Raw genomic sequence first — 72,089 nt, 5'->3', positions numbered from 1 at the left:
CAAAGCCTCATGGTGCCAGAGAGAAGCCTTCTCCCAGCGAGTGAATATAGCTCAGCTGAGCTCCAACTGGGGTTTTAATTAGCGAGTATGAACTGCTCACTATGAGGTGCGAATCCCCAACAAGTAGACAGAGGCTTTGGGTGACGACTAACCTAGGAGAGCCAGAGGGTCTCCTCGGACTAGCTCTGTCCCTTTTTCAACTCAGTGGAGAAAGCCTCGGCCATTTTGAGTTCCCAGTTCTATGACCCAGACAAGGGTGTGGCACAGGCAGAGAGAGACCATTGAAATGCTAATGACCTCCCCCTAAGGCATCCATCTTCTCTAAAGAGGAAAGGGGTGGGGCTCAGCTTTACTGCCTACCTTTCATTCAGAACTTACACCAGTCAAGAATTATAGGCTAGAAGGCGGCATAGAGAGGAGTGGAAGCTAAGTAGTCCCCCTGGAACAACTACAAAAAACCAGAAACAACTAGTAAATAATCCAGAATAACTGCGGGGGGACAAATGAGACCATCCACTCATCATACACCAACCTGAATTGGGAGGAATGCCCAAGAACACAGCGTAAAATCTGTAAGTAAAACCTACAGATCCAAGTCGTGAGACCCACTCCCCCATAGCCCGAGCTGCAAAGCCTTGTGGTGCCAGAGAGAAGCTCTCTCCCAGCAAGCGAATACAGCTCAGCTGAGCTCCAACTGGGGTTTTAAGTAGTGAGTGTGAACTGCTCACTAGAGGTACGCAGCCCCAAAAAACAGACAGAGGCTTTGGGTGACGACTGACCTGGGAGAGCCGGAGAGTCGCCTTGGACTCGTCTGAAGGGGACTATATGTTTCTTTTTTGGCTCAGTGGAGAAAGCCCCAGTCATTTTCAGTTTCCAGGGCTGTGACTCGGGGAAGGGTGGAGACAGCACAAGCAGAGAGAGAGACCACTGAAATGCTAATGACCTCCAACTGGGGGGGGGGGGTCTGTCTTCTCTAGGAGGAAAGGGGTGGGGCCCTTTCCATTCAGAACCAGACCCCAGAGCCTGGGGGAACACGGCCATACCGCCTCACCTGCTGGGCAGAAAAGCACAGTGACCTGAGGGATCACAGGGTGGAGCAATTTTCTAAGACACACCCACAAGGGAACCAGATACTGAATATTTCTTCCCTCTGGGACCTGAACCTGTTCTGGTCTGGGAAAACCTGATTTGGATAACCAAGGAAACCATGCCTAGACAACAGAAAATTACAACCTACACTAAGAAAAACAAAGATATGGCCCAGTCAAAGGAACAAATGTACACTTCAGCTGAGATACAGGAATTTAAACAACTAATGCTAAATCAATTCAAAAAGTTTAGAGAAGATATTGCAAAAGAGATAGAGGCTGTAAAGGAAACACTGGGCATATATAAGGCAGAAATCAAAAGTTCAAAACAACAACTTGTAGAATCTATGGAAATGAAGGGCACAACACAGGAGATGAAAGACACAATAGAAACATACAACAGCAGATCTCAAGAGGCAGCAGGAAACACTCAGGAACTGGAGAACAAAACACCTGAAAGCCTACACGCAAAGAAGCAGATGGAGAAAAGAATGAAAAAATATGAGCAATGTCTCCGGGAACTCAAGGATGAAACAAAGTACAATAATGTACGTATCATTGGTGTCCCAGAAGGAGAACAGAAGGGAAAGGGGGCAGAAGCAATAATAGAGGAAATAATTAATGAAAATTTCCCATCTCTTATGAAAGACATAAAAGTACAGATCCAAGAAGCGCAGCATACTCCAAACAGAAGAGATATGAATAGGCCTACGCCAAGACACTTAATAATCAGATTATCAAATGTCAAAGACAAAGAGAGAATCCTGAAAGCAGCAAGAGAAAAGCGATCCATCACATACAAAGGAAGCTTAATAAGACTATGTGCGGATCTCTCAGCAGAAACCATGGAGGCAAGAAGGAAGTGGGGTGATATATTTAAGATACTGAAAGAGAAAAACCGCCAACCAAGAATCCTATATCCAGCAAAGCTGTCCTTCAAATATGAGGGAGAGCTCAAAATATTTTCTGACAAACAGACAATGAGAGACTTTGTGAACAAGACACCTGCCCTACAGGAAATACTAAAGAGAGCACTACAGGGTGATAGAAGACAGGAGTGCGTGGTTTGGAACACAATTTTGGGAGATGGTAGCACAACAATGTAAGTACACTGAACAAAGGTAAATATGAATACGGTTGATAGAGGAAGGTGGGGAGCATGTGAGACACCACAAGAAAGGAGGAAAGATAAAGACTGGGACTGTGTAACTTGGTGAAATCTAGAGTATTCAACAATTGTGATAAAATGTACAAATATGTTCTTTTATGAGGGAGAACAAGCAAATGTCAACCTTGCAAGGTGTTAAAAATGGGGAGGCATTGGGGGAGGGATGCAATCAGCATAAACTAGAGACTGTAACTAATAGAATCATTGTATTATGCTTCCTTTAATGTAACAAAGGTGATATACCAAGGTAAATGCAGATAAGAGGGGGGGATAGGGGAGTCATGTTAGACACTTGACATTGGTGGTATTGTCTGATTCTTTATTCTACTTTGATTTAAGGTTATTTTTCCTTTTGCTGCTTCCTAGCTGTCATTTTTTTTTTCCTCTTTCTTTTTGCCTCTCTACCTTCTTTGACTCTCCCTACTGCCTTGTGGAAGAAATGTAGATGCCCTTATATAGATAGTGGTGAAGGTGGTGAACACATAAATGTATGACCATGCAGAGAACCATCGATTATTTACTTGGGATGGAATGTATGGTGAGTGAACAAAACCATATTAAAAAAAAAAAAATGGGTTGATGACAAAACCTCGAGGGCAATATACTGAGTGAAATAAGCCAGACACTTCAGGACAATTATTGCAGGGTCTCACTGATAGGAATTAATTATAATATGTAAACTCATAGACATGAAATTATAAGGTACCAAGATATAGGATGTGGCTTAAGAATTGGGAGTGGTTGCTTAGTATGAGCAGAATGTTCAATTAGGATGAACTTAAATGTTTGGAAATGAACAGGGGTGTTGTTGGTAACAAGATGTGAGAATAACTAACAGCGCCAAATGGTGTGTGAATGAGGTAGAAAGGGGAAGGTCAGAGTCATATATGTCACCAGAAGGAAAGTTGGAGGTCAAAAGATGGGAATGTGTAAAACTGAATCCTATGGTGGGCAATGTCCATGATGAACTGTACAAATACTAGAAATCGCTTCCATGAACCAGAACAAATGTATGACAATACAATTAGAAGTTAATAATAGAGGGGCATATAGGGAAGAACTATATACCTATTACAAACTATATACTACAGTTAGTAGTATTTCAACATTTTTTCATAAACAGTAACAAATGTACTATATCAATACTACAAGTCAACAATTGAGGGGGGTTGGTTAGGGATAGGGGAGGATTAGTGTTTCCTTTTCTTTTTTTCTTTTTTCATCTTTCACTTTATTTCTTGTCTGGAGTAATGAAAAGTTTATAAATATTGAAGAAAAATTAAGTGTGATGGATGCACAGCTGTATGAGGGTACCCAGGGGCAAGTGATTGTACACTTTGGATCTTTGGATAATTGTATGTTATCTGAACAATCTCAATAAAAATGAAAAAAAAAAAAAGAATTATAGGCTAATTTTGCATCAGGCAGACAGCCTCCCTGCATGGCCTGGCAACCCAGGGCTTAGCTTGAGGGACGATGTGCACTTGTGATGTAGCACAGCCTTCTCTCAGCAGAGGTCCTGGAAGATCACAGCTGAGAAGGGGAGCCCACTTGGAAAACCTAGGGACGCTATGTCAATGCCAGTGGTATGTGGGTCAGTGACAGAAAATCTGGGGCAAAACTGAAATGAAGGCTTAGACTCTTGCGGTGGCCTTGAATCTCCAGGAACCTGGGAGATTTGAATATTGAAGCTGCCCTTCCTCTCTGGCCACCCGTACACACGCCCCACATTCAGGGCGGACGGCTCCAGCAACACACCCAAACTGAGTTCTCCAACTAAACCCCACAAGAATCATTTCCCCACACATCACAGAGACAGAGTTGGGGAGAACTGACTGGAGGTGTATAGGTGACTTGCAGATGGCATCTGCTTGTAAGAGAAAGTGTACGCCAAGAAACTGTGTTTCTGATAAATTAGATTGGTATCTTTTTTTTTTACAACTTGAAAGAACCCTATCAAGCAAAACAAATGCCAAGAGGCCAAAAACAACAGAAAATCTTAATGCACATGATAAAACCAGATGATATGGAGAATCCAACTCCAAACTCCCAAATCAAAATATTGGAAGAAGCACAGTACTTAGTAAAATTAATCAAAGAACTACAATCGAGGAACGAAAACATGGCAAAGGATTTAAAGGACATCAAGAAGACCATGGCCCAGGATATAAGTGACATACAGAAGATCCTAGAAGAGCATAAAGAAGACATTGCAAGAGTAAATTAAAAAAAATAGAAGATCTCATGGAAATAAAAGAAACTGTTGGCCAATTTAAAAAGACTCTGGATATTCACCATACAAGATTAGAGGAAGTTGAACAACATCTCAGTGTCCTAGAAGTCCACAGAACAGAAAATGAAAGAACAAAAGAAAGAATGGAGAAAAAAATTGAAAAAATCGAAAAGGATCTCAGGGATACGACAGATACAATAAAACATCCAAACTTAAGACTCATTGGTGTCCCAGAAGGGGAAGAGAAGGGTAAAGGTCTAGAAAGAGTATTCAAAGAAATTGTTGGGGAAAACTTCCCCAACCTTCTACACAATATAAACACACAAAGCATAAATGCCCAGCAAACTCCAAATAGAATAAATCCAAATAAACCCACTCCGAGACATATTCTGATCAGACTCTCAAGTACTGAAGAGAAGGAGCAAGTTCTGAAAGCAGCAAGAGAAAAGCAATTCACCACATACAAAGGAAACAACATAAGACTAAGTTGTGACTACTCAGCAGCCACCATGGAGGCAAGAAAGCAGTGGCATGACATATTTAAAATTCTGAGAGAGAAAAACTTCCAACCAAGAATACTTTATTCAGCAAAACTCTCCTTCAAATTTGAGGGAGAGCTTAAATTTTTCACAAACAAACAAATGCTGAGAGACTTTGCCAATAAAAGACCTGCCCTACTTCAGATTCTAAAGGGAGCCCTACCAACAGAGAAACAAAGAAAGGAGAAAGAGATATAGAGAATTTTAACAGACATATACAGTAACTTACATCCCAAAGCACCAGGACACTCATTTTTCTCTAGTGATCACGAATCTTTCTCCAGAAGGGACCATAAGCTGGGACATAAAACAAGCCTCAAGAAATTAAAAAAAAAAAACTGAATATACTCAAAGCACATTCTCCAACCACAGTGGAATACAAATAGAAGTCAATAATTTTTGAACTGTAACTCCACTATTTACTTCCTACATGATATAAATTACACTAACTCTAATGACAAATCAGTGGTTTTGAACTCAGTGTAAAATATGTAATTTTAGACAACTATATAAAGGTGGGGGAATGGAGGAATATAGGAACATAGTTTATGTGTCCTATTGAAGTGAATGTGGTATCAAAAAAAAAAAACAAACAAGATTGATATGGATTTAAGAGGTTAATTTTAACCCCACAGCAAACACAAAGAAATTATCAGAGAATATAACCATAGAGATGAAATGTAGAGTTTGGGTTAAGAGAAATGGGGAAAGGGGCAATGGGGAGTTAAAAAATGAGGGTGGAGTTGCTGTTGGAGGTGAAGGGAAATTTCTAGTAATGGATGGTGGGAAAGAGCATTACAACATTCTAAATGTGATTAATCCCACTAATGGAAGGCTAGGGAGGGGGTGGAATGGGAAGATTTAGGCGGTATATATTTTTCCACAACTGAAAAAAAAAAAAAAAAGTCTAAATAGATGACAATTGAATGCCAAGGATGAACTTGGATGGGATTGGAGGATAGAGGACAGGTAGCTCAAAGGAACACAGCTGAGACATAAGGGAAAGGAAATACAGAATGTAAGCTTTGTATCATTGTTGAATCTCTTGTACTTCTTAGCGGCGCTTAATGGGATTTCATAAAAGAATGTTCTTGTTCATGGGAAGTGTATACGTGGATTATACTGTATGTTCAAGGATGTATGCAGCTAGCTCTCATATGTTCAGAAGACAGAGCAATAAATGATGGATGATAGATAGGGAGGGAGGGAAGGAAAGAAATAGTGATGTGACAGTGTGTTAAAGTTGGTGGATTGAGCTATCGGGGGAGGGGGGTCAGGGTATGATAGAATTCTTTGTATGGGGTTAGTATTGTTTTTGCAACTGTTCCTAGAACTTTGAATTTATTTCAAAATACAAAAAGAAAAAAGAAAAAATATATAGGGTGGAGTTATCTTCTGGGTGTTCTTTACTTTTATTTTTTATTCTTATTTTCACTTTTTCTGGTACAAGGAAAATGTTCAAAAAATAGATTTGGGTGATGAATGCACAATTGTTTGATGGTACTGTGAACAACTGATTGTACACTTTGGATGACTGTATGGTATGTGAATATATCTCAATAAAATTGAATTAAAAAAATTGAGTTCTGGTTTTGGATGGAAGGTAGAATTTGAAAGTGAAAAGCTGGGATACTTAGCTAAAGAGATCTCCAAACTAAGTATGGAAAATGCAGCCTGGCTTCTCCTTGCAGCTTACAGTAAAATGTAAGAGGAAAGAGATAAGCTGAGAAATAAACTCTTGGGTTCAAAGAAACCAGAAACTGATGGTCTAGAAAATTCTGGGCTTCCAGAAAGTGAAACCACAGAGGCTACAGCCCCATGTGAGTATTTAATGAAACTTGGAACCAGCCAGCCATTTCAGTACAAGCCAAGATTGGAGATGGAATTATCCATAAAGGATTTGTGGAAAGTTCCATTGTCTGACAGTTTTGACCCCTGTAAGCTGCATGCCAAGCAACAAAGTTTTTGCATGATCTGTACAAATGGAACCAGTGCCAGTCTGGACTAACAGGGACAGAAAAGAGACAGATTGAAGGAAAAATTTCTTCAAAGGCAGAACCATGGAAGCCAAGGTCTGAAGCCAAGAAATCTCAGGTCAGGAGAGCAGACCTATACATGTATGTGAAGAGGGTGAGGTTGCCCTGGAGGCAGAGGGCTGGCCTTCTGCCTTGATATCAGGAAAAGCACGCCACCCCAAGTCTCAGAGAGGGTGGGGCATATTCCCCCAAAATTGGGGAAAGCCTGGCCAGCATCCAGAAAAGTGAGAGCCTTTGCCCTGGAGATGCAGAGTCTGGGAGGTGCCCCAATGCTTGAAGAGCGTGGGGCCAAGAAGAAGGTGGTCTCCCCATTGCATGGATATGTTGGAGCATTCACCACAGCATCTGGAGAGAAAAGGGCTACTGTGAAGGCCCTTGGGAAAGGTTGGACTCCTGCTGTCTCAAGCACCAAAGATAAAACATCATTCTCATAGCTAAAACATAATGCTCAGACTTTGAAATCTAATGATGTTTGCTCTGCAGATTTTTGGAATTGTTTAGGTTCCATGAACCCTGTTTTCCTTTCAATTTCTCCCTATGGCAATGGGAACATTTATCCTATGACCGCTCCTCCTTTGTATATTGACAGCAGATAACTTGTTCTGAGTTTCACAGGTCCACAGTCAGAGAAGAATGTTAAGACTTTGTACTTAACTATATTGTGATGGAATGTATTTTTACATTTGGAAAGAGCATGTCCTTATGGCATCTAGGAGGTGGAAAGTGCTGGTTTGAAATTGTTATGGACCCCAGAGGAACTATGATCTTTTAATCCAATCTTTTTGGATGGAAACTTTTGATTGAGTGTTTCCATGGACATATGACCCACCGAACTGTGGGTGAGACCTTTGATTAGGTTGTTTCAATGGAGATGTGGACCCCACCCATTCAGGGATGGTTTTAATTAGATCACTGGAGTCTTTTAAGAGAGCTCACGGACAGACGGAGCTAAAAGAGATGCTTAGGGATGCCTGGAGATGCTGACAGAAAGATATCTAGAGATGCTAAGCTAAGAGATGAAGCCCAGACTTTGCCCTGGAAAAGCTAAGGGAGGACTATCAGATGCTTAGAGAGAAATGCCTGGGAGAAAGAAGCAAAGATGCACAAGAGCAGAGAGAGAGGAGCTGAAATACAACCCAGGACCAGCAGACACCATCCGCACGACTTCCTAGCTGACAGAGGTGTTCTGAATGCCATCGGCCTTTCCTCTTGTTAATGCCTTAGTTTGGACACTTTTATGGCCTTAGAACTGTAAATTTGTAACCTAATAATCCCCTTTATAAAAGCCAATCCATTCTTGGCATTTTGCATAACAGCAGCATTAGCTAACCGGAACACCTACCCTAATTTGAAAATATTTTGTTTGACAATAGAAAAGAAAGCTGTATTGCAGACATATGGAATGGATGGTGATGAATTTAACATCTGTGGAATCATATTGATGCTATTATATTCTGAATATAATTGTGCTTTGCATTTGTCAGAAGAAAAATGATGCAAGTATTTTGTAAACTCTGTGATTTATAGTGTCCATGGAAAAATAGAAAGGAAAAGGCAATTATCTTAAAAATACAAATCAGAGATTTGTATTTGAATCACTCAGAAAGAATTACGACTGTTTCTCTGTCTTCGCAAACAAATTTTAAGAACTACAATAGTCATTCAAATAGAGCTCAATCAATACCATAATCAGAGTCAAACTTAAGATCATGAGTCAATCAAAAGCAATTATAGACCACAGATAATATGGATTACAGATAAATACTCTATACTTCAGTTTTATTTTTCTTATTTGTATCCAAACATAAAATTTGATTCTGGGTGAAGGAACAGACAAATAACGAAGGCCAAAATTTTAAGAGTGTCTGTACATTTAAACAATTTAACTAATTTGTAATTGAAAAAATAATTAACACAGTTGTTGGGAATTATGTAATCAAAGATTAAGCTGGTTCACTAGGCAGGTGGCCATCAAAGGAACAGAACAAATTAGAGTGTAATTTTAGTTTAAATTACAGAAGATTGGAATTGTGTGATTTTTTCCAAATTTTTTATTAGATAAGTTATATATTTACAGAAAAATCCCACCTAACATTCAGAGTTCTCAAATACCACTCTATGACTACTACCATGCATTAGTGTACTACATTTGTACCAATTCATGAAAGACCACTTTAATAATTGTGCTATTAACTATAGTCCATCATTTACAAAAGGGCTTTCTGCTTGCTTTGTGCAGCCCTCTATTTTTCTTTTTGTTTTTGTTTAAATTTGTATTTTAGTAACACATACACAATCTAAAATTTCCCATTTTAAACACATTAAAATATATAGTTCAATGCTTTAATTACAGTATTGTGCTATCATCACCACCATCCATTACCAAAACTTTCCATCAACCCAAACAGCAATTCTGTGTAATTTAAGCATTCTCTCTCCATTCCCTACTCCATCCGGTCCTTTGAGAACCACTATTCTAGTTTCTTACTCTCTGAGTTTCCTTACTATAATGTGTTTGTATCAGTGAGATCATGTAATATTTGTCCTTTTGTCTTGCTTATTTCATTCAACACGATGTCTTCAGTGTTCATCCATGTTGTCATGTGCATCACAACTTCATTCCTTTTTACTGCTGAATAATATTCCATTATATGTATATACCACATTTTAGTTATCCATTCACCAGATGATGGATATTTGGGTTGCTTCCATCTTTCAGCAACTATGAATAATGCCATATGAACATCACTGTGCAAATATCTGAGTCCCTGCTTTCAATTCTTTTGAGCATATACCTAGAAATGGGATTTCCAGGTCATAATGTAATCCTATACTTTTTCTATAAAAAGGTATGCACAGGAGAAAAAAACAACAATAGCCTACTACTGTCTACAAAAACCCTCTAGTTCTTAAATGCTAGAATACTATCTTTTTTTTTTAAATATTTGATGCCCCTGCCAACCTCCCCAGCAGTTGAGGAATAGGGAAAACAAAGGGTAAGGCATGATAATATTAGAACCTCTTCTATGGCACACTGGCCTTCACTGAATCACCTCAAACATGTGGGCATCACTCATATTTTGTAGATCCTATTTTCTGCCAAAGTGTAAGCCATGCAGCCTTGTACAGACTACTTACATCTTTTTATAAGCACTAAATCCCTCCTTTAAGTGAAGTAACAACAATTTCATTAACTCCACACACTTTATAACACAAGTTTAGAAATCATATTTCTTCTATGTATGCTAAACAACCCATAATATATCTGAAAGGTAGGAAAGTGTCTAGAAAAGTAGGACTATGGAAAAATATTTTAGATTTAAATCTATTAAACTTTCTCCAAAATAGATGTTCTACTCCCATAATTTGAGGACTGGTGTTCTTTATGGGCAATTTTTAATAATCCTGTTAGTTGTCACTTTACCTCAGTGATTCTCAACAGAGGCATGAGGGGAATTTTATCCCTCCAGAGGACATTTGGTAATATCTGGAGACATTTCTGGTTGTGACAAATGGGGGCAGATACTACTGATATCTAGGGGGCTTTATGCTACAGTGCACACCCACAATGACAAACAATTATCCAGCCCAAAAGGATGTTGATAGTGCCAAGGATGAGAAACCCCACTGTTGTAGTTTCCTAGGCTGCTGAATTAAGCAAATACCATGACATGGGTCGGGTTAAACAGTGGGAATTTATGCACTCACAGTTTCAAGGCTGGGAAAATATCCAAATCAAGGGATCATCAAGGCAACGCTTTCTCCCCAAAGACTGGCATTCTTGGCCAGTGATCCTTGCTTCTTCTGTCCCACAGCAAAGCACACGGCTACATCATTGATCCATTCCTTCCCTTCCGGGCTCCATTTCAGCTTCTTGCTTCCTGTGGCTTTCCCTCTCACATGTCAGAATTCATTCCATTCATAAAGGACTCCAGTAACAGGATTAAGACCCATTCTAATTAAGGTGGACCACACACATTTTAACTGAAGTATCCGCATCAAAAAGTCCTACTTACAATGGGTTCACATCCACAGGAATGGATTAGATTTAAGAATATCTTTTTCTGGGGTATATACAGCTTCAAACCAACACACCTGCTTACCTGTTTTATAATCTTTCTTTCCTTTTGAGATACTTGTCTTATCATTCCAATCCATTTTTTTTTTTAACCCAGCATTAGTTATTAATCACATCAATAGAGGATACCCCATGGCACCGTTCACTGACTCAGAAGAGGATGTGGGTTCCTTTAACAAAAGAATCAAAGTGCTTTTGAGTTTCAAGAGCAAGAAATATTCTGGGTTGCTGGATTACAAAGAATTTTGGTGCTCATGTGTGAACATGAAATTAAAGCAATTCAATTTTAATAGGAAAACTCTGTCTGCTCATGATGACCTATAATGGATCCTTCACTCTCTCTACAGGAGATGAGAGTGGTTCAGGGGGCAGATGTTTATGCAGAGGACTAGGATGGGGCAATCAAACACCTTCTATTTTAAATTCGTATAATTCCTGAACTCACACTATTTCACACAGATCACAGTCATGATTTACAAATTATTACTCACAGAGTAAATTGAAGATATTCAAAATCTGCTATTTGGAATCAACTCTACCATTGACATTTCCCTTTTGAAGAAAGGTTAAAAAAAAAGTTACTCGTTATTAAGAAAACAATGCTTCACAACATACCTTTAAATACTATGGGTGAAAAGAGTTAATCCCAAGGAAATTTCAACTACTCCTTAGGTCTCTTAGTTAGTTTCCACAGAACTCACACACAGACTCCGTGGGATTCCCCACATCTCTCCATCAGCATCATCTCAACACAGCCCCCAAACAAAACCCTTCTGTTAACCAAGAACCTTTCTTTAAGAAGTAAGATTGCACTAGGAAACATAACTTATAGTTACATGCCCATTTTCTTAAGTAATGGGAACAGTGCTGTTCCGGTTTGCTAATGCTGCAAAATACATTTACCAGTATTGACAGGTGTGAAGAACTGAGTGGGCTCCTAATGGGTGAAGGACTGAATGAACCCAAATTATTACCATGAATCTACCCAGGCTTGATGTGTTGACTTTTTTTTTTATATGTCTCTTTAAGACTTTTTCTTTTCTCTCAAGCTTCCTAAATGCATTGGCTTTCCTAGGTATTTTATTGGTACTTAATATTTACTCTTAATATAAGTAGAATAACCCAAGAGTAGAGAAAGAGTATAAAACAGAAAAAAAGTCATATCAACCCTTTGAAGTTTTATGAAGACCAAAAAATCAAACCAAACCAAACATACAAAAACTTTAAATGAATAAAAAAAATCACAATCAATTTGATTGCTTTTTTGCATATTGTTATAGCCCTGGAGGCTAGGTCTCTCAGTACAGACGCTAAAATCTGATAACCTCAAAACCCAGTGCATAGTAAAATAATCACCACATCTAGATTCAAGTTAAACAGTTTGGCCAAATCATATGGCACCAGGATTACAAGGAACTTTCTCAACCCTCTGCTAAGTTGATATATCAAATACAACCCATGGTAAAGGAAAACTGACTATATTACAGTTACATTGCCAAGAATCTTAACGTGTTTGCCTTTAGAGTATTATCCAATAGGTTGAATATTAAAAATAATAATGCAAGCTCTAGAAATGTGACCAAGCTGGGCTGGGTAAGCTCTGGCTTTTGCCCATTTATTGGCAGTTTGGTTAGAGGGTGGACCATTTCTTTACAGTAACTCTCCAAAACGGATGGTTCTTTCTGTAGATAGCCTGCAACTATTTAAAGTGCTAAATTTAGAAAAGTTGTTTACATTTACAATCCCAGACCCTCCATGGTTCTTTCAATCTAAATTTGATTCCTCATTTTTGAGAATCGAAGTGCAGTGAGTACCCAACTCACTATACTTTTTGAAAACTTAAGAGACACCAGAATATAAAGATTTAGCTCTGATAAGATCATACTTGCTCATGAACAAGAATTAAAGCAAAACTTGAAAAAATTAAAAGCTTCTTGGGGTAATTGAATTGTTGGAACCTAATTTCTTCTGTGTCCCTGTTTTCCATCAATGTTGCTTATTTCAGGACATTTCCTAATTGATATGTTTCTTTTCCTATGCTATTTTTTGAAACTTAATTGAAAGAACTTGGAATAAGGAGTGTCAAAATATAAAATGCACTATTATTATTTATCAAATACTGGAGGACCAGTCAGAGGACCAGTTGAAAATAACTAAATTGCTGTGCACTGATAGAATGTGGTGAATTTGAAGGGAGTTGAAACAAGAATTAGTTGCATTTCACTTTGAGAGGTTTCGATAAAATGTATTTATTGTAGGTAGCACCAATTTTTTAAAAATGGCAATTATACAGGCACATTGGACTCGTATCCGGCCATATGAAAGAAGGAAGTTCTCACACACGTGGCACCATGGAAGAACCTTGAAAGTATTAAGCTCAGCGAAATAAGCAAGACACAAAGGACAGATATAGTTTGATGTCACAAGAGATTTCTAGAAATAGCAAATCCACAGAATCAGATATTAGATTAGACGTTACCAGGGGATTAAGGAAGAGGGGGAACAGAGAGTAGATATTTGGTGGATATGGAGTATGAAAATAAAGTTAATAAAAAATGTTTTTAAAATATCACTAATGGCAGAAAGAGTAGGCTTTGTCACCCAAGATTTTAACTTCCTTTCTGTAGTGAGGAGTTGCCCCTGCCCAGCCAGTGAGTACAATTCCCATCCACCTTCCTCTTGTTGTGCCCATGTTACTAATTCTTGCCAACATGAGGTAAGTGATATGTTTCTTCTGAATCAATGTGGTTAAAAACCATGTACCACCTTCACTCCACTCATCCCCTCCCCTTTGCCTCCTGTTTGGGTGTTTCCATTCATGGTGACCTCAAAGCAACATATTAAAGATGACAGAGCCTCTTTCTACTGAGTGATAAATGTACTGTGAGGTACAGATCCCCCTTGCCTTCTGACCATGTTAATTAGACTTTACATGCCTAAGAAATAAATCTCAAAGGTTTTAATCCATTGACTTTTTTTTTCTCTCTTACAGCTCCTAGTGTAACCTCAGATGACACTATTCTATATTACTGTCTAATTCTGTTCAACTTCTCCACCTGCTTTTTTGATCCCTAATCCATGTTGGTTATGTTCTAGCAAACTTCCAATGCCAGCATGAAACAGAGGTAGACTCTATGCAAATATCATGACTGACTGACACCATCCTTATAACAAAGAAATAATATTTTTTCATTCAAACCTTCCCTGGGGTAAAAGGTTTAGATATTTGGATAATTCTTCCAGATCACATAGGTAGAAACTTAGGCAAGTTCTAAAAAGAGCTAGCTTGGGTAGGGATCAGATGGGGAAGTGGGTCCTACATCATTGGCTGGAGAACAAGTGAGCAAAAAAAAAAAAAAAAGTTACTATCTTAGTTTGCCAGAAGTACTATAACAAAACACCACACATTACTTGGCTTAAGTAGGAAGAATTTATTGGCTCATGGTTTAGAAGTCAAAAATCAAAGTATCAGCAGGCCATGCATCCTCCAAAGTCTGTAGCAAACCAAAATTCAATCCCTGCGTCCATTACATGGACTGAAAGACAACAATGAGAATATATTTCATGAACTAGCATGAAAACACAATTATGTAAAACATAAAACAGACACATCACAGTATCTCTGAAAGACTGAATTATGTCCCCCACTAAGACATGATCAAGTTCTAACCCCTGGTTGTGTGTGTGAACTAATTTTTAAGTAGGATCTTGGAAGATCGTGTTAAAATGGGGCCAGATTGAAGTCCTCATAAGCAGAGAAAATTCAGAGATATTCAGTCATTACATGTCTTTCAGTCCATATTATCAGCATATTACTGTTAAAAATTATTTCAAAAAAGTCCATATTTGAGAATGGGCTCAAAGACAGAAACTGCTCTCACTGCATCCTACTCCTCCTGGACCCTCCAAATTTGTTTTTGCAGACAAAAGAAAAAAAATATGATTTTGTTTATTCAATCTGCTTTATTGTTGCAAAAAAAAAATCTCATATGAGATCATCTATTCATAAATTAAGGGGGGGCAATAAGAGGTATTCTGTACAAAATTCCTACTCCTAAATGACATGTACAGCTGAGATGTTACCACATTTTATGGGCTGTTACAGTTTCACACAATAAATATAAGAGAAATTTCCTTGGAGTGTTTTTGATAATCCAATAAAAGGAAAAAGAACAAGAGAAATAAAATAAAAGTTAAGAAAATGTCACAGTTAAGAAGCCCTTAAGTGCCTTACACTGATTAAAAATAAGTAAATAGAAAAAAAGTCGTGCTCTGTGCCCATTCCCTAGAGAGTACAATTACAGCTGGATTAATTGTTTCAAAGGAAAATATACAATCCACACTCCAGTTGCATTTATTTGATTTTAGGGAAAGAAAAATAACTATCCTATTAAAGAAATGATAAAACTGTTCCACTGGCCAAGAAGGAGCCACTTGGCATTATTGATTTGCCACTGCATCCCTCATCTTTCTACTGCATTCAATTGACCTGGTATAATCACACAGCAGAGAGTACTGTGATATCTGAAACGGAGGTCTTGGCAGGGATAGCCTTGTCTTTTCCTACTCTGAAAAACCTAGTAACTGTGGAAGAGGATAAAAAATCAAGCTGACAGTACCAGGCAGCCACCATTCTGCATGTTCAAGTTCAGTATCACATGATCGTGATTAGTATTGGAGGTCACTCAACTTTTTTATTTTTATTTTTTTTACATTCAGAGATTCTGTGTTTTATTATTGGTATAAAAGGTGAGAAACAAAATATAAAATGGTAACTGAGTTTTCACAGTAGTATCATAAGGACATGACCTAAACATAGTTATGTTGCCCACATAAGAAGCATCTTAATAAAAAATCAAAACCTGCAATTCAAGTATTTACTCCATAATTTTTTATTATTTGAGGCTCAGATTTCTAATCCCTGATTGTTTTATTCTGCCTTTAACCTGTTAATATCATACTATTATCCTTTTTAACAGTCACATGGACCTTTCCTTGGAAGGGAGCTTCTGTTTCCACAAAGTTGACTATGCATCTATTTCAATATTCATCTCCCTACGAATCCACAAAGTGAATGTTATAAGTTACATCAAAGCTTCTCAAACCGAATGTGGTCAAGGATCAGATTTCTAATTTCTAGTCCATCACAGCCCAATATTTGGTCTTCAGCATTTGACTATTACCCCAAGATCGTGCCACGTATGACTCATCATGTGAACTGGTCTGTATATTCTGTTCCATGAGTTGAATAAACTAAACATGTTCTTGAAAATTGTAGCAATGCCACATTGCTATAAAAGTTTCTCTAATTACCTCATTATGGACCAGTAACAAAGTTTCAAATTTTGATGATGTCTCATTTATCTATTTTTTTTCTTTTGTACCTTGTGCTTTCAGTGTCAAGTCTAAGATTCCATTGCCTAACACAATATCCTGAAAATGCTACGCCACATTTTCTTTTAGTAGTTTTATAGGCCTGATTCTTATATTTAGGTCTTTGATCCATGATGAGTTAATTTTTGTATACAGTGTAAGATAGGGGTCCTCTTTCATTCTGTTGGATATGGATATCCAGTTCTCCTAGCAACATTTGTTGAAAAGATTATTCTTTCTCAGTTGAGTGGACTTGGCAACTTTGACAAAAATCAATTGCCATGGAAGTGAATGAGTCTGTTCCTGAACTCTCACTTTGATTCCATTGGTCAATATGTCTATCTTTATGTCACTACCATACTTTTTTGACCACTGTAGCTTTTTAATAAGTTTTAAAGTCAGGATGTGTGAGTCCTCCAACTTTGTTCTTTTTCAAGATGTTTCTGGCTAGTTGGAGTCACTTATACTTCCAAATAAATACAGTAATTGTCTATTCCACTTCTGAAAAATAAGTTGCTGGAATTTTGTGTTGACTCTGTAAATCATTTTGGGTAAAGTTGACATCTTCATGATATTTAGCCCTCCAATCCATGAACACAGAATTTCCTTTCATTTATTTAGGTCTTCTTTGATTTCATTTAGCAATATTTTGTAGTTGTCTGTGTAGAGGTCTTTTACATCCTTGGTTAAATTTATTCCTAGATATTTGATTCTTATAGTTGCTGTTTTAAATGGAATTTGTTTCTTGATTTCCTCCTCAGATTGCTCATTACTAGTGTATAGAAACATTGCAGATTTTTGCATGATCTTGCACCACTATCACAAATTTTTCCATCAGACCTAGTTGCTTTCCTGTAGAATATTCAGGACTTTCTATATACAGGATCATGTCATCTGCAATAGGGAAAGTTTTACTTTTCCTTTCCAATTTAGACACCTTTTATTTCTTTTTCTTGCCTAATTTATCCAGCTAGAACTTCCAGCACAATGTTGCATATCAGTGGTCAGTGGGAATCCTTGTCTTGTTCCCAATCTCAGGGAGGAAATTTTCCACTGAGTATGACATTTGCTGTGAGTTTTTCATATATGCCCTTTATCATGTTGAAGTTTCCTTTTATTCTTATCTTTTGAAGTGTTTTTATCAAGAAAGGATGCTGGATTTGTCAAATGCCTTTTCTAGGTCAATTGAGATGTTCATGTCTTTTTTCCCTTTTGATTTGTTAATATGTTGTTTAACATTAATTGACTTTCTTTTACTGAACCATCCTTGTATATCTGGCATAGAACCCACTTGATCATGGTGTATAATTCTTATAATGTGCTGTTGAGTCAATTTGCAAGTATTTTGTTGAGGATTTTTGCATCTATATTCATTAGAGAAACTGATCCGTAATTTTCTTCTCTTGCACTATCTTTATCTGGCTTAGGTATCAGGGTGACATTGGCTTCCTAGAATGAGTTAGACAGTGCTTCTCCTTTTCAATTTTTGGAAGGGTTTGGAATGACTGGTATTAATTCTTCTTGGAATGATTGGTAAAATTCAGCTGTGGAGCCATTTGCTCCTGGACTTTTCTTTGTTGGGAAGTTTTTGACGAATGACTCAATCTCTTTAATTGTATTTGGTCTATTGAGGTCTTCTATTTCTTCTAGAGTCAGTGTAGGTTGTTCATGTTTTTCTAGCAATTTGCCCATTTCATCTATATTGTCTAATTCGTTGGCATACAGTTGTTCATATTATCTTCTTATGATACTTCTTGATTTCTGTTGGGCCAGTAGTAATATCCCCCCTCCCACAACAGATTTTATTTCTGTGCATCTTCTTTTTCTCTTTGTTAGTGTAGCTAAGGGTTTGTCAATTTTACTGATACTCTCAAAGAACCAACTTTTGAATATGTTGATTCTCATCTTTTTTTAATTCTCACTTTCATTTATTTATTTTCTAATCTTTATTATTTCTTTCCTTCTGCTTGCTTTGGGTTTCATTTACGTGCTTTTTATTTTCTAGTTCCTCCAGGTGTGCAGTTAGGTCTTTGATTTTAGCCCTTTCTTCCTTTTTTAATGTAGGCATTTAGGACTACGATTTTCCCTCTTGGCATTGCCTTCATCTGTATCCATAAATTTTGATATATCGTTTTCCTGTTTTCATTTGTCTTGAGATATTTACTGGTTTCTCTTGTAATTTCTTCCTTGACCAACTCGTTGTTTAAGAGTGTGTTGTTTAGCCTCCATATATTTGTGAATTTTCCAGCCTTCCACCTGTTATTTATTTCCACCTTCATTCCATTATGATGTGAGAAAATGTTTTGTATAATTTCTATCTTTTTAAATTTACTGAGAGCTGCTTTGTGACCCAATATGTTGTCTATCTTTGAGAATGATCCATGAACACTTGAGAAAAATGTATATCCTGCTGTTGTGAGGTGAAAAATGTTCTGTAAATATCTGTTAAGACTAGCTCATTTATCATATTATTCAAAATCTCTGTTTCCTTATTGGTCCTCTGTCTAGATGATCTATCTATTGATGAGAGTGGTGTATTGAAGCCTCCAACTATTATTCTGGAGACATATATTTCTCCTTTCAGTATTGCTAGTATTGACCTCATATATTTTCGGGCACCTTATTTGGTGCATAAATATTTGTGATTGTTATTTCTTCTTAGTTGAATTGCCCCTTTTATTAACATGTTGTATCTTTTAACAGCTCTTTCTGGGCTCCTATTTGCATGGAATATCTTTTCCCAACCTTTCACTTTCAACCTGTTGTGTTCTTGGCTTTAAATTGAGTCTCCTGAAGACAGCATATAGATGGATCATACTTTTTATCCATTCTGCCAATCTGTCTCTTGATTGGCGAATTTAATACATAAATATTAGGTTATATTACTTTGAAGGCATTACTTACTTTATTCATTTTATCTTTTGGTTTTCATATGTCGTATCTTATTTTTGTCTTTCTTTTTACCCTTTTAGTTACCCTTACAAATACTGATCATATCTATATTCTCCTTCACACCTCCCCCAGCTGTCTTTTCCTTTAGACCTGCAGAACTCCCATTAGTATTTCTTATAGGACAGGTCTCTTGTTGATGAACTCTCTCATTTTCTGTTTATCTGGGGATATTTTAGACTTTTCCTCATTTTTGAAGGACAGTTTTGCTAGATAAACAATTCTAGGCTGGCAGTTTTTCTCTTTCAGTATCTTAAATATATCATGCCACTACCTTTTCGTCTCTATGGTTTCATACAAGGAATTGGAACGTAGTCTTATTGTGGTTCCCTTGTATGTGAAGAATCAATTTTGTGTTGCTACTTTCAGGTTTCTCTCTTTATCTTTGGCATTGGCATTTGATTAGTATGTGTCTTGGAGTAGGTCTATTGGGATTGATTCTGTTCAGAATACAGTTTGCTTCCAGGACATATACATTTATGCCCTTCACAAGAGTTGGTAACTTTTCAGCCATTATTTCCTCAAACATTCTTTCTACCCCATTTCCCTTCTCTTCTCCCCCTGAGACATCCATGATGTGTATGTTTGTGCATTTCATGCTGTAATTCAAATCCCTGATGCCCTGCTCATTTATTCCCATTCTTTTCTCTATCAGTTGTAAGGATTTCAACTGTCTTGTTTTCAAGCTCACTGATTCTTTTGATACTTTCAAATTCTTCTTTGTGCTTAAACAGTGTCTTTTTAATATTCTTTATCTCTTTAGTCACATTTTCCTTCGTCTCCTTGAATTTATTTAGAAAACTTGCTTGAACATCTTTGGTTAGCTGTTCCAAATTCTCTGTCTGTTTTTAAATTTTAATTTGTTCCTTTGTTTGGGCAATATATTCTTGTTTCTTAATATGGCTTGCAATTTTCTGGGGGGTCTAGGCATCTGATTATCTTTATGAGTTTAATGGAGGTCAGTTTCTCTCTCCCCACTAAGGTTTTCTTGCTGATTTACTTTGTGCTAAGGTATTTCTTTGACACTTGGTTCAACTTATTCTAGACCTTCAGAATAGCTCATGTTTAACTGATCAGCTTTTTTTGAGCTCTTCTTCATCTAGTTCTTGCCCAGGGTTTATGGTACAGCTTTTGAGACTGCACTATTTCTGCAAAGGACAAAGCTTCCTTTCCCTTCTTCTCTGGTAATGTTGATCTGTTCTGTTTGGTTTTCAATTTGCCTCTACAGCTTCTTAACACTCCTTTCATGGTCTCTAGCTGCTTTTGCCTGGAGGGCACATTCTGGGAGGAGAGTCACAGTGGATACAACTTTCCCAAGTCTATATTTCCCAGCCAAAAGAGGGACAGGGACCCACAAAAGGGGCATGGATCAGATCCAATGTGTTCTGTAGTAGGGACCTGGAAGAATGCCAAATTTCTCTTTGACAGCTCCCAAAATCTGTGCTTTCCTGGCCTTCCCAAAAGATGGCACTCTTCAGCAAACTCTTCACTGCAGTCCTAAGTGGTAATCTCCCTTTAAGTCTCATCAGAATCTGCCTTTGTTGGGGGCATGGTTGAAACAGAGGCTGCCAGCTGCTTTTGTCCAGGGTAGGGTGAAACCCTATCACAAAGCCAGGACACAGATATATGAATTCACTAATCAGAAGCCCCAGATGATGCTGGGCCATGCCCCGCCCTCTTTTGGGAGGGAAGAGCCAACTACAGCAAACTGTTCTCCACAACCCTAAGAAGGCACTGTGACTTTAAATCACCTCTGCTCCGACCCTGTAGAGGTCAGGGTTGAAACAGAGGCTGCTAGCTGATTTTTGTCCGGTGCTTGTTGAAACTTTAGCTGCCCTCAGAGCCAGGACACAGCATTCCAAATTCTCAAATCAAAAGTCATGATCAGTGTTTGGCCATGCCCCTCCCCACATTCTTGGGGAAGAGATGCCCTTCAACAAACTGTTCCCTGCAGCCCCAAGAAGGCACTGTGTCTGTAAATCACCCCCACTGTGTTGGGGGCAGGGTTGAAACAGAGGCTGCTGGCTGCTTTTTGTGCTGGGCTGGTTGAAAGTTTAGATAACCTCAGAGCTGGGAACCAGCGTTCCAAATTTACTATTAAAAAGAAATGATTGGTACTTGACTGTGCTCCCCTCTTGCCTGTTCTTGGGGAAGAGGACTTTTATTTCTAGTCAGGGAGTGGATCCCAGGGTGGCCTGCCATGAAAGTGGGGGTAGAGCATCAGCCTCTGCAGCATGGACAGATTATTCCAGGATCTTCACTGCAGGTTATCAGTCTCTTCCTTCTGCTCTTCCCTGGATGGTGAACAGTGTTGTTCTGGTTTCCAGAGCCCCTGAATAGTTGTTTCAGCCAGTTTCTGGCTGTTTACTAACTGCCCTGAAAAACAAACTGAAACTTGAAGCTCTCTACTCCACCGTCTTACCCAGAAGCTCAAGTAAAAATTTCTTAGAATTTACAACCAAGAAATGAAAGTTAAAAATAGATAAATGGGATGTCCTCAAAATTAAAAATTTTTGGACATCGAAGTACTTTGTCATGAAAGTAAAAAGACAATATAATCAATGGGAGAAAATATTTGGAAACCACATATCCAATAAGGGTTTAATATCCAGAATATATAAAGAAATCCTACAACTCAACAATAAAAAGAAAAACAATCCAATTTAAAAATAGGCAAAAGACTTAAATAGACATTTCTCCAAAGAAGATATACAATGGGTAACAAGCACATGAAAAGATGGCCAACATCAATAGCTATTAGGAAAATGTAAATCAAAACTTCAATGAGATATCATTAAATAGAATGGCTACTATTTAAACAAACAAACAAACAAAAAACCCCAGAAAATTACAAGTGTTGGAGAGGATGTGGAAAAATAGGAATACTCATTCATTGTTAGTGGGAATATTAAATGGTACAGCTGCTGTAGAAGATGGGTTGGCAGTTCCTCAGGAAGCTAAGTATCAAATTACCATATGACTAGGCAATCCTACTACTAGAAATATACCCCAAAGAATTGAAAGCAGGGACTCAAACTGATTTTTACATACCGAAATCCATAGTGGCATTATTCACAATCGACAAAAGTTGGAAGAAACTAAGTATCTGTCAATTGAGGAGTGGATAAACAAAATGTGACATATATACATAAATGGAATATTATTCAGCTATAAAAGGGAATGAAGTCCTGATGGATGTGGCAACACGGATGAACTTTGTGGAAATAACGCTAAGTGAAATAAACTCAGACACAAAAGGATAAATATTGTACGATCTCACTGATATGAACTAATTATAATAAGCAAACTCATAGAGTTAGAATCTAGAATACACTTTACCAGGGATAGGATAGGGGTAGAGAAAGGGGAGCTGATGCCTAATTTGTACAGAATTTCTGTTTAGGTTGATGGTAAATGTTTGGGAATGGATAGTGGTAATGACAGTACATTTTTGTGAGTGTAATTAACAACACTAAATAATGCATGTGAATGTGGTTGAAGGGGGAAGTTTGGGGTTGTGTATGTAACTACAGTGAAAGTTAGAAAACATGAGATTTCATGGTTGTGGACGACAGACTGAGGTATCCTTGCCACACTGATTGAGAGCTTGGACAGGACACTTGCTTTGGCCAATGGTAAAGAAGCAAACTTGATGCAAGCAGGGGCTTGAAAAATAGTACTTCTACTTTTCTGCTTACTTCTTTCCAAACCCTGCCATCACCATGAGAAAATGCTTTGGCTAACCAGTTTGAGGAACATTAGAGACTCAAGAAGAAGAATGAGTCATCCCAGGCAAGCAATTCCAAAGTCGTCAGCCCAGCCAGTCCACCAAAGGACCACAGATATGCTACCTAACCCAGCTGAGATCAGCCAAGCTTTGCCCAATTCAGTAGAATTATACAGCTAACCCACAGAATTATAAAAAAAACAGTAAGTGGCTATTGTTTTAAGGTGCTGTAAGTTCTAGGAATGTGTTAAGTGGCAATACTTAACTGATATGCTGCATTTTCCCTCTGAATTAAGTTTACCCTTGAATCATGGTCAGAGAAACTAGAAAACTCCATAGTGGAGTTCCACGTCCCCTATCTCCTCGTAAACATGCAGGGAGTATCCAGTGAAACTTATCACATAGAAGAAAGAAAGTAGAACTCTTATAGCAAATAGGTAGGCACAGCTAAAGAGCTTGCCATTGGTAAATTCAGCGCATATGTAGGCATTAGCCATTTTTGTGCTAACCTCACCCAACAGAGAAGTGCAGCCTAGTGGATGTCAGACTCTTACCAAATCCCTAATCAGAAAACTCATCTTACATTGGGAGATGTCAAAGAGAGATGGAGAGAAAGTTATGGCTTCTTGGCTAGGATTGTTTTTCATAAGACGATCAAGATGGAAGAAGAAGTGAAATTTCTACTTCATGAACCAGCATAATAATGGAAGGAGAGAATATGCCATCTCTCCAACATCAACAACAACATCTATTGAGCACTTTTTGTGTATAAAGCACTATGTTAGGAATAAAGCACATAATCTGACTATTGACTATCCTTTCTTATACAAATTAAGCCTTACAATGACATGAAGCAAGAATTATAGTCCCTGTTTAACCATAAGGGAAAAAAAAACCCTAAGTCTCAGAAGGTTTTTTAATAACCGATCCATGGCCAGTAAAGGAGTAAATACAAGAGAAAAGATATGAATCATGTGCCACCTGATGACAACCTCCAAACTGCTGCCTTATACTGTACACGGTAAATACAATTCAAGGGTCCTTGTACTCAAGGACCTTATAATATTGTGTGTGTGTGTGTGTGTGTGTGTGTGTGTGTGTATTTTCAAATTAGATACTATAGGAGAACAGCTACTTTTGGTTTGGCAGAAAGTTTTTTGGAGAACGTATAATATGGGCTGAAATCTATATGATAGGACTAGAGACTACATAACTATATTTCCACATTCTCTATCTCAAGGCCTCTTTGAAGATCACAAAGTTTTCAGATACTCATTGCCCTTTCATTCCATAGTTTTTGATGTGTAACTTACTACCCATGAGTTTCACCCTTAGGTGACTCCCTTTATCTTCAAGCTTTTCATCCTTTATTAAAACTTCACTGCATCCTTTTCTCACAATTGCTAAATAAATAAGCCACCAATTTATAAACCAAACTTACACATCTTATCTTGTCTTTCTTTTTTGTCCGAAAGGGAGCATTCAGACTGCTGATGAACAGATTTGCTGCAAGGCCAGTGACCTGCATTTCTTGAACAGAACAGCAATGGCAAATTGCCAAAGGTACAAAATAGTGATTTTTGCTGTATATTATGATAGAGGTGCTGCTTCTTATGCCTTATTTTCAAGTTGTTCTTTCTAAAGTTGGACACGTTAACAGTCAATGAAGCAATGAAAATAAAGCTAAAGAAACGAGCAATTTCCTTTGATAGATGGATACAACACAGGGGCAAACTGAATTATTCAGAGTGGTAATGTGACCTAGACAGGTAGATTGGTCAAAATCCAATCACTATTATTCTTAGATTAACATCCTTCAGAGGTCTAAAAGGCTCACACTCTTAACACTGAATCACTGGTGTTTCCTGCAACATTATCAGCGGGCAATGAAAGAAAGAATTAGAAGAAAAATATGAAGCCTAAAGCTCTTATCTGACATCTTTATATAGTAAGAGTTAAAAGTATTTTAATATTTCTCAATATCATATATTTATATTTACATTTAACAGTCTAACCAAAGTATACGATTTCCTATAATTCCTTTAATTTGAATCTTATTTTTGAAACATAAAAAGTTAGAATCCATAAAATTAGGAGTATCTACTCAAATCACTTATTCAGGATTAGTCAAAGATTCTGCTCTTGGCCCAATTCTTGTTTTAGAATCAAAAGAAATATTAAGAGCATATTTGTGACAAAATGCGGTAGCTTTTGAAAACATAGTGTATAATAGTCCTTCATTTATAAGTTTATGTAAATATTTAAATTAACTTAAAGTAATCCTTTGTATACTAGAACTGGGTTGGCATAAACTTCAGAGAGTAATCCAGCACTTTCTCCAAGCCAGACACTACTGAGACAATCTGTTTTACTTTATTATATAAGAGAAATAAATGTTACCATGATATATACAGTAGGCATATTCATTAATTCATTGATTGTTAGGCCTGTTGCCTGTCAGAAAGAGGCATAAATCTGTGCTTAGCCTGTTGGACACTGTAAAAATGTCAGTACTGATGATCTACTTATCCAGACTAAAGCCAAGTCATTTGAAAAACAATTTGTTAAGGGACATTAAGCCAATTATTGATTATCCAAGATGATGTGGAATAGGGAGAATATGAATTGTCAGACTAAGCCACTACTTGAGGGATTTGGTGAAAGTTTTCTCTTTCAAGCAGATATTTGACATGGCCTTTTTTTAACACAACCATTTTACAAGGCCTAAAATATTTTTTATTATAAACTAATTCTATTTCCCTAAAAAAAGACCTGGAAACACATTCTTATATTGCCACATTTAGTTAAGAAAATGTAGTTAAGGAAAACACATTCAATTTTCTTTGTGGTAGTTACAAAATGTTTGGAAAAAAAATTGAAAGCTATTTATTCTATGTCAGATGAATAACATGGCAAACCTTGCTTTAAAATAGTCTGAGTTTTACATGATACAAGTTTTATATAATACAATATATGTCTGTCTTTAATAAATGCTGTCTTCTCTAGTTTGAATCTCTGTGTTACAATTTGCAAATCCATATATTTACAATATTATATGACTTCGGTTTTTGTGCCAGTTTGAATGCATTATGTCCCCCCAAACGCCATTATCTTTGATGTAATCTTGTGTGGGCAGACCCATCAGTGTTAATTAGATTATAATTCTTTGAGTGTTTCCATGGAGATGCGCCCCACCCAACTGCGGGTGGTGACTCTGACTGGATAATTTCCATGGAGGTGATGGTCTGAATTTAATTACTGGTGCACTATATAAGATCAGACACAAGGAGCAAGCTTGCTACAGCCAAGAGGGACACTTTGAAGAAAGCACAGGAGCTGCAGATGAGAGAGTTTGAAGACGGCCATCGAAAGCAGACTCTTGCTCCGGAGAAGCTAAGAGAGAACAAATACCCAAAGTGCAACTAAGAGTGACGTTTTTGAGGAACTGCAGCCTAGAGAGGAACGTCCTGGGAGAAAGCCATTTTGAAACCAGAACTTTGGAGCAGACGTCAGCCACGTGCCTTCCCAGCTGACAGAGGTTTTCCAGACACCATTGGCCATCCTCCAGTGAAGTTACCTGATTGCTGATGTGTTACCTCGGACACTTTATGGCCTTAAGACTGTAACTGTGTAACCAAATAAACCCCCTTTTATAAAAGCCAATCCATCTCTGGTGTTTTGCATTCCGGCAGCATTAGCAAACTAGAACAGTTTTGCATTTGTACCCTCAAAAGTATTTAAATCATACTGTGTTTATAAAAATAAATTAAGGAGCATAATTAACCAGACCATTCTCATGTCAGGGAAGTTTTGTTTTTTTGTTTGTTGTTTTTTTTTTCCTTAATGAAGCAATAAAAGATTGGGGTGGGGGAGGGTCTTCATATTGACTAATTTGATGTGCTAACTTTTGTTCAGCTTCCATTTCTCTTTAACACTGCTGAATCCTGTTCATAGAAATCTGTAAAATGTCTAGGGATATAAAATGAGATTTTTTTGTGCGATGTGTATATACATGTTTCCTTAATGTGTGTTTGTATGTTAACATACAATACAACTCAATATATGCAGTATGTGCAAAATTACACAAAGATGTTTTTTAATGAAAAAGTAACCTGGATCAAATTTTTACCACATTGTGCATTTTCCATGAACTTCATTAATTTGCCTTTTTGCTAACGGAAATTACAGCTGTTTCCAAGGAAAGCTCATTTGTGGCCAATAGTAATCAAACTTTTCTTTGTTATTTCCAACAGATTGATGAGTGCTTTATTGAACAATGCTCAAAGAATTCTATCTGCAAAAGTGACTAAGTGCTTAGCAGTTCTATAATAGCAAAGGAAAGGTTTTAGGATACATGAAAATTCTGATATATAATTAGCTTATATTTCTTAAAGAGCCACTTTAAAGGAGTATTGGCAGGAACTCTACAGAGAATATTTAACAAATATAAAAAACAATCAAAGCATTCAAAGCCATTCTTTACTCAAAAATCAGAAAGGATAATGTCCATCTAAGATAACAAGAGCTACTTCAACTGCATCCTTATTAAACTGAGAGTGCAGGACAATGTTGTTGCTTTTTCCATTGGTCATAATCCAATAAGCAGATGGTTGAAATTTGTTTTACATTCTACTTATAAGGAACATGTCAATAGCCCTTATATAGAAGGCAAATAAACCTTGAGCCTGGATCTTACATACTAAAAAGGGGAGGAGCCTTACTTACAAAGAGAAGGTCATCCATTTATTCATTCATCTACCCATCAATCCCTCTTCCACAACCCGGTGTTGAATTCCAATCATCTGCCAAGTAATGTGCAGGTAATGAGTATACAATGGTTAATAAAAAAGTCTCGGCCTCTGGTCTCAGCTTAGAGTCTTGTGAAGGTGACAGACGTTAAACAAATGGCAACAAATCCATAACCATAAAAAAATTAGGAACTCAATCCATCTCAGGATGACACTGCAGCAATTCTAACCTTTCTCTTTAACATGACCATTTTTTTTCCCTTAGAAGAGCATTCCCATCACTACACAACTCTCCATTCCTTCACCATCTTTTTTTTTTTTTTTTATCTTTCAATCCTACTTTCCCATTGGCTACTGTTCCATTTCTCTGCTACCTTGCACAGAAGTCCTGAAAGAGTTTTATTAATCAACTGTTTCTAATTCCTCTCCTCTCATCAGGCTTTCATCTCACCAAAACTTCTCTCAGCCATGATAATAATGACCTCCATGATGTAAAACCACTATTCAATTCTCAGTCTTCCTGTCATTGGACCTACCAACAGCATTTGATATAGTTTATCTATTCCTTCTCCTCAAATTTTGTTCACTTGCCTTGAGGACATCCAAGTTATACCGTCCCATTATTTTACTGGTCACTTATGCTCAGTCTAATTTGGCACGCCCCCTTATCTTCCACACACCTTAATATTGAAGGGCCTTGTTATTATTCTTTGAATATCTTTTCTTTTCTCTCTAAACTTACTCTTTTAGGTATCTCAAGACTTGCAATATCTTCTGAATGTCAATAACTCTCAAATTTATATATTTAGCCCTCACCTCATCTTTGTCCAACTCCAGATTAGTAAATTCATCTCCCTCCTTGAATTTCTATTTGTAATGTAAAATAAACATTTTATAGTCAACATATCCAAAATTGAACTTCTAATACCCCCCTCAAAATCTGCTCTACCTGTAGTCTTTCCTATCAAAGTTAAAGGTAACCCCATTCTACCAATTACACAGGCTGAAAACTTTACAGTCTTCTCAACTCCTCTCCTTTTCCCTCATTCAATTGATCTGGAAATCATGTAGGTGATCCTTTAAAATATATTCAAAATCCAACCACCTCTTACAACTTCCTCTGCCAAACCCCTGGTCCGAGTCATCATCATCTCTTGTCTGGATTCTTAGAATAGCCTCTCGACTTGTCTCCCTGCTTCTTCTCTGGGCCCCCTACAGTGTATACCCATCCAGTGAGTGACCTTACTAATTCATCATAAAATAAATACAAAGCTCTTACAATGACCTATGAGGTCTTATGTGAACTAACTATATCTTACCTTCAGACCTCATCTCCTACTGTCCTCCCTCTTGTTCACTCTTTCTAGCCACACTAACCTACTTAATGTCCCTGGAAAATATCAAATGCACTCCTGTCTTATGGCCTTTGTGTGGGATGCCCCTCATGGCTGGCTAACTCCCTTATTTCCTTCAGTGTCATTTTCTCTACATGCCCTAAAATGAGCCCCTTTCTAAAAATTATAACAGAGCATCTGATTAGCCTTACCCTGATCTACTTTTTTTTCTCCAAAAACATAAATCCCTTTCTGGAACACAATATTTGCTATTTGGATTACTGTCCTTCTCTGCCTACTAAAGTGTAAGTTACATCATGTCATCAGATTTGCATTTTAAAACTATTCCTTTGGCTGCTGTTCATGGTCTGTGTTCTTTAGTCAGAGTTAGGAGATGTTAGAAAAACAAAATGCTGAGTCTGGAAATAGACAGCTCAATTGTCCCGAATTTATTTTTTTATTCATGCAGTCCTTGCTTTTGTTTTCAATTACCTTACACACAAATCTAATCCAATAAAGCAGAGTGATTTACTGAAATTTTTATGTGACAGAATAATGTGTTAAGATAATAACTTTGTCTTTTTGTTTGTTTTGCTTTGTTTTGCCTATAAGAAATCCATAAATAAATGAAGGTATTTTCTCACCCCATCTATCCCTACTTCTTCCTCCCCACAGAAATTAGAAGACATGGAAAGTGACTTAAATTTTGGGCCCTTAAAATCCAAGGTTAAACAGTGTGCCAGTTTGAATGTATTGTGTCCCCCAAAAAGCCATTATCTTTGATGTAATCTTGTGTGGGCAGATGTATCAGTGTTGATTAGATTGTAATTCTCTGAGTGTTTCCATGGAGATGTGACCCACCCAACTGTGGGTGATGACTCTAATTGGATAATTTCCATGGAGGTGTGGCCCTGCCCATTCAGCATGGGCCTTAATTAGTTTACTAGAGCACTATATAAGCTCAAACAGAAGGAGGGAGCTTGCTACAGCCAAGAGGGACACTTTGAAGAATGCACAAGAGCTAAGAGAGGAGCTGAAGCTTACAGAGACATTTTGGAAATGGCCTTTGAAAGCAGACTTTTGCTCTGGAGAAGCTAGGAAAGGACAAACACCCCAAGAGCAACTGAGAGTGACATTCTGGAGAGACACTGAAGCCTAGAGAGGAAAGTCCTGGGAGGAAGCCATTTTGAAATCAGAACTTGGAGCAGACACCAGCCCCGTGCCTTCCCAGCTAACAGAGGTTTTCCAGACGCCACTGGCCATCCTCCAGTGAAGGCACTTGATTGTTGATGTGTTACTTTGGAGACTTTATGGCCTTAAGACTGTAACTGTGTAACCAAATAAACCCCCCTTCTATAAGAGCTAATCTGTTTCTGGTGTTTTGCATTCTGGCAGCATTAGCAAACTAGAACTTACAGCATGAAGATACTGAACACAATAGGAAATGTAAGGGATGAGGAATGGAAGACAGGAGTGGAAAGGGGAGAAGGAATAACAAAAGGGGAGGTTAAGAATACTTAAGGCAAATTTTGCCAATTTGATACCAAGTAAAAGTCAGGAATTTTGTTGTCCAAAGCTATTCCTCTGGCAAATTACAGACTGATTCTGAATCCCAATTTCCTGGGAATAACAAAGAAATAATATTACCCACTTCTCAGAGTTGCCATGAGGATGAAATACGATTACAATGTGCAAATCATCTACTTATTGCTGACATTTGATACACACTAATAAATGTTAAGGCTTATTATTATTATCTTTATTGCCAATTTCCTCAGGAGTGACCCAAGTCAATGTTTTGATTCAGTACCCTTCAATCATTTCTCAATTAGTCACTGTTGTTGTAACAAGGGACCACAGAATCTCCTTCTCTTACAACTATATGCAGTTACTTTTGGTTCACAAGATTGCATGGTGGATGGGGCATTTCTGCTGCAGGTCACAGTGGCTGGGATGGTTGGGAATACACACAGGACCCAACTCCAGAGTTTTCTCATCCTCCCTCCAGGCCAGTGGGCCAGCTGGGCATGCTCTTCTCATGAAAATAGTGGAAGAAGAGGAGAGAGCTTGCCCAACTATGCAAACATATTTCAAATATCTGCTTGCAGCATGACTCCTAATATCCCACTGGCCAGGAAGCCATATAGCCAAGCGAAAGACATGGGGCAGGGAAGTGCAGTATACTGTGCCTTCTGTGAGAAGGAAGAAAGATTGAGAAATTATACAGCAAAGCACATCAATACAGGGGTAAGAATTGGGGCCAGTAATTCAACCTTCAACGATATTCTAGATTCAACAGAAGACAGATACAAATGAAAGATCAACCCCTAATCTCTTAGGCCTGCACTTGAAAATCAAAATGGAGCCCAATATTTAGCTAAAATCAAACGAGCAATAAACATTAATGTTCTTAAATAGGGTTACTAAAACAATTTACTGTGTAAAACCAAGATTTAAGGCAATAAGAAAAACCAATGGGAACACTTCTATTGCTAGAATTATTTCCATAGGATACAAAAGAAATCATAAAATAGTGGGTTATTTTATTATTGAATTATTCACCCAATAAATATTTATTTAACACCTACTGTGTGCCAGGCTGCAGGCTGTATTAGCAGCTAAATATATGTTAGGAGAAGGTTGCAAAGATAAATGACACACAGATCCTGTTTTATGGAGATTTCAGTAAAGAAAGGGAATTGAGATAGAGAGAAAAATCATACAAAGTGGAAACCGAAAAACGATATAAGACAGGAAAGTAGGGAGGGAGTGTCTACTTCCAGCTGAGATGATGCATACATACATATTAGAGAAGAAAGTTTTAAAAATCCATGAATGTTGATAGAAATTCAACAAAACATGAAGACTCCAACTGAAATTTAGTAGATTTTGTGTCGAAATCTGATGTTGAGACATAATTTTCTGATATATGTTTCTATATAATCCAAGATTAGGATTTCAGTCTTTGTAAATAAAAACAGAATACTGCCTAAGGAAATGAGCTCCTTTTAACTCAATTTTAGAAAGACAAAAAGAATCAGAACAGTACACAAATGGTTGCTAATGATAAGACTTCGCATAAGTCATCTGATTCAGTACAGCTATTATCTCTAAGTCATTATTTCCCGCCTGCCAGTAATAATTTTATTTGGTTGGATAATCACATACAAGCCCATGTTTTAGATGAATATTTTTCATTTTGCCTAATGAGGAACTGGAGAAAAAATTCATTTTTGTCCAACGAAAAGTGCTTAGAAAAACATAACTTTGTCTTCATAAGGTTAATCTTAGTAAAATAACAGAAAATTGGGTAGTTGATTTTGTGTTATTTTGCCATTAGAAATTAACCAAACCATGACAGATTAGGCTCCATGTCAAGAAATATTTGTCATTTTCTACAAAGTTGTTAAAGTTTTGTTATTCTGACATAGATTCATGCATGGTGAATTTTTAGCTAAGAGGTAAAAAATCAAAGTAGTGAGCACACATTTTTCTTTTAAAAAATTTACTCCCCAAATTCTCAGTTGTAAAAAGAATGAATAAATGTTCCTGAGTTTAATTTTAGCCAAGTGTGATGGTAGCTAAAGATCTTTCTATAAAGGAAGGAACGATTCTTATACTTTCCAAACACAATAACACAGTTAAATTATATGAACATCTTGAAAAAAAAGTCTGAAAACAATTGCATTGTGGAATGAAATAAAATTCTGATACTTCTGCATATGTTTCTCTAATTTAACATTTCATTCTCCTTGATTTTTAAAAAAATATACATTCCTAATGAGATTTGTGTAAGTCAAAACTTATTTTCCCAGTGACCTATATAATCATTTTAGAGTTATTTTAGCTTCATTTGAAATTACCTGTCATCAAAAACAGCTCTCAACATTTGCTTGAAAATATCTCTCTCCTGTCATTCTACTAGTCATTTACAACACTTGGTTGTTAAGCTGATTTATGCAAAATTGCAAACTGACTAGATATCATGAATTCCTTTGGAGCATAGATTTTCACACACAGGAGTATTCTCTTTGCAATTCAGAACTAATCTGTGAATTGTTATTCCAATTCATTGGAATAAATCATTACCTTCTGTGGCTACTAATCCCCATTTGGCAACATTTATTAAATACTTTAATTTTTATTCAAAATTTTATTTTTGCTTATTATTGGCCATATTTTCTTGTATATGTATATATCCTGGTTCTCAGTTGGAATCAATAAAAGCTGGCTCTGCCTGAAATATGCAGAACGGCTACTTATTGAAAAGACATTTGGTAGCTCACAGAAATATTAGGAGTCCTAGGGAAACAGGTTTAAGGTTAAGTGGCCAGACAAACCAAACCAGATTACACTTCAGATCATACCTGGTGAGAAAAGTATTGTTACTACCACTTTAGAAACAGAGTGAGAGGAGAGAGATATTATCATTGCTTTGTTCTCAGGTTACCACCTCCCAAAGCTAGGTCTGTGACCTCCTCGCAAAGGCCGGGGAAGAAGGTATCCAGAATTCTGAACTCTTATTGTCCTAACTGATCTTTTATCCTCACCAAGCCTCATAAGGTAGAGAATTCCTTATATGTAGAAAAGGTTTCAAATGCTGGAATGCCAAAATGCATACCATATGTACCCTACAGCTCTATGATATTATTTCTTAAGTTGTGGAATGCTAATATTACAGGAGTTTATAACAGAAACATAATAAATTTACAAATGAGGCTATAACATGATAACAAGAAAACAAGGAGAAACAAAATAAGTAAAACAGGATGGGAAAGCCTGCACATTATATCCCATCTCAAAAATTCATAATTCACTTGGGCATGAAAAGTACCACAAAATACCCAAAGTGATGAAAATTTGAAATAAAATGAAACCCAGAATTTTCTAAACTTACTTGACTTTGGAATCCTTTTTTTTGAGTGTGTGTACGCTTTGTGGGATTTTTTTTGGAAGGATTGTTCTTGACTACACACTGTTAGGTTTACAGCCAACATCTATTTCTATCCCCACCATCCTTCTTCCTAATCTTAATTTTATCCATGCATATGCCATATTTCACATGCCCATGTTTTTCAGACAAGGCAGACCTCATGCCCAGTCCTAGGCACAGCTCTACTTGGCTATGATAATCATGGTGGTACCTTTGCCAGTGATTGCTTTAGACATGGGCATGTAATACTTTGCCAGCCAATGAAATGTGAATGGAAATTGGCTGGTGGCTTCTGGGAAATTTTCTTCCATCTTTCAAATAATTACAAATAAGAATTGGACTCTGTATTCCTATGAGCCATATCATGTATGCATGCAGTGTCTTTAATTGGTGTAGCCATCTCACAACCACAAAGGGGTCCAACCTGTGGACAAAACCTACACAAAAAGGAAGGCAGACCCAAGAACAGCAAAGAAATAGATCCTACCTTTCATCATACCACCACAAGACTTACTTCCCATTATATGAAAGCATACAGCTTTTTTCCCTTAATCTTGCTAAAAGCATCCTAACTAAAATATATTTAACATCTGTGAGAACACATCCCACAGGCTTTGCTTCTGAAACTATGTATAGTTCATTGAGGTTGTAAGCCTTGTTTTAAACACTACCTTCCCAGTAATTTTTTTCTGTGTATTATCAAAAAAAATTCCACTCCCTGCATCATGCTTGATAGCCTCAATTTTATTTGAGCATATAGTTATAACTGATGAATCAGGTAAATAAAATATTTTTGAAATATACCATGTGTAAGTTTCCCTTCTAGGCACAAATGTAGATAAAACATCAAATATGACACTATCCCTACACCCAGTAAACACAATCTAATATTGAATTCACCATAGGAGAGAAAATATTGTTTACATATTAAATCAATGTTTGATTATGTTATTTGAGAGGTAAGACTGAAGCTACAAATCCATGCATGGAGGCAAATAGTTCACACACATATTCTAGCATATTTCTTGCACACTTTAAATGCTACCCCAGAATGTGTTACTTTACCTAGTTATACAGGCAGCAGGGACCTCACCTCTGTCTTTTGACCATCTATTTTTTTGCACTCAAATTTTCCTCTAACATTGAAAACAGAGATGGTACATAGACAGACTGATAGCCAGATGCTAGACAGACAGACAGATGGTGGGGAGTGCTCAATCATGAAAATCAAATATTACAACAAAATATTTTATCAGACTGGCCAGTCTCTACTTATAGGCTTCTGTGAAGTTGAGTGTTCCTAAAATTATGGGTATCTTTTTTTTTAAGAATTTCTAAATTTGGGGTGCAAATAAGTTAATCTGAAATCCATTCATTTACATTTTTTTCTTACAGTTTACGAAAAGTAGTTTGTCTACACATCTTCACTCATCCTTACCCCACTTGAGAATCCACCATCCTCAGGATGGAACTTGTACTAGTTCTTATTCCCTAATTGTATCCTGTAAACTTTGCCGAAATTAATCTGAGTTCAGTAGTCATTGTAGACAAATATGATGTTACATGGGCTTATATATGTATATATATTACTTTTATTTTTGATTTAATTATCATTCCATCTATTTATACTGTAGTAAATCTACAAAGTATTGAAAATTGAGTGACATTTTGTGGATTTGCAATTTTTGTTCTTTTTTTCCTCCTTTCACTCTTTCATTCCTTTATCCATTTCCTATTCATTCCACAAATATTTAGTTAAAAAAAATAATTCTCACTTCTTTTTCAATTTTGGAAGTGTCTATGAAAAATTAGAGTGAGTATACTTAACAATAAAGTATGGATCCCCATATACTAAGTGATGCTCAGAACCCTTGTCACATTCCCCAGAATTCCAGATACTACCAACTGGGTCTTTTGAGAACATAATGGGCTGAATGGTGCTAATTTCAGCAGGCACTTATGATTTAGTTTATTTGGGAGATACTATATTGAACACTTACTAGAAGCACCAGGCTGAGGGTTGTGTTAGCAAGGGTCAACAGTCACCTCCAGCTGAAACCCTATCCTGCCTCTCTCACACCAACTGTGACAACAATTAGCATTACTGTTTGTGGCTGGTTGCTTTCTAATATAATCCCTACTGACCCCCTATTCCTTCTATTCACACCCTGTATAATCCTTTCTGCCTGAGTTTGGACTGGACCCAGTGATACATTTCTAATGAATACAACACAGTACAAGTGACGGGATATCATTTGTGAGATTAGGTTACAAATGACTTGAGACTTCTGACTTGTTTACCTCCTCTTGCTCTCTGACTTGCTCACTTTTATGGAGCCCACTTGGCAAGGAAGTGAAGACTAACTGCCTGGGAGGTTCTGAACACTTTTTTTAAGTGCTAAGGTTTTAAGATGCTAAGTTTGGGGACAATTTGCTATGTAGAAATATATAACTAATATATTCTTCTTCTGTGTTCTCAAAACAATATATATACATACATATCATTATATATAAAATATCTGTGTGCATATATACATATATGAATATTTAAGTGCTTAGCTGACTGCATTATTTTATTCGTTTACAGGTATGTCTTTCCTATTTAGACTGAGGTGGTGTTCAACTATCTTCAGAGTCATAAGAAAGAGTGCCTAGTATAGTAGACACAATTTATAAGGAGATAATTTTTTTTTCTCCCAAAGCTTAGAATATCATTAAATATATAAAATATATTTTCAAAAAAAACTGGAGGGTATATACACAAATAACTTTTATAGAGTGTCATTAGCATTAAGAGATAGTAAAGAGTAGTGGTTAAGAATTTGGGTTTAAGTCAGCTGATTCTGGGTCTCAGTGCTTGCTCTACTATCATTCTACCCTACAGATATGGGCAAGTAACTTCCTCTTCCTTTGAATCTGCTTCCTCATCTGCCTGGAAGTAATATAATAATAACCTCTCTGGGTTTGGGAAGGATTAAATGAAATTAAGTGGAAGCAACTGTGTGTCTGGAACAAACAGAAGTATTTAATAAGTGTTAACAATTATTACTGTAGCTTTTTAAGCTATTTAATGTATATTATCATTTTTAATCATTCAAATAACCTTTTTTTGTTTAATTTTTTATTGGAGAATTAGAGGTTTACAAAACTCATGCATAAAATAAAGAGTTCCCATATAATCCCCCCCATACATACAATATTCCCTATTATTAACATTTTGCATTAGTGTGGTACTTTTGTTACTATTGATGAAACAATATTGTCATGATTATACTATTAACTATAGTCCATAGCTTACATTAGGGTCCATAAGGTTGCAGAGCGCTATTTTTTTTTTTTTTTAATTTGTGTTCTAGTAACATATATACAACCTAAAACTTCCTCTTTTAGCCACATGCAAATATATAATTCAGTGGTGTTAACTACATTCACAACATTGTACTACCATCAACACCATCCATTCCAAATCTTTTCCATTATACCAAACAGAAATTCTGTTCCAATTAATCATTAACTCCCTATTCCCTACCCCACCCAGTTTCCTGGAAATCTATATTCTGGTTTCTGACTATTAATTTACCTATTCTAATTATTTCATATCATTGTGATCCTAGAATATTTGTCCTTTCATGTATGGCTTATTTCAGTCAACATGATTTCTTCATAGCTCATCCACATTGTCACATATATCAGAACTTCATTCCTTTTTACAGCTGACTGATGATAGTCCATTTTATGTATATATAACATTTTTTTTTTCTCTGTTGATCTGCCGCTGGACACTTGGGTTGCATTCATCTTTAGGCAATTGTGACTAATGCGGCTATGAACATCATTGTGCAAGTATCTGTTCAAGTCCCTGCTTTAGATTTTATAAGGTATATACATAGAACAGGGATTGTCGGGTCATATGATAATTCTATCCTTAACTTTCTGAGAACTGCTAAACTGTTTTCCACAGTGGCTGCACCAGTTTACATTTCTGCCAACAGTGATGAGGGTTTTTAACTCTCTACAACCTCTCCAACACTTGATATTTTCCATTTTTAAAGTAACAGGCATTTTAGTGAATTAAATAGTATCTCATTGTGGTTTTTATTTGCATTTCCCTCATGGCTGATGATGTTGAGCATCTGAGCATAGTTACCTGTGTTATTGGCCATTTGTATATTCTTCTTTGCAGAAATGTCTATTTAAGTCTTTTGGCCACTTTTAACTGGGTTTATTGTTCCTTGGTGTTGAGCTGTAGGACTTCTTTATATATTCAGGATATTAAACCCTTATCTAACGTGCGGTTTGCAAATATTTTCTTCCATTTGGTTGGCTGTCATTTTTACTTTCATGATGAAGTCCTCCAATGATCAAAAGTTTCAAATTTTAAGTTACATTTATTTATTTATTCTTTTGTTGCTCTTGATTTTAGTTTAGAGTCCAAAAAGCCACTGACTAACACAAGTTCCTAAAGATGCTTCCTTATGTTTTCTTCTAGGAGTTTTCATTCTTATATTTAGGTCTCTGATCCATTTTGAGTTGATTTTTATATATGGTGAGCTGGAAGGGTCTACCTTCTTTTTTTTTAACATATGGAGATCCAGTTTTCCCACCACCATTTGCTCAAGAGACTATTCTTTCCTCATTGAGTGGATGTGGCATCATTTTCAAAAATCAATTAGCTATGGATGTGAGGGTTTGTTTGTGAATTTTCTATTTGATTCCATTAATCTATGTGTCTGTCCTTGTGGTGGTATGATGCTGTTTTGAATTCAGTAGCCTTGTAGTAAGTTTTAAAATTGAGAAGTATGAGTTCTCCAATTTCGTTCCTTTTCAAGATAGTTTTGGCTATTTGGGGCCACTTCCTCTCCCATAAAATTTTTTTTTTTTTTTTTTTTTTTAAATTTCCAAGTGCAATTTAATAAGTAGTTGGAAAGCAAATTTCAAAGAATGTTATGGGTTACAGTTCCACAGTTTTGGTTATTTCCTTATTGTGAAATATAACATATATGCAAAAAGGTAATATCTTTCAAAGTATGATTTAACAAGTAGTTATATAGGAAAACAAAGTTCTAGAGGGCACTGCTGTTGAAGCCATACTGCTGGGGCTCACATCCTGGTTTGGCCACTTACTAACCAAGTTGGTCTAGTTCCTTAACTCAGTGCCTGGCTCTTGTCATCTATAAAATGATAATAACTACCCACAGACAAGCACTTAGCACAGGGCCTGGCACATACTAAATACTTGATAAATGTTAACTGTGATTATCGTTAAGTCCCAGAGATAACCTAGTTTACAGATTATAAAACAGAATTTCTTGGAGAGTTGATGTGACTTGCCAAGGACATAGAGCTGGTTGGTGGCAGGACAAGGGCAGGAGGCCAGTTCTCTGGATTACTTTTCACCACTCCACACAAGTTTTTGAATTATCTATGTTTTTCCTTTCTTATACATCAGCACCTTTGCAGGAACCGTGGTGGATTTATACTCTGCCCTGTGCCATCTTTATGGTACCTACTCTCCTTCAAAGTAATGAAACTATTTCTTTGCTTAAAGCCTGTAATTCAGACTTTTCACTAAGTACAACTGGATTTCCACCCCTGTAATCCATATGAAATAGGCTTTACTGTGTTTTCAACTCACTGACAGGGCTGACTGTGCCTTCCCTCTTTATGTAGATGACCCAACGTCTTGGAGGAGTAGCTTCCCGTGAACGGTCATTTACAGAGGGAAAGTCAACCTCTTCCCTTGCCGCTCTCCTCTGGTTCTTACTCACCATTTAAAGACGAGGTTGAGCCAGTCTCCAATCACAGCTACCCAGAGAAGTTTGATGCCCACAGTTTCTCGAAGATGGAACCAGATGGGAAAGAGGATGTAGAAGGCATTCCTGAGGTCTGCGATGATGGTCACCAAGATGAACCAGTCCTGGGAGTCCTTGTAATTCACCTGAAGGTAGCGCGTTGACTGGATCCCAAAATCATGGAGAGCATTCATTCCTTCCTCCATCCTCATTCCCTTGGCACCTCTGGAAGCTGTAGACTGAGCCCTTGTGTTGTTTCAGGCTTGGTGGTGATTGCTCTGCTATCAGCCTGCGCCTTGCCCCTGTTTTATACACCCTGTATCCAGTCTGCAGGTCAACCCAGCCCTGATCTTTGGACTCAAAAACCACTTTTGTCTAAAATCTATTGATCAAAGGTGCATTACCAGTAGGTTGATGCAAACATGTTCAGGGCAATTTACGTAAAATAGAGAAACAGGCACACAAAAACAGCCTGATCTGCCATGTAGTCAGCAGGGCCAATTATTAACTTTGACATGCTGCTAGACTGGGCAAGGGGTTGCCCCCTGGTCTCCTAAACCAGGCCAGAGACACAGGGCAGAGTCTAAATCCACCACGGTTCCCGCAAAGGTGTCTGATTTCCTAAGTCTGCAGCTACACTTATTTAAGGACAAAGAGAGAAAGTCTTGATGAAGGCCCTGTGCTCCAGCTATTCAAGTTTCAAGTTGTTAATTTCAATATATATTAAGTTCTGTTGTACTATCACCCTGCTGGTCCTTCCTTAACTGCATTCGGGTCTAGGAAATGCTTCTGGTTTTGCAGATCCAGTATCCACCGCATATCTCTTAGGGCCAGAAAATAATCATCTTAGAATGCAATGCACTGATTAATTCATTTGATTTCCTAAAAATTAAGACCTTTGGGTTTTTTTTTTTTTTTTTTTTTTTTTAATCATCATTTTATTGAGATATATTCACATACCACGCAGTCATACAAAACAAATTGTACTTTCGATTGTTTACAGTACCATTACATAGTTGTACATTCATCACCTAAATCAATCCCTGACACCTTCATTAGCACACACACAAAAATAACAAGAATAATAATTAGAGTGAAAAAGAGCAATTGAAGTAAAAAAGAACACTGGGTACCTTTGTCTGTCTGTTTCCTTCCCCTACTTTTCTACACATCCATCCATAAACTAGACAAAGTGGAGTTTGGTCCTTATGGCTTTCCCAATCCCACTGTCACCCCTCATAAGCTACATTTTTATACAACTGTCTTCGAGATTCATGGGTTCTGGGTTGTAGTTTAATAGTTTCAGGTACCCACCACCAGCTACCCCAATTCTTTAGAACCTAAAAAAGGTTGTCTAAAGTGTGCGTAAGAGTGCCCACCAGAGTGATCTCTCGGCTCGTTTTGGAATCTCTCTGCCACTGAAGCTTATTTCATTTCCTTTCACATCCCCCTTTTGGTCAAGAAGATGTTCTCCATCCCACGATGCCGGGTCTACATTCCTCCCCGGGAGTCATATTCCACGTTGCCAGGGAGATTCACTTCCCTGGGTGTCTGATCCCACGTAGGGGGGAGGGCAGTGATTTCACCTTTCAAGTTGGCTTAGCCAGAGAGAGAGGGCCACATCTGAGCAACAAAGAGGCATTCAGGAGGAGACTCTTAGGCACAAATACAGGGAGGCCTAGCCTCTCCTTTGCAGCAACCGTCTTCCCAAGGGTAAAACTTATGGTAGAGGGCTCAACCCATCAAACCACCAGTCCCCTATGTCTGTGGTCATGTTAGCAACCATGGAGGTGGGGTAGGCCAATACCCCTGCATTCTCCACAGGCTCCTCAAGGGGGCACTACATCTTTTTTTTTTTTTCCTTGTTTGTCTTTTTTCTTTTTTTTTTTTTTTTAACTTTCCCTTCTTTTTTAAATCAAAGATTTCGCTGATCTCAGCAGTTCCACGTTTTCATGAGTGTTGTATGAAGTATGCCCAAAGACAGATTGCTCTGTGGTGTCCAGTCCACGCAGTTCCTGGCTTTTTACCTACTTTCCTGGAGGAGTAACTAAAACTTACAGCTCACCAGTCTGCCATCTTGCCCCGCCTCCTTCCTCCCATAAAATTTTGATGATTGATTTTTCCAATTCTGTACAGTAGGCTGTTGGAATTTTGACTAGGGTTGCATTGAATCTGTAAATATCTTTTGAGAGAACTGCCATCTTAAAAATATTTAGTCTTCTAACCCATGATCATGGCATCTTCTTCCACATATTCAGGTCTTTGATTTGTTTTAGTAATGTTTTATAGATTTATATGTACAAGTCTTTTATACTCAATTTATTACAAGATATTTGATTATTTTAGTTACTATTGTAAATGAATTTTTTTTCTTGATTTCTTCTTCTGATTGTTCATTACTAGTGTACAGAAACAATACTAATTTTTGCATTTTGACCTGGAACCCCACCATTTATTAGCTCTATTATCTCTACTGTGGATTTTTCAAGATTTACTATATTTACTATCATGTCATCTCCAAATAGGGAAAATTTAACTTCATCCTTTCCAATTTGGATGTTTTTTATTTCTTCTGTGTGTGTGTGTGTGACTAATTGCTCTGGTTATAATTCTGGTAAAACTGTTGAATAAGAGTGGTGACACTGGGTATTCTTATGTTGTTCCTGATCTTAGAGGGAAACTTTTCAGTTTTTCATGATTGAGTATGATGTTACCTGTGGCTTTTCATATATGCCCTTTATCAGGTTGAGGAAGTTTCCTCCTATTACTAGTTTTGGGAGTGTTTTTATAAAGAAGTGATGTTGAATTTTGTCAAATGCCTTTTCTGTGTCAATTGAGATGATCATATATTATTGTTTCTCCTTTGTGTTATTCATTAACTGATGTTCTTGTGTTAACCCATCTGGAATACCAGGGATAAATAATGATTAGTCACTGTGTATAATTCTTTTAATATGCTGTTAGATTCAGTTTTTGAGGATTTTTGCATCTAAATTCATAAGAGATATTGATCTGTAATTTTATTTTCTTGTGTTATCTTTATCTTTTTATGGTATTAGATCTATGTTGGCCTCATAGAATGAGTTAGGGAGCATTCCCCCTTCTCAATTTTTTGGAATTGTTTCAGCAGGATTGGTGTTAATTCTTCTAAGAATGTTTGACAAAATTCACCAGTGAAGCCATCTGGACCTGGGATTTTCTGTGTTAGGAGGTTTTTGATTATAGATTCAATCTCTGTGCTTGTAATTGGTCTGTTGGGATCTTCTATTTATTTTTGAGTCAGTGTAGGCCATTTGTGTGTTAAAAGGAACTTGTCCATTTTATTTAGGTTATCTAATTTGTTGGCTTACAGTACTTCATAACATCCTGTCATAACCCTTTTTATTTCTGTGGGGTAAGTAGTAACACCTCCCCTTTTCTGATTTTATTAGCATCATCTCTCTTTTTTTTCTTTGTCAGTCTAGCTAATGGTTTTCAATTTTGTGGCTCTTTTCAAAGACCTTTCCCTTTTTTATTCTATTTTTAAAATTCTCTATTTATCAGTACTTTCATCTTTGTTATTTCTTTCCTTTTGCTCCCTTTGGGTTTAGTTTGATCTTGTTTTTCCAGATCCTCTAGTGGTAAGGTTAGGTCTGATTTGAGCTCTTTTTTTATGTAAGTATTTAAAGCTATATAATTTCCTATAGCTACACCCCATACATTTTTCTAAGTGGTGTTTTCAATTTCATTTGCCTCCAGATACTTCCTAACTTCCCTTATGATTCTTTCTTTGACCCACTGATTAAGTGCACATTGTTTCATCTCCACATATTTGTGACTTTCCCAGTTCTCCCTCTTTTATTGTTTTCTAGCTTAATTCAATTGTGGCCAGAGAAGATATAAAGTATGACTTCAATATTCATGATCCCATTGATACTTGTTTTGTGTCCTAACATATGGTCACAATGACCCTTGTGCTCTAGCAAAGAATGAGTTTTCTGCTGCTGTCAGGGGAAGTGATATTGATATACATATATATATGTATATATGTTTGCTAGTTCCAGTTGGCTTATGAATTGTTCAAGTGTTATATTTCCTTATTGTTTTTCTGTATAGATGTTCTCTCCATTATTGGAAGTGGTACATTTAAGTATGCATCTTATTATTAATGTAGAATTGTCAATTTCTCCCCTTCAAATCTGTCAATATTTGCTTCATCTCTTTTAGGGCTCTGCTGTTAGATGCATTTATACTTATAATTGTTATATCTTCTTGTTAACTGACCTCTTCATCAGTATATAGTGACCTTCTTTGTCCCTTGTGACTATTTTTTACTTAAAGACCATTTTCTCTGATATTAGTATTACTACTCCAGCTCTCTTTTGGTTATTATTTGCATTGTTTATTTTTTCCATCATTTCACTTTCAAACTACTTGGATCTGTGAATTTAAGGTGAGTCTCTGGGTAAAAACCAATAATTCCACCAATCTTCACTTTTTGACTGGCAAGTTAAATCCATTTACATTTAAATAAGTACTGATAATTTAGGACTTTCTTCCACCATTTTGCTATCTGGTCTTCCTAATTCTTATACTTTCTTCATCCCTCAATTCTACCTATTTTCATATCTATTTGATTCTTTGTTTTATAGCATGTTGTGTCCTTTCTCATTTCTTTCTGTATATATTTTTCATGTATTTTCTTTGGGGTTATGACAGAGCTTAAATTTAAGATCCTAAATCTAACAATCACAGGATTTGATATCAGCTTAACTTTAATAGCATACTATAGTGATTTGAAGCTGTGGGTATGCCAGAAAACCATGGATTTTCTGGGACAGAGAAGGGACAACTTGAAGGAAAAATCACTTCAAGGAAATAAACATGGAAGCTGAGGTCTGGACAAAGACATCATCTCAGGCCAAGAGAGCGACCTCACCCAGGTGTGGGGAAAGGGTGAGTAGACCCTGGCACTTGGAGAGGGTGGGTATTAACCCCATTGTTCAGAAGGAATGCTAATGCAGTGCTCTGAGTAGGTGTAACCTGTGCCCCAGTGTTCTGGGAGAGCATGGCCACTGGGCAAGTGCTTGGAAGGAGTGGGGCTGCTGTTCTACCAGGACTGGAGGAAGAAACATCATTCCATAGATGACTCCAAGACCTTGAAATCTAATGGAGCATGTCCTAGTGGGTTTCAGAATTGCTTGGGACTCAAGATCCCTGTTTTCCTTCTAATTTGTCCCTTCTAGAATAGAAATGTTTATCTTATGCCTGTCTGCCTAATATATATTGGAAGCAGATAACTTGTTTTCTCACTTTCACTCATCCACAGATACAGGGGAATTGTTCCCAAAGACCATACTCATAGCCTATTTTGATGAGACTTTGTACTAAGCATTCTTTCTGAAAGGACTTAGGTTTCAGAGATATTGTGACGGAATGAATATACTTGCATATGCAAAGAACATGTCTTTTGGGGGTTCAGTGGGTGGAATGTGGTGGCTTGAAGTTGTAAGCACCCCAGAAAAACGTTTTCTTAAATCAAATCTATCCCTGTGGGTATGAACCAACTGTAAGTAGGACCTTTGATGAGGTTACTTCAGTTAAGAAGTTGTGGTCCACTTCAGTCAGAATGGGTTTTAATTCTATCACTGGATTCACTTATAAGCAGAGTGAAATTCAGACACACAGAGTGAAAGCCACAGGAAGTAAGAAGGTGAAACCAAAGAAATCTGAAAGAGAACTGAGAGACCAGCAGACTCCCCCATGTGCCTTGTCATGTGACAGAGGAGCCAAAGATTGCTGGCAACCAGCTCCAGAAAGTCTTCCTTTGGGGAGAAAGTAATGCCTTGATTTGGACTTTCTTTTAGCCTCAAAAACATAAACTAATAAATTCCCATTGTTTAAACCAACCCATTTCATGGTATTTGCTTGAGCAGCTCAGGTACATAAAACATATACAAACATATTTTTCCCACAGCCCTTCTTATTTTTTGTACTGGTTACAACTTGTATTTTTATACATTGTACACCTAAAATCATTGCAATTTATGCAACTGCATTTTAGAACTTGCAAGAAGTAAAAAAAACAGAGTTACATACCAAAAAATACAATACAGTAGTACTGGCATTAATTGCCTGAGTTAAAGGAAATAATGAGTAAGTGGGTTCACTGGCACCCAGTGTATGCTCAATAAATGTTGGCTGGTATTTCCAGGCTGTTACAGCAAGGATCTATACTTCTTGACTACCAGTTTAGTGGCCTTTCCACAACACTTGGCCCACTTCCATTCACTCCTTAGTTTTTCTCATTTTCCAAGTTTTAGCTCTACTAATGACAATAACAAACTAAGAAATGGAAATAAGGTCAAGGACCACTGATGCAAAGAACAGCCTTCTTTTTCCAGAAGGCATCTTAGGGACACTTCAATAAAATGCAGACTTCAAATATCCAAGCACCATATCCGTATTAAGTCAGAATTCTGCAGAAGATACAGATATTTTAGCAACATTTGATAATCTCATTAATTCTCTTCATCTAATTATATTTGTTTGTGTTACCAGAAAAATGTTGTATTTATTGGCATTAAATAATATGCAGGAAGATTACAAATGAAGATGAGTTAGTAAATAAAAGTAGACATGATGAATAAAAACAAAACAAAACAAACAAAAAACAACCCCAGGGTGTCTATTTAATGCATGCACTGGTGCTTTTAGTATATTCAGCTGTTGCAAACAATGCTATTTAATAGTTTTAAAGTACTACACTCACAATTTTAAAACAAAAAAGGGCAAACATATCCTGAATATTAAAACAACTATTATACTTTGGCCACCATGAATCTTTTCTGGATGAAAACAAAATATAAATAAATTTATAAAATAGACACTAGTTGTACATCAAAAACTATTTAAAAGTTATGATAAAAATTACATTAAAGCACTACCCACCTTTAAAATTCATTAAGCTGTTTGCTATCTTACAACATCCAAACCCCTCTCTTCTAGCCTTTCCCCTCTCTTCTAGCCTAAAGAGAAACTGTCCACATCCCGCATTAAAGGCCTAATACATCATCATCAAGATGAAAGGTAGAATTGGGTTTCAGTTCTCAAGAACAAAAACTACCTGCTTATTATGTATGTGGTTTCCTGCATAATTAAAAGCAAAATACCTAACAACTATTGGGATGGCATATCATATATTTTTATAACACTTTAGAAGTATTATCTCATTTATTTCTTATAGAAACACTGTGAGGCAGACATTATTATTGTTCTCATTTTGCACAGGAAAAAACTGAGGCACAGAGAATTTAAGACTTCTCCTCAGAAGCACATAGTTAGTAGCAGTGACCTCAGAGTTTGAATCCAGATCATCTGAAACCCAGAGACCATGGTCTTCACCCAACACACTCTCCTACATCTGCTTCTCTGTATATTTAAAACCATGGCCTTCCCAATCCAAAACTTAGAAACACAAATTGAAAGGAAAAAAAAAAAAAAAAAGTCTGGGAAGGGTCTTGGCAAAATTATTAAGTGGTAGGACTAGACTTCCACTACCTGTGGAAATGGTTGTGGCAGTGAAACATTGCTCTTATCCCATCCCAAGCCTCCCAAAGCTGGAAGTTGTAGAATCAAGTTATGTATGCTCCAATTCTTAATATTTTAAGAATTGGAAGGGTGGATTCATGAGAAGAAAGCCACAAACTTATGAGGAGCACTGGTTATTGTTAGTAAAGAATGATTGGGAGGCATTTGTTCCAAGCCACTACTCTGTGGCTAACAAAGTGACATTTTTTTCCCCACTTGAAGACCAGAGCCCAGGATCAGTGGCAGAGGCTGTGGGCAGAGGAGACAGGCACAGGTGACAATGTAGTTTTCAAGTAATAAGAGTCCTCCTGCTGTATCCTTCTATTCTTGGACACTACAAAGCTTTGGCAAAGCACAGAATAAAGAGATATTTTCTTTGAAAGATGATGAATTATGTCAGACTTTGTGAATTAAGGCATTCTGTAACACAGCCAAAGCCTGTGCTGCATAGGCTTTTGGAGTAGATTAGGAAAGAAAAAAGATTTGATTTTGGTTTCTGTTTTCTTTTAACCATCAGTCATACATTACTTAATGTGAATTTCTTTCTCATATTTTTCCCGGTGGTTGATTTGAAATTTAGGATTCAAAGCCTGACAACCAGATACAATAATGTATTGCTTTAATGTCTTCTTTATATTTGGGCTTTTATTTATTTTCTTTGGGGGTGCAGTAAGTATTAACACTAAAAAAGGCCCTTTTGGACTACATGCCTATCTTCAGAAAGATAAGAGACATTTTTGCAGTTGTCAGAATAAACATTTCCAATATCTGTTATTCTAAAGGATATTAAACACATAGGGAGAAATCCCCATTTAAAAAAACATTCATTGTATCAAGGATTTATTTTTCTTATTCAACAAGTATTTATTATGCACTTACTGTATTCTATGTCCATTTTTTTTAGGTTTTTAGAGACAGTAAGAACAACCTAGATGTTCACTAAAGTTATATTCCAATGAGCAGAATCAGAAAATAAGTATATACTAATTAGTAATAATTTAAACCAATCAATAATGCAAATTCAATAGCATGAGTATTCTTAAAAAGCATCCCAATTAAAAAAAAAATCCAATTTGACTTTTTATTTCTTCCCCCAAAAATATGCCCTTTAAATGTAACTTACAAATTTAAAAACGCCGTACCATTTCCACATGAAGTCCAAACAAATGGTGATATAGGATACTTTAGTTGAAATGATTTGGGATAATAAATTATTGTTGACCAACTACCCTAGAGTTGCTTCCTCATTATTAATGTTACACTCTGAACACTTTCTGGAGAGAAACACACACACACACACACACACACCAAAAAAAACTTTGTACCACGTAGGAAATTAGCGAAGAACCAGAAGTAAAGGGCAGAACAGACATGCAGAAGGTCCTGAGGACTGAGTTGTGGCTGGGGACCCAGCATTAAAGACACCAGAATTGGTCTCATTAGCATCCCCGAGCATATGGAGGAGGGGGCTGCATAGTGGCTGAAAACAGTGCCTCTTAAACCAGACTTCTTGGACTTGAATTCTGTCTCTGCTACTTCACCAGCCAAGTTTCTTGAGCAAATTATGTAACCTTGGCATGATTCAATATCTCCAATTTTAAAAATGGGCATGTTGATGATAAGAGTATTTATTTCATAGGGATGTTTTGTGGATTAAATAAGATAGTTTGTACAAAATTCTAAGAACCTTACCTGACACATGGGGATATGTTATTACATCAAGGGAGTGTGGTTAAGGTCTAAGAAGAATGGAGATTGGTTTTAAAAACACTTGACAAGGGGTATTGAGGTTAAATCTCAAGCCCTGAATTTTAGGGTCAGGATAGCTTGATAATTCTTGAAATGGATATAATTTATGTTATGGACCAGGGAAACAAAGGAGAGATCTAGTACTATACTAATATTACTAAGACTGCTGTTAGTGAGAAAGACTAAAAAAGTCCAGTTACCAAAAGAGAAACTCAAGGATCAAGAAAGCCTGGGAATAGTGGCAGAGAGAAAGGGAGTGGAACAGGATTGGATGCACGTGGGCCTGAATGCTGAGATTGAGCGGCTTCAACTATGGAATTTGCAAGCAGAAGGGCCTAAGGCCTGGATGGAGAAAGGAAGCTATTCATACACATACACAACTATTATCTACTAGTAGACTTATGGCATATTTGCAGGCAGGAAGATTTCTTCAGGAAATTTGCAAATGAGAGGATGGGTCTCACCTTGACCTTGGGGCTCACTGACCTTGGGAGTGACCGCACACTCCTCCTTACCCTTTCTGCCAACTCAGTTCTTCTACAAGACTTCCCTGTGAGCTTTCTCACAAAAGACATGTCCACCTATATTTAATAGCTTACATGTGGCAGTTTGACATTTTGTCCTGTCATTCTATATACAATATATTTTAAAAATTTATTTATTTTTAAATGTGGTAAAATATACGTAAAATAAAAATCATTTTAAGTGCACAAAACTTTGACAGTAAGTACACTAGCAATACTGTGTAGATTTAACCACTATTTCCATCATCCTAAACCAAAGTTATTCTCATTTCGTAACAACTCCCTGTTCCCCACTCATGCCAACCCTTGTAACCACTATTCTGCTTCCTTTCTATATGAATTTGTTTATTCTAGGTATTTCATATATAAGAAACCACATTAAAAACTTTTGTGACTGAAAGGACATTAACAAGAAAATGAAAAGTCAACATACAGAATGGGAAAAAGTATTCAGATAAGAGTTTAATATCCAGAATATATAAAGAATTTCTACAACTCAACAACTTAAAAAGATAAACAATCCAATTTAAAAAATGGGCCAAGGATTTGAATACACATTTCTCCAAAGATGATATTCAAATGGTCAATAAGTGTATGAAAACATGCTAAACATCAATAGTCATTAGAGAAGTGCAAATTAAAACTACATTAAATAAAATAAAAAATAAATACTTAAAATAACAAGTGTTGGTGAGGAGGCAGTGAAATAAGAATCTTTGTACACTGTTGGTGGGAATGGAAAAAGATGCAGTCACCATGGAAGACAGATTGGAGACTCTTCAGAAAATTAAACAGAATTATCATATGAACTGGAAATTCCACTCCTAGGTATATACCCAAAAGAATTGAAAGAAGGGACTTGGGCAGATACACGTCCACCAATGTTCATCACAGCACTCCACACAATAGCCAAAAGGTAGAAGCACCCAAGTGCAGATCAACAGATGAACGGATAAACGAAATGTGGTATATCCATACAATGGAATATTACTCAAACATAAAAAGAAGTGAAGTGCTGGTACATGCTACAATATGGATGAAAATTGAAGACATCGTGTTGAATGAAATAAGCTAGATACAATAATAGCTTATTTTTAAGCTGAATTTTACAATGTATAACAAATAGTGAACACTTTTAAGACAAACTACTTCTTAACTCTTATTATTTAATCTCACAGCTGTAGAGGGCTATCACTAAATGATAATATAAATTCATTGAGGACAGGATCTCTATTATGTGTCTATGTATTTGTTATATCGTATCCCCACTCTCGACCACTATATGTGCAAGGACAGGTAAGTCAATTAATGACTACTAAAGAAACATATAAACTCAAAGATAAAAGCAAAATGCATTTTCCCAGTTAGGGACAAATAAGCTAAATTGTGTGATCAGCACATAGCTTGTTCTCCTGTGACTCACAGACAACTGGGATCTGCTAGACAGAGTGGGATTTCTGGTGACAATTCCTAATCTCTGATTCCCCCTACTCTTAACACTTATTTTCAGTCCTTGTTACCATTTTCATTTGAAGTTTCTGAGCTAAAATTAGATGCAATATTACAGAATAATAATGAGTGACTTTTAATTTTTAAAATTTTGTCTCTTGTTTGCAGGTCCAGGAAATGATCTAGTGATGCCAACACAGGTTTTCCCAGATCCATCAGAGCTTTAGTTTCTCTGCTTTCCTGGCCTGCAGCTCTTTCAATCTCTACTATTGTATCCATTCCTTTCTAATTTTCCAGGTCATTAGACAGCAGACTTCAGAGAACCACAAGGTATCCACAAGGAACTGCAGAGATCTATGTACAGCCCACTCCCAATGGAGGATCATCACTCACCTCTTAACTTGGTTTCTAAAGTCAATGAAGTGCAGGGCTAAACAAAAATACCTGCGTATTTAAGTCCAATAATTGGCTTTCCTTAGTTCAACTATTTTTTGAAACATAGTTTTGGATTATGCAGGTGTTTCTGTAGATATATTTAACAACAAAAATGAAAATGTGATAACTACCCAGGATTTAACTTTATTCTCGGAAATTCAATTCCAAAACCATTTATTAAATAGCTACTTTATGCTTAGACCTGTTTTTTTTTCCTCCTTATTATGGGCTTAAAACCTAATAAATTTTAGTTCTGCATCATGCTCTGCAGGTTAAAAATGAAACATAAACCCATGAGATTTGACCAACACAGAAACTGAGTAGACTAGTAGTGGAGGATGATGCTTTGATTACTCAAGCAACATTTTAATTCTTCCTTTCATAACAAAAACACAGAGAGAAATAAAATGTAAACTAGGTGGTTTTGAAAAAGATTTTATCTATACAAAGCAGCTTTTTGTTCATCAGCACCACAGGATGAGTATGTGACATGGGACTGAATAAGAAAGGAGAGTACCAATTGTATGGCTCAGCAATTTTAGCTCTAGTCCTTTGTGTCTGTGCATAGTGTATGGGGAAAAACAAGAGTATTTTACAGTATAGAATTAGAATTCTAGTTTCTCCACTTACTCAGTGTGTGGGTGTAGGAAAATTATTTAGACCTCAGCTTCAGTTTATTTTCTGTAAAATGGCAAGCATCTATTTTTCTCTTTTAGGGTTACTGTGATATTTAGCATTATAATTGTAAAGGACCTAGAATGATACCTAGCACACAGTCATTTTGAAATAATGTTATTTCCTCTAAATGTGTAATAATACAGTTATTATTTGAACCAATGCCAATATTCCTGGTTACTTCTAAATGATTCCGCACATGTCATTGTTTAACAGTTTGTCTTGATCTCCTTTCACCTTCATTTACTCTCCAATTCTCATAAAGTACAAGAGATGCTATAAAGTCTGGATCAACATATACATTAGTCAGGGTTCTCCAGGGAAATAGAACTGGCAACATATGCAAATATTAAGAGATTTACTGCAGGAATTGAGTCATGCAAATGTGGGGGTGGGCAAGTCCAAATTCTGTAGGGTAGGCTGCAAGCTGGGAACCCAAAGGTTTTCAATGAATTCCCAAGGAGAAGCTGCTGGCTGATACAGAGACAGAAATTCTTCCTTCTTTTCATCCCTTCTCTTGTCCCTATCAGCCCAGGTTTGCAGTAGTTCTCCTCACACAAATTTTACAAAAAAACTTGTCAGCTTTGCATGCAGTTCACAGGGAACCAAACCAAAAAACAATGTAACTATCCACTGATCTTTCCCTCATAATTGCATTTCCACTCCTGACTTCCACTGAAATGGCTGACTGGATCCATGTTAAGTTAAACTCCCACATGGAGTCATATTCTCTGGAGACTTGCTTCCTGGAAGTTCAGGGAAGTCCCTGAGAGAGTCACTTCTGGCCGTTGTCTCAGAGCACACTATCTGGATAGGCTCAGATATTTCCAAACAATCAATTTCTGTTTTGTTGTTGTTGTTCTTAATTCATTTCTCAGCTTATCCCTTTCCTCTCTCATTTCACTATAAGCTAGTAGAAGCCAGGCTGTACCTTAGCTTGGAAATCTCTTCAGCTAAATATCTAAGTTCATTGATTTCAAGTCTGGCCTTCCAGCCAACATCAGAACTTAATGTCTCCAAGTTGTCTGCCACTTTATAACAAGTATTACCTTTCTTCAAATTTCCAGTAACACATTCATCATTTCTTTCTAAGGCCTCACCAAAATTACCTTTAACATATGTGATGGTTAAGACCATGTGTCAACTTGGCCAGGTTATGGTGTCCATTTGTTTGGTCAACCAAGCACTGGCCTGATTGTTACTGTGAGGAAGTTTCATGGACTTCAATTATCAGTAAGTTGATTGCATCTATGGCTGATGACATCTACAATCAACTGAGGAGACTGCTTTCTGCAGTGAATGAAGTCTCATCCTATTAGTTGAAGGCAGTTGTTCTAGTTTGCTAATGCTGCTGGAATGCAAAACACCAGAAATGGATTGGCTTTTATAAAATGGGGTTTATTTGCTTACACAGTTACACTCTTAAGGCCATAAAGTGTCCAAGGTAACACATCAGCAATCGGGTACCTTCACTGGAGGATGGCAAATGGTGTCCAGAAAACTTCTGTTAGCTGGGAAGGTACATGGCTGGCGTCTGCTCCAAAGTTCTGGGTTCAAAACCCAGAACATTCCTCTCTAGGCTGAAGTTCCTCAAAAAATGTCACTCTTAGTTGCACTTGGGGCATTTGTCCTCTCTTAGCTTCTCTGGAGCAAAAGTCCACTTTCAACAGCCGTCTTCAAACTGTCTCTCATCCACAGCCCCTCTCCCAGCTCCTGGGCATTTCCTCTTGGCTGTAGCAGCTTGCTCCTTCTGTCTGATTGTATATAGTGCTGCAGTAATTTAATTCAGACCCACCCTGAATGGGCAGGCCAACACCTCCTTGGACATTATCCAAGCAGAGTCATCACCCACAGTTGGGTGGGGCACATCTCCATGGAAACACTCAAAGAATTACAATTAACACTGACAGGTCTGCCCACACAAGATTGTATCAAAGAACACGGCTTTTTCTGGGGGACATAATATATACAAACTGGTATAGCCATAAAGAGAGAACTGATGATTACAACAGTCAGAAGGGAGAATTTCCATCTCTACTTCAGCCAGCCAGCTTCTCCTGGGAAATTCATTAAAAACTTTCATTGGAGTTCCCAGCTTGCAGAGGACCCTATGGAATTTGGACTTGCCCATCCCCACAGTCAAGTGAGACAATTCCTATAATATTAGTCTCTGTGCCAGTTTGGATATATTATGTCCCTCAAGAAAAACCATGATCTTTTAATCCAAACTTGTGGGATATTTGGATGAGGTTGTTTCCATGAAGACTGACTCACCCATCTGTAGGTGATAATTTTGATTGGATTATTTCCACACTCATTGAGTGTGGGTCTTGATTTAATCACTGGAGTCCTATAAAAGAGCTTACAAACAGAAGGAGCTGAGAGCAGCTGAGAGAGACATTTTGGAGATGGCCACTGAAAGCAGACTTTTGCTGACACTTTGGAGATGCTAGCCCAGAGTTTGCTCCAGAGAAGTTAAGGGAGGACAAATGCCCCAAGAACAACATTTTGAAGAACACACAGGAGCTGAGAGAGGAGCTGGAACACAACCCAGAATCAGCAGACACCAACCATGTGCCTTCCCAGCTAACAGAGGTTTTCCAGATGCCATTGGCCTTCCTTCAGTGAAGGTATACTCATGTTGATGCCTTAATTTGGACACTTTCATGGCCTTCAGAGTGTAAATTTGTAACCAAATAACCCCCCTTTATAAAAGCCAATCCATTTCTTTGCACAAAGGCAGCATTAGCAAACTGGAATAGCCTCATAATATTTACATTATATATATTTAATTATATATATATATAAATGTATGTATATACACACACACACAAAGATATATATATATATATATATCCTGTCAGTTCTGTTTCCTTAGAAAATTCTAATACATCGTATTTCTACCAACATTCTCTTCATGGTAAATTATGTATTTTCTAAGATAATACAAACTTTCCCTACAGCTCTCACTTATTTTTTTTTGGTCATTATTCTATTACTCTTCTGCCCATATACTTTTTAAACGGAGTGTCAGTCACCGGGTTTTCACTTATCATAAAGTTACAAAATAAAAGCTATACAATTATATAATTATCATCAAGAATCAAGTCTACTGGATTAACCTTCAACAGATTCAGGTATTTCCTTCTAGCTCTTCCAATACACTAGAAACTAAAAAGGAATAGCTATATAATGTGTAAGAATAACTTCCAGATTGACCTCTTGACTCTATATTTGAGATCTCTCAGCCACTGAAATTTTATTTGGTTTCATTTATTTTCCCCTTTTTGTCAAGACAGCATTCTCAATGTGCCGGTTTGAATGTACTATGTCCCCCAGAAAAAGCCATATTCTTTGATGCAATCTTGTGGGGCAAGCATAATAGTGGGGATTAAGTTGGACCGTTTGGATTAGGTTGTTTGCATGGAGATGTGCCCCACCCAGCTGTGGGTGGTGACTCTGGTGGGATACTCCCATGGAGGCATGGCCCCACCCATTCAGGGTGCGCCTTGATCAGTGGAGCCATATAAATGAGCTGGCTCAAGGAGAGGAAAGGGAGTGCAGCTATGAGCGACGTTTTGAAGAGGAGCAAGCTTGCTAGAGAGGAACGTCCTGGGAGAAAGCCATTTTGAAACCAGAACTTCGGAGCAGACGCCAGCCACATGCCTTCCCAGCTAGCAGAGGTTTTCCGGATGCCATTGGCCATCCTCCAGTGAAGGTACCCGATTACTGATGTGTTACCTTGGACACTTTATGGCCTTAAGACTGTAACTGTGTAGCCAAATAAACCCCCTTTTTACAAAAGCCAATCCATCTCTGGTGTTTTGCATTCTGCAGCATTAGCAAACTAGAACACTCAATCTCACGATGCCAGGGCCAGGCTCATCTCTTCTCACTTATTTTGAGCCCTCGTAATTCTTCCAGCATCTGTACATTACCCAATTTCAAAGCATTTTCCACATTTTAGCTATTTGTGATAGCAGCACCCCACCTCTGGTACCAAACACTGTTCTAGTCACTTGGCTGCTAAAACAAACATCATGCAGTGGGTTGGCTTAAGAATGGGAATTTGTTGACCTATGATTTTGAGACTAGGAGAAATCCAAATTCAAGGTGTCATCAAGGCAGAACTTTCTCCAAAAGGCTCTGGGGTTCTAGGGCTGGCTTCTGGTGATCCTTGGTCCTTAGATTTTCCGTCACATGGCAAAGCATGTAGCAATATCTTCTCCTTTCTCTTCCAGACACTGTTAACTTCCAGCTTCTGGCTGTCCCTGTCACTTTCTCTGTGAGGCTTTCTCTATAAGGTCTCCAGTAATAGGATTAAGAACCATTCTGATTAATTTTGGCCACAATTAATTGATATAATCTCATAAAAAGCTCGTGTTTGGAAAGATTCACATCCACAAGGATGGATTACGTATAAGAACAGGTTTTTCTGGGGTATACAGCTCCAAGCAACCACAACAAAGTTCATTTTGAAACTCCTAGGGTGTAGCTATATTTTTCCTTATTAAAGATATGGCTTAGAGGATATGGGAAATTAAAGGGTTCAAGATGAAGTTGTAGGGCAAAATTGTTCTTGCATGGTTTGAATTTAAATCCTAGCTTCACATTTTATTACTTAATTAGTCTTGGATAATCCACCTCACTGAGCCTTAGCTTCCTTAACTGTAAAATGGGAATAAAAGAAAGGAACTTGAATATGCAACAAAGAAAAATGGATAAATAAAATAATATTTAAATTGTAAAATGGAATATGACTCAGCAGTTAAAAAGAATTAACAAAATACACACACACACACAGAAACACAAACACATATATATATGACACACCCACTTATGTACGTTATACATAGTATGGAGAATCTAGCATATTTATATATTATTTACACATATTCTTTTACACCTTCATTATGGGCTTATGTCACAGTGTTGAATGAAAAATTCAAGATACAAACTAGTGCCTGAGTTTGATACAATGTGTGAAAATCTAAAACATTCATGAAAAACTTTTAGCCATATACAGCTATATATACATTTTACAAGTATTAAAAAGTGGATGTATTAAAAATATGAAAACACTTTTTAAAGAATTAAAAATTCATCAAAGATTTGCCTGTGAGGAGGGTATTAGGAAGAGAACAGGGAGTTATTAAAAGGAATTTGTCTTTACTTCAAAATTTTTTATTTGAAAAACTGCAAGTAAATTGTACAAGATGTTATCAATTGTTGATTCTGGCTATGGGATAATATATTTTTTTAAAAAAACATTCTTCATATTATTTCAATTTAAAAATTTGTAAAATATAGTTTTCATGAGGCTAAATTTGGATAATTAATATATAAAAGGGTTAATAAATCATACTTTAAAAGAAGTCTGTTGTTCAGTACTGAAAGCAGTCATGGACCTGTCCACAGAGATTGTGTGAAGGCCTACTAACATGAGAATCCTGGGGGTGAAGGAGCAAAGATGCAAAAAGCCTCCAAGACACCAGGTTAAGCAGATCAGAACCTCACCTTTTCTTTTTTCCCTTTATTAGAGAAGTTGTGGATTTACAGAACAAACATGCATATAATACATTATGCACATAAACCTTGCATTGAGGTGTAAAAATATTTGTCACAACTGATGAAAGCACATTTTAAAAAAACCGTACTATTAAATAAGGTCCATGGTTTAACTTAGGGTTCACTCTTTGTGTAGTGCAGTTTCATAGATTTTTAAAAAACATTTTAATTCTGTTACCAGATATACAATCTAATATTTCCTCTTGTAATCATAAATGTATATTTCAGTGCTTTTAATTATGTTCACAATATTGTGCTACCATCACCACCATCCATTACCAAAACACTGCCATAATTACAAATAGGAACCCTGTACATTTTAAGCCTTAACTTCCCATTCCCTACCCCTGATCCCTAGTCCCTGCTCTTTCAGTTGGCTACAGCTGCCACAATGCAATATATCAGAAATGGGTTGGCTTTTACAAAGGAGGTTTATTAGCTTACAATTTTACAGTTTGAAGGCCATGAAAAATGTCCCAATCAAGGGATCAAGAGGAAGATACTTTCTCTCCAGAAAGGCCGATGGCATCCAGGAATCCTCTGTCACATAGCAAGGCACATGGCAGGTGTCTGCTGGACCTTCTCTCCTGGATTTTGCTGCTTTCAGCTCCTGGCTTCGTGGCTCTCTCAGTTCATCCAGGGGCTTTCCTCTAAGCTTCTCTGGGTGTTTTTCTCTCTGAGCAACCTCAGCTTTTTTTTTTTTTTTTTTTTTCTGTCTTTTATCCTCCATTAAAGGATTAAGACCCACTTGAATTGGGTGGGTACATCTTAATTGAAACAACCTAATTAATAAGTTCCACCCATAATAAGTCTGCAAACACATGATGGATTAAAAGAAAATGGCCTTTTCTAAGGTACATAAAAGCTTCAAACCAGCATACATGGCAATCTATATTTTAGATTCTGACTATCAGTTTGATAATTCTAATGATTTCAAATCAGTGAGATTATACAATTTATATCCTTTTGTGCCTGTCTTACTCCATTCAACATGATATTTTCAAGGTTCATCCTTTTTGTTGCATGTATTGAAATTTCATTCAGTTTTATGGCTAAATGATATTCCATTTAGTGTATATATCACATTTAGTTTCCATTCATCAGCTGATGGGCACTCAGGTTGCTTCCATCTTTTGGCAATTGTGAATAATGACACTATGAACACTGGTGCGCAAACATCTGGTTGAGTCCCTGATTTCAACTATTTTCGATATATATCTAGTAGTGGGATTGTGGGGTCATATGGTAGTTCTATATTTGGCCTTTCTAAGGAACTGCAAAACTATCTGCAACTGCACCATTTTACATTGCCACCAGTAATGAATGAGCGTTCCTATTTTTCCACATCCTCTCCAACACTTCGTATTTTCCATTATTTTAACAGCATCCATTTTAATGGCTGTTAAAAGGTATCTCATTGTGGTTTTGATTTACATTTCCTTGAGCATCTTTTCATGTGCTTTCTGGCTATATGAATACCTTCTTTCAAGTCTTTTGCTCATTTTTTAATTTTTTTGTCTTTTCATTGTCAAGTTGGAGGATTCCTTTATATATTCTGGATATTAAATTTTATCAGATATGTGGTTTCCGAATATTTTCTCCCATTGTGTAGGTGGCTGTTTACTTTAATGATAAAGTCCTTAGAGGCACAAAAGTTTTAAATTTGATGAGTCCCATTTATCTACTTTTTCTTTTTTGGCTTGCGCTTTGGTGTAAAGTCTCAGACATTGCCAAAAACAAGGTCATGAAGATGCTTGTCTACATTATTTTTAATGAGTTTGGTAGTTCTGTTATTACATTTAGGTCTTTAATCCATTTTGAGTTGACTGTTGTAAAAGGTGTGAGATAAGGGTATTCCTTAATTTTTTTTGCAAATGGAGAGCCAGTTTTCCCAGCACGATTTGTTGAAGAGACTAGTCTTTCCGACTTTAGTGGTCTTTGCCACTTTGTCAAAAATCAGTTGGCCATAAATGTGAGGGTTGATTTCTAAGCTCTAAATTTGATTCCATTTCTCTATATTTCTCTCCTTGTGCAAGTCCCATCCTGTTTTTTTTCATTTTTTTAAAAATTTTTATTGAGATTGCTCACATACAATTATCCAAAGATCCAAAGTGTACAATCAATTGTCCCTGGTACACTCGTACAGCTGTGCATCCATCACCACAATTAATTTTTGTTCAATTTTTAGAAGCTTTTCATTACTCCAGACAAGAAATAAAGTGAAAGAAGGGAGAAAAAAAAAAAAGAAAAACAAAAAGAAAAGAAAACCCAAATCCTCCCATATCCCTAACCAACTCCCCTCCGTTGTTGACTCATAGTATTGGTATAGTACATTTGTTACTGTTTATGAAAGAACGTTGAAATACTACTGACTGTAGTATATAGTTTGCAATAGGTATATATTTTTTCCCTATATGTACCTCTATTATTAACTTTTAGTTCTATTGGCATACATTTATTCTGGTTCATGGAAGACATTTCTAATATTTGTACAGTTAATCATGGACATTGCCCACCATAGGATTCAGTTTTATGCATTCCCATCTTTTGAGCTCCAGCTTTCCTTCTGGTGACATACATGACTCTGAGCTTCCCCTTTCCACCTCATTCACGCAACATTCAGCACTGTTAGTTATTCTCACATCTTGCTACCAACACCTCTGTTCATTTCCAAATATTTAAGTTCATCTTAGTTGAACATTCTGCTCATACTAAGCAACTGCTCCTCATTCTTTAGCCTTGTTCTATATCTTGGTACCTTATATTTCATGTCTATGAGTTTACATATTATAATTAGTTCCTATCAGTGAGACCCTGCAATATTTGTCCTTATGTGCCTGGCTTATTTCACTCAGTATATTGCCCTCAAGGTTTCGTCATCAACCCATTTTTTTTTTAAGATAGTTTTGTTCACATGCCATACATTCCATCTTAAGTAAACAATCGATGGTTCCCTGTATAGTCACATATTTATGTGTTCACTACCCTCACCACTTTCTATTTAAAGGCATTTACATTTCTTCCACAAGGCAGGAGGGAGAGTCAAAGAAGGTAGAGAGGCAAAATAAAAAGAAAAAAGAGGAAAAAAAAAAATGACAGCTAGGAAGCAGCAAAAGGAAAGATAACCTTAAATCAAACTAGAATAAAGAGTCAGACAACACCACCAATGTCAAGTGTCACACACCCCTCCCCTATCCCCCCATCTGCATTGACCTTGGTATATCGCCTTTGTTACATTAAAGGGAGCATAATACAATGATTCTGTTAATTATAGTCTATAGTTTACGTTGATTGCGTCTGTCCCCAATGCCTCCCCATTTTTAACACCTTGCAAGGTTGACATTTGCTTGTCCTCCCTCATGAAAGAACACATTTGTACATTTTATCAGAATTGTTGAACACTCTAGATATCACCAAGTTATACAGTCCCAGTCTTTATCTTTTCTCCTTTCTTCTTGTGTCTCACATGCTCCCAACCTTCCTCTCTCAACCATATTCATAGTTATCTTTGTTCAGTGTACTTACATTGCTGTGCTACCATCTCCCAAAATTGTGTTCCAAACCCCTCACTCCCATCTTCTCCTATTACTCTCTAGTGCTCCCTTTAGTATTTCCTGTAGGGCTCGTGTCTTGTTCACAAAGTCTCTCATTGTCTGTTTGTCGGAAAATATTTTGAGCTCTCCCTCATATTTGAAGGACAGTTTTGCTGGATATAGGATTTTTGGTTGGTGGTTTTTCTCTTTCAGTATCTTAAATATATCACACTTCTTTCTTGCCTTCATGGTTTCTGCTGAGAGATCTGCACATAGTCTTATTAAGCTTGCTTTGTATGTGATGGATCACTTTTCTCTTGCTGCTTTCAGGATTCTCCCTTTGTTTTTGGCATTCGATAATCTGATTATTAAGTGTCTTGGCACAGACCTATTCAGATCTATTCTGTTTGGAGTATGCTATACTTCTTGGATCTGTAATTTTATGTCTTTCATAAGAGATGGAAAATTTTCATTGATTATTTCCTCTATTATTGTTTCTGCCCCTTTTCCCTTCTCTTCTCCTTCTGGGACACCAATGATATGTACATTCTTGTATTTCATTTCATCCTTAAGTTCCCGGAGACATTGCTCATATTCTTCCATTCTTTTCTCCATCTGCTCCTTTGTGTGCAGGCTTTCAGGTGTTTTGTTCTCCAGTTCCTGAGTGTTTTCTTCTGCCTCTTGAGATCTGCTGTTGTATGTTTCCATTGTGTCTTTCATCTCTTGTTTTGTGCCTTTCATTTCCATAGATTCTGCCAGTTGTTTTTTTGAACTTTCGATTTCTGCCTTATGTATGCCCAGTGTTTTCTTTATAGCCTTTATCTCTTTTGCCACATCTTCTCGAAACTTTTTGAATTGATTTAGCATTAGTTGTTTCAATTCCTGTATCTCATTGGAAATCTAGGTTTGTTCCTTTGACCAGGCCATAACTTCATTTTTCTGTGAAGGTTGTAGTTTTCTGTTGTCTAGGCATCTGACCTCCTAGACCACCCCAATCAGGTTTTCCCAGATGAAGAAAAGTTAAGATCACAGAAGGAGGAAATATTCAGTATCCGGTTTCCTTGATGGTGCGTCTTAGAGGATTGACACATCCTGCGCTTTTCTGCCCAGCAGGTGGCGCCTGTCAACCTGTCTGGGGTTGGTATAGGGGGTTGTGGCCCATGGCTCTCCTCCCCCAGGCTCTGGGGTCTGGCCCTGAACGGAAGGCGGGTAGTAGAGCTGCGCGCCTCCCTTTCCCCTTGGGAAGCTATGCTCCCTTCAGAGAGGTCATTTGCATATAAATAGATTCTTTGTTTCTCTGACTCTGCTGGTTAGAGTGCTGCGATTTTAAAATGGCTTTCTCTACTGCAAAGTGCTGTGAGCTGAAAATGGCTGAGGCTTTCCCCACTAAGCCACCCAGGTTGACAGAGAGAGAAAGGGACAGAAAGCTCCCAGATTCACCCGTCAGCCTGAGATAGCACCCAATCCTCTGGGCTCCCCGTCCTGAGACAGATATGTCCCCCTGACTCTCCCAAGGTCAGTCGTCACCAAAAGCCTCTGTCTGCTTGTTGGGGATTCTCTGTCTGTATTGAGCAGTTAACATTAAAATCCCAGTTGGAGCTGGGCTGAGAGAGTGCTGATCTCTAGCACCGCGAGGCTGCAGTTTTTACTTAAAGATTTTATGCTGCGATCTTGGGCATTCCTCCCAATTCAGGTTGGTGTATGATGAGTGGACAGTCACGTTTGTCTCCCCATAGTTATTCAAGGTTATTCACTAGTTTTTCTGTCATTTATGAATTGTTCCAGAGGGACTATCTGTCTTCTACTCCTCTCTATGCTGGCATCTTAGTTCCTCTCTCCACATCCTGTTTTGATTACTGTAGCTTTGTAATAAGTTTTAAGATTGGGAAGTGTAAGTTCTCCAGCTTCACTCTTCTTTTTAAAATGGCTTAGCTTTTTGGGGCCTCTCACCATTCCACATATATTTGAATATTGGCTTTTTCATATTTTCATAGAACATTTTTTAAGTTTTGTTTGGAACTACATTTAATCTATAAATTATTTTGGGTAGTATTGCCATCTTACAATATTTAGCCTTCCAATCCATGAACATGGAATATACTTCCACTTATTTAAGTTTTCTTTGATTTCTTTTAGCAATGTTTTGCAGTTTTCTGTGCACAAGTCCTTTACATCCTTAGTTAGATTTATTCCTAGATACTTGATTCTTCTAGTTGCTAATGTAAATGGATTTTTTTCTTGATTTCTTCTTGCAATTGTTCATTGCTCGTTTATAGAAACACCACTGATTTTTGGCTGTTTATCCTGTACCCTGGCACTCTGCTGAATTCATTTATTAGCTCTAGGTGCTTTGTTGTGGATTTTCAGGATTTTCTGTATAAGGGATCATACCATCTGCAATTAGTGAAAGTTTTACTTCTTTCTCTTCAATTTGGATGCCTCTTATTTCTTTTTCTTGCCTACTTGCTCTTGGAAGAACTTGAAGTACAGTGTTGAATAATAATAGTGTTAGTGAACATTCTTGTCTTGTTCAAAACCTTAGAGGGAAAGCTTTCAGTCTTTCACTATTAAGTAGAATGTTAGCTGTGGGCTTTTCATATATGCCCTTTATCATGTTGAGGAAGTTTCCTTCTATTATTGTGTTCTAAGTGCTTTTATCAAGAAGTGGTGCTAGATTTTCTAAATACTTTTTGTGTATCAATTGAGATTATCATGTGTTTTTTTTCCCTGTATTATGTTAATGTGGTATATTACATCAGTTGATTTTCTTGCGTTGAACCAACCTTACATACCAAGGATAAATCCCACTTCATCATGGTGTATACATCTTTTAATATGTTACTGTATCTGGCTTGCTAGTATTTTGTTAAGGGTTTCTGCATCTATATTTATGAGAGATATAAATATTCTTTTCTTGGGGTATCTTCTCTGCCTTTGGTACAAGCATTAAGTTGGCCTGCAGAATGAATTAAAGATTGTTCCCTAGAAAATGTTCAGAGATAGATTGTGGTGATGAACGCATAACTATGTTATCAAACTGTGGACAGTTGATTGTGTACTATGGATGATTGTATGGTGTGTGAATGTATTTCAATGAAACTGAAATTAATGAAAAAAAGAAAAATTAAAAAATTAAAAAGAAAAGAGTGTTCCCTAGAACTCTCTCCTCCATCATCTTCCTACAATCCTTCCTCTCATCTTTCTTGATGTGGACATTGCAGAAAAGAAAGAATATCACCAACATTGCCCCAGATCATTGACAACTAAGCAGAAGATCAAAAATACAATCCTAGAATTGTGGAATCAGACAGCTTAAGTAGTTGGGAGATTTTCACAGAGATTCAGTAAAAATATTCCATTTACTATTTGAGTCTAAGGTACTGAGAGAATATATCCCAGAAAAACAAATAGACTACAACATTTTGAGGACAGATGTTGTAGCTCCACTTCTATGGTAGATACTGTGGCTGAGAATAGCCAGCCCCTTAAGTGTTTGTAAATCTCAACTTTCACATGGGGAAATATTTCTGATTTTGCTTATTTCAGAGTACTACTGTGCTGAAGAACTGAAATTATATAATTGTCCTAGTTTGCTAATGCTGCAGAATGCAAAACACCAGAGATGGATAGGCTTTTATAAAACAGGGGTTTATTTCACTACACAGTTACAGTCTTAAGGCCACAAAGCGTCCAAGGTAACATACCAGCAATCGGGTACCTTCACCGGAGGATGGCCAATGGCCTCCAGAAAACCTCTGCTAGCTAGGAAGGCAGCCGGCATCCGCTCCAAAGCTCTGGCCTCAAAATGGCTTTCTCCCAGGACATTCCTCTCTAGCAAGCTTGCTCCTCTTCAAAACATCACTCACAGCTGCACTCCGTTCCCTCCACCCGAGTCAGCTCATTTATATAGCTCCACCGATCAAGGCCCACCCTGAATGGGTGGGGCCATGCCTCCATGGGAACATCTCATCAGAATCATTACCCACAGCTGGGTGGGGCATATTCCAAGCAAATCCAACCATCACCAAAACATCTACCCCACAAGACTACAAAGATAATGGCATTTGGGGGACACAATACACTCAAACCGGCACAATAATCTTAGGAAATTCTTCATAAATTGTAATGCATTTAGAGTCCTGATCCAATCATAAAATGATCGGTGGAGCTATATAAATGAGCTGACTTGTGGGGAGGGAACGGAGTGCAGCTGTGAGTGATGTTTTGAAGAGGAGCACAGACATTAGGGTCCTGTTTTGTTGGAGTCCAAGCTCCAATTCTCATACTTAGCTGTGTTACTTTGACCAAGTTCCTAAAATCTATAAACTCCAATGTTTATACATAAAATGGAGATCAAAATATGCTTCATCTCACATGACTATCAGTGTTTTTTTTTAAAGATAATGAACATGGTGTGACACACATTTCAAAGTCAATTAAAGTTCATTTTAGCAATTTTTGCATTAGTCACCCAGTATTATCATTTAAAGCATCTGATTATTAGGAATCAGAGGCTTGGATTATCATCCACCATTAACATAAATGTTTATCTTATTTATTTCTTATGCATATACCAAACCTACTTATATAAAATATAAGATTACTTATAATTATGATGAGATAGATGATGATTGAAATGAAGAACATGTTGAAAGGGAACTGAACTAGGGATTAAAAGCTGTATTATTAGGATATAAGGATGTACCATATTTCTGTCTGAGCCAATGCATTCCAAATAACATGACTTAACTAGAGAAACAAAAGAAAAGTTAAAAATGCCAACAGTCATTCCCTGTATACTTAAAAAAGTAAATCCCTGGCTAAGATTTAAGTTATTTCTGAATCACCTACATGATTTGCCTATGTCCAGGCATCACCTATATTATTATTTATGGGCTTTTTGTCTTTAACATGACACCATTTCAATGGCAAAAATATGTTTTAAATTGCACCATGTCTCTTTCCCATAAATAGAAAACCTTACCATAAATAGAAGGCCACAGTATAACACAATAAAATAATGTTATTAAAATAGTTAGATATTATTTCCTGCCAATGGCCCTGAGCCTGAGATCTTACCTCTTTTGAAAAATGTGAGGCTATTGAATATTACAAAACTGACTCTCTTTTATATAACCAGAAGGATGATTCAAAGTGACTTAGCATCATTTCCACATATCATCAAAATCCACTGCTCATGCTTTCCACAGTGAATTCCACATTTGGAAATTGCTCAGTAGATCCACATCCCAGGGTATTTGCTGTTGTAAATCTCATTTCTCTTTGCCTGCTGATCTTTTGCACTTAAAGATGAACAAGAGAATAATATTGCTAAATGTAAAGCAGCCTTAAAATCTGGAAAAGTATTACAAATGACAAAAACATAAAATTCACATAGTATATAAGAAGAACATAGTATATAAGTGACTTTTAGATATATGAAAAGATGCTCCACTTCACTAACAATGGGTGAAATGTAAATTAAAACTAAACTAAAAATCTTTTACATTTATCAAATAGGTAAAAAGTGTCAGCAAACCCTGTGATCATAAGGGACTTTGCAAATGTCTAGATACATTTGTACAGTATTTTTCACACCTGGGAGAATCACAAACCATAGTTAAATAAATAATTCTTGCTGCTTCTCGTCTTGTAGCAAAGATGTTCTCCAAACCTTTGGTGTATATGAGAATCAACAGAGGAACTGTTAAAATTAAAGAGGCCAGGGCATATTGCATTTCCACAAACCTGAGCCTCCGTATTCTTCATTTGTTTTTTAGGTAATTCTGATATATATCATATTTGAAAACCACCAAAGCCCTTAGAGTTTTCTGTGAAAGAACCTACTTAAAACTGAAACACCTGAAATTTGAAATGCCTACCTATGAGGTTATTGATATGGGATTCTTATTTGAAAATGCTCCACATTTCCTTTTCAACTCAAAGCATTATAATATGTATGCCAATGTTAGGGGCTACTCTTGGTTTCACAGTTTCTGAAATGTAATAGAAAATGGTTAGCTGGGACTCTCCCAATTAAATTCAATATATCAAAGAGATTATACAATAAGTTCGACCATCTCAGGCTTATACTCTATATTCGGTGAAAACCTGTACCAATTTTGAAAATAATCTTTCTGAACAAACACAAAATTTGTTTATTTAGCTGTATGTTTTGATGTGCACACACATGCAAACACATAGAAAAGCTTACAGCCTAGATGCTTGATAAAAATTCAAATACCTGTGCTCCACTTAGTCCTACTAAATGAGAATCTTTCTAGGTGTGATATGAAAATTTTACAATTCTGTCAAGTTTTACCCAACTAGATATGTGTTCCAGAAAAGCAGAACTTTTGTCTATTCTTTATTATCATTTATTCAATGTCTAAGACATAGTTTGCACAGAGTGAGCCCTTGATAAATATTTGTTGAATGAATGAAAGAATGAAGTTTACTTCCCAAATCATAAAAAACATTCTATTGCACACCAGAGTTTGAAAACCACAGCCAAATCCTACTGTCATTTCAACCAAATCGAAGTGCATCCTCTTATATATAGTTAGGTTGCAAAATCACGGGGCCGTAGTACTCATTCCATAGCAGAATGAGTACCACATTTGGAAGCAAAAGAATACCCTACTTTTCTACACAGCCTGTGATATCCTTGGAGCTCTCCATGGTTCTGAAACTGTTTTTCCTACTTACCCTGAAATCAAGTTTACCAACCTTTCTTCCTTCTTCCCTCCTTCCCTTTTTCTCTCTTCATCTCTCTCTCTCTTTTTCCCTTTTCCTCTCTCCCCATCTTTCCCCTTCCTTCCTTTCTTCTCCCTTCTTTCCTCCCTCTCTGTCTCTCACTCTCACTCTCTTCTTATTTCCCCTCAGCTAGTTGCTCTTCAGAAAGCCAGATATGAGGCCTATCTCTGTAGAGAAGTGGCCCTGAACTGAATGAGATTTTCTCCTAAAAGGACATTTGACAATGTTTGGATTCATTTTGACTGTCATGACACAAGTGTGGGGGGATGCTACTGGCATCTAAATTATAGAGGCCAAGAATGCTACTAAACATCTTACAATGCACAGCACAGCCTCCCACACCAATGCATTGTTTGGAATACATTATCAATAGTATCACAATAAAAACTGTGATAGAGTGATAACTACATGCCAGGTATCTTTTCCTCAAATAGGATCAAGTTTAGCTGAAAATACTGCTTTGATAACACAGTTGAAATAAATTCAGACCTATGTCTTTCTATAAGTACTTTCTGTATCCAAGCCACCATTAGCTTTTACCTGATATTACTAGCACATTCCCATGCATAGTCATGATTCATCATATGTCCTTTCACAGTTAAAATCAAATCTTCATGCCATTCATTGTCCTTAAAATAAAATCCAAAATTAACCATGATCTACAACATCTTGTAATTTAGCTGTTATCTGTATCACCAGCTTAATGCAGGACCATTCTCTCTCTGTTTACCACCCTCTATCCACAATTCCCTTTGAAAACTAGAAAAAGCCAAAACATTTCCTAATTCAAAACATTCACTCTTGCCCTAGAAAAACCTGCCACTTTCACTTTTGCAAGGCTAATTTATAACCAATCATCCAGTATCAGATTAGTGCTCTCCCCAAAGGGATTTTCTCTATCATATTGAAAGGGACTGCCTCCAATTATTCTTTATCAGAGATTGGTTTTATAGTTAATTATACTTTTATTTATGTACTTTCTGCCCCACTTACTTCAATACAAGCTTCATGACAAAAGATAAAATATATATCCTATTTATACTGCATCCCCCCAAATCTAAAAGATTGCATAACATTGCTTCACATGTAATAACATAATTTTTGAATGGATGAAGAATGTACATGCATCTAATACAAAATGGAATCATGCTGCTCTGAATATTCACTGGGAAAAAGACTATAGTGGCTTACTTTCAGAGAAGCAAAATCAACCCCTCCTACACTGATTCCATTTTGGAACTCTAGATCAGTGTAAGTAGTGCAAAGGCTCAAAATCACAGCTCAAAACAAAATCACTGAAAGTAGTCCCATTTTAATTAAATATCATTTGTACACCTGGATTTGCTGAATACCCTGTTCAGTTTGCTAATTATATTGTGTGAAGAGTAGAATAAGGCACTCATACTGAATGACTTATTGATTCAAACAATGTAAATTCTGTGCTTTCTGAAAACACTTTGGGCATGCTTGAGACAAAAGAGACAATTGGTTTGCCCAACACATTTTAGCTTCACTTGTTCTTTACTCTCACATACATATATTCACAAAAGAAATCATTTTGTTTCATTTCTATTGATGGGTCCATAGTGAAATCTAAATTATGTTCTTTGTTTGTTGGAAGGAATCAACTTTCAGACCATTGAAAGAATTTTCTCATACAACTGATGAAAAACAAAACATCATCCTAGTGCAGGGAAAACTATGCCCCTGGACTTAATAGCAATAAATACTGATATATTCTCTAAATTGTCAATAGAGGCTCAATAATTGGTGATAAAATAAAGCACAGACTTTAAATTATTGATAATTGATATGTAATGAGTTCAAAATGAATACACCTTTGCCCTTTTCTAAGGGAAAGTGAACTTTTTGTACATTAGCATACTTTTTCTTGAGAAACCTACTTCAATTATGTTTGTCACTTCCTGTTTAATCCAAATATATCAGAACTTGGGGAAATAAAGTTTTATCCATTAACATAGATGTGACTTAAGAGACATGGAACCTCTCCTCCAGGAATCTGCAAAGGGGATGGTAGTGGTAGGAAGAAGTTACCGGTTCATACCCTTTCTTTTTTGAATCTTAGTAAGCATTGATTGAGGCTATTTATCACTCCTCCTTCTCTTCTTTTCCTCTCTCTACCCCCTTCACTCTTGCTAGGAAAAAAATTAATTGGAACACACTGAATTTAATAGTCTCCTGGGATTCCTAAAATGTGGGCTGAGAATGTGTGATTCTATTATATGTCTTACCAATTTCTTTAATGGTAGAAAACTCATCTCTTATTTATAAAGGGCCTTGCTGGTTCTCTTCCAATTATCACTTAACAAAATATCTGTACCCATACATATATGTAACTGAAATACAGAAAATCACTGAAAATCAATAATAATATGCATTAATTATATTAACTGAAACTGTTCACAATCCACCAGAATTGGAGGGGTTTTGTGTCCAATGGACTTTCTCCCCTAACAAGTTGCTTTATGTCTATCAAATATTGCTCAGTAATGCATATCACAAAATAGAGATTATGTTACTTTCATAGATATTTATTTTTCTGGCCATAAATGATTTAAGTATTTCTTGGTCTCTAAATTATTTTATAGGGCCTTACATTTTCTTCTTTTGCCACTTTTTAAAATGCTATTTATTTGATGTTTTAAATTCAAATGGAGTTGACAAAATACACAATTCTCTAATCATATTCACAAAATGTCATATCTTTTTCTGAAAATAAAAAATAAATAAGAACATTTCTTTAACCAATTCCCTTAATTCTATGAATGATCTCACCAAGCATCAATGAACGTGAATAAAGTTATTATTGTTTTCTTTTCACTAATAGGGATCTTTCTTCTGCCAGTGTTCTTGACAAAGTTCAGTAATATTCTATGATGCTTTCCCTCTATACTGCTATAAAAGGACAGGAAAAAAAAACTTCCAGTGAGGGAAATACTTGGAAGAAAAACCACTATTCATATTTCACAATGAGTGGAGTACCCAGAGATTTCCAAGCACTGAAGTAATATGATGTAACTTTGCTTAATATACCATAAAAATAGCAGTTAACATACAGAATATATTCCCACTGGCATTATTCCCCACTTGGTTCCACTTCACAATTCAAACATGATTTTTTATGTAATGCTCCTGAATGTACCTTTTTTTCCTTTGCCTAATACAGCACATCAGTTATATATCTATGTACCTGCTATCAATAGAATATAAATTTTTCTTCCTTCCGAAATGAAGTGGCAATTGTTCTTTCCACAGGGTTGAAGGTTTGTGAGCTTTATGTACTACTTTGGATAAAGATTTTTGCATATTTTTTCTTAATTTTTTGCCTTCTTTTCAGTCTTTGTATTCATGTCCATGTATACACATTATATAACATTTCATAAACTTTTTAGTAAATATATGGTGAATATTTTTCATATCCTCAAATGGTACTCTACAATATAATTACATAATTATATCATTTAAAATAACTTCACAGAATGGACAACATATAGAATTCCATAATTTGTTTATTTGTTGAGCATTTCTGAACTATTTTTGCTATTTTAAATATTGCAATCAAAATTCTTTAAAAAAATGTGCATATTTTATAAGTAAAACTATGTTGTCTTGTAATTTTCATTTCAATTTCTGTTATTTCTAGGATAGGAGAATTTTTCCCGTTGTGTTATGCATATATACACATACATATACACACACACTTACATACATACACACACACATTTCTTTTGATATGATTAAGTACCATCATCATTAATTGAGGACAGCGCCAAAAACCAGGTGGCATGTTTTAGAGGATGCATTATCTCTTT

Source organism: Choloepus didactylus, chromosome 1, assembly GCF_015220235.1.
Source record: "Choloepus didactylus isolate mChoDid1 chromosome 1, mChoDid1.pri, whole genome shotgun sequence".
In the NCBI taxonomy this organism is placed as follows: domain Eukaryota; kingdom Metazoa; phylum Chordata; class Mammalia; order Pilosa; family Megalonychidae; genus Choloepus; species Choloepus didactylus.
This window is presented reverse-complemented; position numbering follows the sequence as displayed.